The following is a 72,089-nucleotide window of genomic DNA, read 5'->3' on the forward strand; positions in this document are numbered from 1 at the left end:
TGCGCTTAACTCGATATAAGGCATACTGCATACCTGTACTAACGCGCTTAACCTAAATGTGTGGCACAGTTTACGGGGTCTTATTAAGCGCTTCAACTGAGCGTTCAACGCGGATCACACTTAGTTCTGGCTTAACCCTGCATTTCGACGCCAGATCCCACGACTGGTATCAAAAGAACGCTAACACGCTTAGGAGACTGTACAGCAAGCAGGAAATATGCGCGCATAGTAAAAAAAAGAGTGCAAATTTCTGCATTGTACCAATATAAAAACGCCCCAGAGGCGCAACGTAAAAGAAGACTGCGACCCAATACCAGATTTGGCACAGAGCAGATGCTCAAACGCAAGGACAAGATGGACTGAGATTACGAATTAACGGTCTTTCGGATTGATTAAAAGGGTTGATTAAAAACATCTGGTGAAAAGTTCTTATTTAATATTAAAACTCGTTAATGAGCCCGCGCAGTTCGTTAACTGTTGACCAGTTGAAAAAATAATGCTTTCTAGCGCAATTTCTATTATTCTCATTGCAAAAAGTTATAGCACATTTTATAATTATCAAAATTATACATTCCGGGAGATGACGTCTAACTGGGTTTAATCCGAAAAAAAAATTAACACATAATGGCGGCTTTCAACGAGGTAGCATTCTGTAAACACAAGAAAATTTAGCCTTATATTAGCTTTATTATTTTGAATTTTAGTTAATAAATGTTAAATAACTAATTCTTAACATGGTATAGTATAAAAATTTACCCATGACAGAATTTTTAAAAAATATGTTGGGAATGTCTATTACATTTTTTTGAGAGCAGTTCTCAATTTTAATCCTTGCTAATATTTAAAAAAAATGAAAAATAGTTCTGAATCATCCTAAAATTCCTGGACTTTTTCCCAACATGACAAAATTTTGCAAATTCTTGGAATTTCTTGATTTCCTGACGTAAATACATCATTTTCGTAGTAAGCTGGTATCGGGTAACTAAATAAACCGGGAAATTGGTGGTGGAAACATTCTTTTTACTTCTAACACCTTATTACACCAAAAATACAACATGGCATCCCGCCCTAGTATGGTTGCAATATTTTAACTCGTTCTTCTTTCGATCTTCTGAAGTGACAAAGCTAAAAACAGAACAGACAATTTTCATTCTAGGTCTTGCAGGTAAAAAACATCAACAGTTTTATTTAAAGATGCGAATAGGCGTCCATTAGAGTTTTCCCCCACTCATACAAAATCTTGTAGCAAGAGAAAGTAAATTCGAGATGATTAACGTTGGTACTTTCTCTACCATAAGTAAGCATTATTGAAGATATTTTTTCGATTTGTCTGTTCAGTATTCATGTTACTGTGGAAAGTTTATCATTTCTTGAACATGATAGTTTAGTAGGGGACGTTTCAGGAGATCCTTTTCCCATCATCGGGCAAAGTAAAATGGTGTTGAGCATGTATTTATATAATTGCAGAGGATCGAAATTCATAAAAAATAACCAATTAATTAAAAATTAACCAATCAGAAACGAGCTGATAATTACAATTTACTTTGCCCGATGATGGGAGACGGATCTCCCGAAACGTCGCCTACTAAACTATCATGTTCAAGAAATGATAAACTTTCCACAGTAACATAAGTAAACAGTTATAATTTAAAGCGTGGGTATATCTATTTTAACCTGATAATTTATTTTTTGTATTTTGCAAGAACAACCGAACAATGACAAATCAGACTCTTTTCCAGACGAAATGTCTTTATTGACAAAAAAGTTTTAACTCAATTTAAAAATATTTAGAAGCGCATAATTTCTATTTCACAAGAAGGTGTGGCCGTTGTATACTATCAGGAACATACGCAACGTATTGTGCTTATTTATGGTTTCTGATGGTTGCGTCGTCTTCATGATGACTGCCTAAAAGATGCTTTTATATGTTCGCTGACTGTCTTTTGACATCACCATCAACAACTAGCAGAAGATAATCACAAATTAAATACCTTTCTCTTCTTCAGAAAATTCGGAAGAAATTCTTCCAGCAATATATTCCCTGAAAGAAAAAACTTAAATATAAAAGAAACTTATATTTTATCTCCACCAAAGAAAAAAATTTAAGTCACCTTGAAGAAAATCTTCTGCTATCTTTTCAGATTCTTCTTCTGATTGCATGAGACTTATACGAAGATTAGTACTGATGGTGTTGACGTCAAATATCTAAAAAATGTTTTTTTACCAAAATTTTAAGTTTATTGGGGCTAATTTGCAAAATATACTACAAAGAAGCTATTTTGATGTTTTGTTTTGTCCACGTTGAACCTAATGTCTCATATTGAGTATATGTGGTTATATTGACTCTTCGTTCTTTATACATGGTGGATGCTACCCCCCTCCCTTTTTAATTTGGTACCTAATTTCAAAAGAAACCGTGCAATTGGCTGAATTTTGACGACTTTTCATTATTTTTTAGTTAGCGTTGAATGTTGGTATGACGTCCCACTTGTTGCCACGGTGAACAGATGAACAAAGAAAAAATCGGATAAAAAATGTTCTTTTTAAAATGTCCTTACAAAAATTCATATCTTAATTTTAAGCGTTACAAGTAGCTTTACTCTTCTAAATCGTTTCAAGAGTTTCTTTCATTCCACATTTTATTTCCAAAACCTTTGGAATGTTGAAATAAAATGACGCTCCATTTATTGCTTAAAAATATTTATACATTTTTAATCGTAATTAGATGGCACAGAGTACAATTTATCACACAAACCGCTTATCAAGAATTGCACTTTGCACCATGTTATTACTACGAATTCTCTCAGAAATTTTGTAGATCAGAAAATTTGTTAATTTTTGCAACAATTTAATTTCGCGGATAGAAAAATTTTTGGTTTCTAAAAAGTTTTTTGAAAAGGACAAAAAAATTTAATGATCAAACTTGAATTTTATTTGCCAAAATCACGTATTATTAAGCATTAACACAATCTTTATGTCAAAAATATTTCTTATAAAAGTCATCTTCAGACTCTCATTTTGTGTCACCTTTTAATTCACTATCATTTACTCACTACGTATCGCACATAATTTAACGAGGTATCTCGCACATAATTTAACGAGGTATCTCGCACATAATTTGACGAGGTATCTCGCACATAATTTGACGAGGTATCTCGCACATAATTTGACGAGGTATCTCGCACATAATTTCACGAGGCATCTCGCACATAATTTGATGTGTTTTGCACATGAGATTTGATTATACTTATTTATACCTTGGAGTAGGGAACGCTCACCATTTCAACATTTATTTAGCGTCCATTTAACTATGTTTTTGCGTACCTGCCAATATTCATCTTGTATTCTTGCTCCCACTTGAAACTTGTTATATATGTCATTATATTCTTCAAACATTTCTTTTAGTTCACCCTTTAAATCTTCTATAACTGGTTCCAAAGACATATTTTTTTCTGAAGAAAGAAGGTAATTGTAAAGTACAGTAAATAATGGATGTTAATAATGATTATTAGTATGCTAACATGAGGGCATAATATTATTGACCAAAGTCAAGACACAGCCTTAGCTTGTGAGGATTTTTTGCAAATGCCCAAAATAAACAGGTTTTTTAAAAGGACTAAATTCCAGAAATTTACGTATGCTCATCTATCAACCAACTTTTCCTACCTAAACAAAAACAAAGAGCTTATTAGAGGGGGGTTAATAAATTGGTATCTTGAAAGGCAAATAATACAAATAATGGTAAAAAGCGAAAGAAAATGAAATTAGGTGGTGCGATTACAATGGATGAGGATAATCAAGGAGAATAATTAATATATTATATCTGATATCTGAGTTATTTATCTTCCCATTCCTTTCATGCGTAACAAGTCATGTAGGCAATATTAAATTTTTGCGAATCTGGCAGTACAGGGGTTTACAAGTAAACTTTGTCCTCATCCAGTTTAAAATTGCACAGGACCGGATCAAAGCAGCTTCCAGCTGACTGCCGTATATTAAAGTTTTGCAAAGGTTTAATTTAATTTATTTCAAAGTAAGTAACCCAACTTAACCTTAGAGAAGAATATGGATCACCACTGTATTATATATTTAAACAGTATGTACGAAAGTTGGAGGAGTAAGAAAGTAAGCTTGTTAGCTAGCTAGAGCTAGCTAACTGCACCGTATATAGTGGATTTGGATAGCTACAAATCATAAGATGCCGGACTATTTACTTTACATATGATTTACTTAAGCTAATAAAGGATACTGAAACAAGGAAAAAATTAGAAGTAGTTAGTAGTCATCTGCTGGGTGTTTACTTTTTTTTGTTGATGCGAAAAAAGCATGAAAATACAAGTTTACCAGTTAGATATGTGTACCAGGAGCTTCCCTGTATGCATAAAAATATGATCTTATCTGGCAATTTATAAATTGTTTCAAGATTGGGTCTGTAAACAAGAACACTTTCTGTACTGATTTTTTTTGCTTGACAAAGATCTCTTTACAGAAACAAAGCAAACCGATTTCAAAATTTGAACGGAACAATAAAATGTCAAAAGAGACCAATTATGTTAAGTGGATTGGGTATAGCTTTAACTATAGATCATAAACCCAGCTTTAGCTTTAGTTTCTAAAGCAATTATGTTAAAATCTACCGTAACGTTTCCAATAAACACTCACAACATTTACTAAAATTCTCGATTTTTAGGGCGGATATATTCTAGGTGAGTTTTAAAAGAGGGAGCGCTTAATAAAACTTTGTATTTTCTTCTTCCCACTCGTCAATGGAACTTTTGCTTTTCACATAAATTATCATCATTAAAATTGTCAGTTAGCCACTCAATAGCTAGTATCATTTTTGAATTTCCGCGCCTGAAGGCGTAGGAAATTCTTTAAAACCGTCGTTTTTTCTTTCGGAGCATTTTTGTCAGATGTAAACTTCGTACCCAAGCTCCCTAACTACTAGGAAGTCATCTAAATGACATTTCAGGCCAAAATTGGTATTTGTTTGCGACAAAATTTGGCACAGTTAGCAAAAAAGATATGCTGAACATAATGGTGACATAATAATTTTGATTTTTGTCACCTAAATGTCATTTTAGGCCAAAATTGGTCCAAATATTAAAACTACTTTATTTTTAACAAAATTTGGCACAGTAAACAAATAAAGTATGCTGAACATGATGGTAACTTCAAAATTTTGATTTCTTGTTACCTAAATGTCATGTTAGGCCAAAATTAGTCCAAAAATTAGAACTACTTTATTTTAAACAAAATTTGGCACAGCTAACAAATAAAGTATGCTGAACATGATGGTGACATCAAAATTTTGATTTCTTGTTACCTAAATGTCATTTGAGGCCAAAATTGGTCCAAAAATTAAAACTACTTCATTTTCAACAAAAATTGGCAAAGTTAACAAAGAAAGTATGCTGAACATAATGGTGACATCAAAATTTTGATTTTTGTCACCTAAATGCCGTTTAAGACCATAAAAGTTTCAATCGCAAGACTTTCAACCATGAATAATAGGCTGTATTTTTTGTTAGCAATTTCTTTAAAATGTGAGTTTATTATGACACGTTTCGTTTTGTTTGCGTTTGTTGTAAGATATAATGTCACTTGTGTGCTCTATCTTCAGAGGTTCATGCACCAAACCTTCTCGAATGTTTGGCACAATAACACAACGAATTAGCAGGTTTTCATCAAATATTTTTGTAGTGAGCGGAAATTCTTAGAGCCCCCAGGGCTTCTTGTCTTACTTTAAAACCAGGCTGTCAAATGAAAGTGTACAAATGCACTGACGTGTGGCCCATTTTCACTAATTTTTATTTTTTATCGTGCAGAATTATACATGGCATTAAAACAAGCGCTAATCGCTAATTTTAGTTCTTTTCAACAGAATTAATTTTTGCAAATTGCTAATTTTTAGTTAATACGAAAGAGATTTTTACAAATGGTATCGATAAATTACTAAAATTTCTTCCCTTTATGTACAAGCAACATGAGGCTCAAATTCTTCAAAAAACGAAGCAACTTTAAAAAAAAACAGTCAGTCCGAAGTGAGCAAATAAGAAAAGAAACAAGAACAACAGTAGTTTCTAGGACTGTAATGTAAGTTTCATATGACGACAAACGTGATTATGTGTGAGCGAACACACAATTTGATCCTAAGTAGATAATCAAAAAGCGACAAGTAAGCAACAGACAACTACAGTGCAGTCCAGATGTAAGCGTACACGTAGGCTCAAGTTTCACACCTTTTTCTCGGAGGCGGTAGTTGCTTGTCTTTTGTTCTTATTAATTATCTTGCGAGTCTTGTAAGTCATTAACTTGCGCGTAATAAACAAAAGATTATTGAAGAAAAAATAGCTTATAGTGTTAACATAACTATTCCCAATAGCATAATTGCAAATGTTATCAACTCTATCAATGTGACACAAAGAGCCATTGTTTAATAGTTTTTTTAAATAAAAGTTTTGCGTGGAAACTAAACAGGACGTATGGTATACGTAAACAACCTCGCGAATAAAGTTTACAAAAAACTGTCTATCAGATTGTGGTTTCTGTTACGAAGTTTGACACGACATATTTTTCTATTCAGATAGGCAATGTCACAAACAGCAAACTTAGATAAAAAGAATCCTGCGCACTTATGGCGCGGAGACAAATAACAAGAACGGAATCGATTTCGGCATGTTTCCGAAATCATATTTCTCTATGTTGGCGTGTCGTTAGCGTAGCGAAAAGAATTCCGTTCTCGTCATTATTTACAATATAATTTGCCTTTAGCTTACATTTTAACTGAATTTTGTAAAATCGATGTATTTAATAAATTAATATGGTGGAGCGTCTTCGTTTCTCTCTTACGACGTAATGTTGTGTAAATTTTATTTTTCGCAGAATACTTCCTGGCATTTGAGGAGACCTTAATTCTTCCCATATTAACTTTTGTAAACTTGGTGGAAACACCTTTTACTTTACTAGTTGTTAAATAATGCTTTTGAACACTTTTTTTATCTTTGTAAAAAGTAAAATTTATAACAGCAAAAAAAAGAAGTAAAAATAGTTACCAAGATGAGATTCGAACACACGACTTCTCCCGTTTCGGTGCCAAGAGAGGCAAAAATTTCCATTCTTGTGGGACACATTTGCTCACGAGCTTGTAATAAACTAGGGAGAAGGCATTGTTGGTTGCGCGGGTTAAATAAAGCTTTTAAGCGATAAAAATTATATTTTAACAAAGATTGAAACTTTAATTTTGATAGAAAAGCTTTTTTAGATCGCGTTTTAGAAGTTTAAGAACGAACAAGACGTATGATATACGCAAACAACCTCGCGAATAAAGTTTACAAAAAGCTGTCTATCAAATTGTGATTTCTGTTACGAAGTTAGACACGACATATTTTGCTATTCGGATAGGCAATACTATTTGTTACGTACTACGCAGTTATTTTTCAAAATTGATTTGTGAGATCTTCTTGAACGGAAAATTCCTCGAAATTTCAATTTTCGTTAGGTCAGCCTGGAGTAAACTGACTGACAGGAAGAAGAAAGACCACAAGCTCCACCTGAAATTTTAGAAATTCAGTAATTCAGTAACCCCCGCTATTAAAAATGCTAAGAAAAAATACAGCCTATCATTCATGGTTGAAGGTCGCGCGATTGAAACGTATGTCTTAAACGGCATTTATAGTTGACAAAAAATTAACATTTTGTTGTCACTATCATGTTCAGCATACTTTTTTTGTTAACTTTGCCATATTTTGTCGAAAATAAAGTAATTTTAATTTTTGGACAAATTTTGACCTAAAATAAAAATTCAGGTGACAAAAATTAAAATTTTGATGTCACCATCATGTTCAGCATACTTTTTTTTTTTAACTGTGCTAAATTTTGTCGAAAATAAAGTAGTTTTATTTTCGGACCTATTTTTGGCCTAAAATGACATTTAAGTGACAAAAATCAAAATTATGTCACTATTATGTTCGGCATATTTTTTTTATTAACTGTGCCAAATTTTGTCGAAAACAAATACCAATAATGGCCTGAAACGTCATTTAGATAACTTTTAAGTACTTAGAGAGTTTAGGTACGAAGTTTAAATCTGTGACGTTACAATTGACCATTTGGTTACTTTAATGGGATTAAATTCGCGCATGTCGCGGATTTGGGTGCTATCTGCAAAAATATGTCCCTTCGAAAATTTGGAATCAGGCCATCCGCGAAAATTTGTCCCCGCGAAAATTTCGAAAAATTATTTTCGCGCAATTTGAAAGGAACTCGCTATCCATTGTTTTTTTAACGAAAGCAATTATTTTTGCAAGTTGAGCGTACGCGTACGGTTACATCTGGACTGTAAGCAACAACAAGCAACAACAAATTCTGAGTTGCTTAAAATAGTGTAGTGTGATACGTTTGCTTACCCTTTCAAGGCGGCAGTAGTGGTCAGAACATTCTTATTACAATGGATTTATTTAAAGCTGAACAATGAGTAAAAATCAATCCCGTTAACACAATTTGTACACAATACAACAAAATAAAAATAACATAATAATAATTGAACTGTTGGTTTAGGAAATGCATGCCTCAGGATTCACAATTTTAGAAGGTTGTAGATTGAAGCATTATTATTGTTATTGTTGTTATTGTTATTGTTATTATTATTAGTATTATTATTATTATTATTATTATTATTATTATTAGTATTATTATTATTATTATTATTATTATTATTATTATTATTATTATTATTATTATTATTATTTCAAAGAGAATATACAATTCAGTTATAATAAATTACTGCTATTTGTCCTCGTCACTAGTTTAGGTTATACTAGATTTTAGGAGGGTCTTCATTGTTTAGGCTACTTAGGATATGTTAGGTATGTCCACGCTAACTTTGCAATAAAATAACACAAAGACACATACGCAAATACGACTAACATTTTATTAATAACCTTTTAAATTATATACATACGAGCTATGTTTTCATTGTCTTCCACAAGTTTCGCCCTCTCAGCTTGTAAATTTACAACCTAAGATGTCAGATTTACAAGTCAACGTTACACTGTGAGATTACAATGTCAACGTTACACTGTGAGAGATCAGAATGACAACGTTACACTGCGTGAGATTAGAATGACAGCGTTGCACTGCGTGAAATTAGAATATCAACGTTACACTGCGTGAGATCAGAATGACAACGTTACACTGCGTGAGATCAGAATGACAACGTTACACTGCGTGAGATTAGAATGACAGCGTTGCACTGCGTGAAATTAGAATATCAACGTTACACTGCGTGAAATTAGAATGACAACGTTACACTGCGTGAGATTAGAATGACAACGTTGCACTGCGTGAAATTAGAATATCAACGTTACACTGCGTGAGATTAGAATGACAACGTTACACTGTGAGAGATTAGAATGACAAGGTGAGATCGGTTCAGATTACAATGACAAGTTGCAAATTAAAGAAGATGACATTCTTACTGATTGCATTTCTAATATGTAGTCAAGCAACAGTTCAGGGTTATTGGAGATTCGTTCTAACTCATCTTTTCTAAAAACAAACAAGCAAAGAATTAAGTATTACTGTGATCTTAACATGTCAAAGTTTTTACTGCAGCAAATGCTTACTGTAATTGATCCAGTTTGTCCATCACCGCATCAATTTCTAAATTACCACACGATGTCTTGTTACTAACAACCTTAAAAACAGCAGCATGTGTAAACAGACAGAAACAAACCAGGGTATACAGAATTAAATTTTGTTGTCAATTTTAAAACATATCCAACAATGTTTTGCAATGGTATTGCAAGTATGTTATAGTTACTTTGCGGGAGCTTGTATACAATGGAGGCCTAACTGTGGCATCCTGGTTTGTAGAGGTCGGCGTATTAATGAAATTACTAATTGGAGTTGATTGATACGAAGATGAAAAACCAGAAGGTATTGGAGGAGCTTCGTAATCCCTAAAATAAAAGCAAAAATATCACTTTTGGCATAGTGAATGTGTAGGTCATAGGAAATTTATGTATTGGAAAGTATTTAGCTGTAGCAAAAGTATTGTGCACAATACAGTGCATAAAAAGAATATTGTGGGGAAAAATAGTTTTAAGTGCAAGACCGAAACTTGTGAAGTTTAAGGGTTAACAATATCTTAAGTACCTTGATGAAGAAAATTGAGGTGGGTTCTTTTTAAACTCTTTTATTATGTGCTGTATGACTTTTCCAAGATCTGAATGCATGTAAAACTAAAAAGAAAAAGAAATAGAACATTCTGATCGGAATAAGTGTGGCAGAATAGGGGAAATAAAAATTGCCTATCTATTGACTGACCATGTTTAAGCCTGGTGATCCAACAACTCGCATCTAGATACAAAATGTAAATTTAAACATTATACAACATAGAAGTAAATCAATGAAACAGTAAAGAACACTTAATAAGAAAACATGCAAACCTGATCATCCACCCATTGATGTGTAAAAGAAGGTAGAGCATATACAATAGGCTTCTCATTTGGGAATTGTTTTGGTAAGACACTGTAAAAGTAATTCCATACAATTGTATGTAATTGTTGACATGTTTCTCAACAAAACAAACGCAAAGAAAATATAGGATTTACAACAAACAATTTCAACGTAATACAAACTTTGTTGTAGACTTACAGATTTAGATTCTTACAGCGCTAAGAAATACAGAATGTTTATTTCTGTTGCAATTGGACTTAAAACAGCATTGGGTGTGAAAACATCAAATATTTTATGTCACTATGTTCCCCACGCTGTTCTCTCTCAAATACCGGCCATTTTTCATCACAATTATTTAGCGAAAACATATTATTTCGGATTATAACAACACTGCACAAGCATGTTCCATTGTATACTCAACCACCACCTTGATTACAAACAAACTTCCTAACTAATTGGCCCCATTATAATTAAGTTCTATTTTGACAATAAATACTTGTAAGAATTTTTGCGCTTGTCAGTTTAATAAGATGGGAAAGGGAAAATGAAATTAAGTTACCCATTTGAAATAAATGAAGTAAATAAAGGAATAGAGTACAGTACTTACATTTTTAATATAATAGTTTTTGCACAACAATGAAATGATACAGTATATTCTGAATCTCGCTTTACCTCTACAACACTAAAGATCAAAACTACTGATGTAGAATCAAACTCATTGAAAAAACTGAAAAACAGTAAGTTACCAACTGTCTAGATTAAGAGTCTAGCCTATGCTAGCATGGAAAACAAAGTTGAGTCGAGAATGATGGACGGTGTGTTAGAGAGACAAGAAATTACTTGTTTGGAACTTTTGGAGGTGCAATGCTTATAGTTGTGTTAAAACCAAAGTCTAGGTACGTATATCACATAATAAAAACTTACTTTTGGTGGTATGTATTTAAACTTTTTATCTGCTTCAAACGCTGTTGTTGAAGTGGAGTGGTGGAAGTTAAAGAAGAAACTTCTAAATTTTTACCAAACAACCAATTCATCTTGCTTTCGTGTCTGAACTAGCATGTTATATTTTTTTCTATAATAAAAACTAAAACAATAACATTTAATTATTATTTGAATACTATTTAAAACTGTTGCATAGACCTAATTCAAAATAGAGAAACACAATAAATAATACATAAAATTGACTTTTGAAAGCACATCAAAGACTTTTTTGCAAAACTACTTCGTACCCAACTTTCATTCAATGTGCTTTAGAATTGTGATAGATGCAAGTAAAAACAATTTAATTATTTCTGCACAAACGCTATTTATGTTTTAATCAAACTTTTATCTTTAGCATAAATGTTTAGATGTAGTTTATTTCTAAGCAAAATAATAACTTTTATATGAATTCATTAGTTTCGACATTGTAGTACTCCGTTCTAGATCTTCTTTAGTTTTGTAAGAGAACAATAAAAGAAGACACCTGGCAGAAACAACAATATAAAAAGCATTTTAAAAATTTTTGTAGAAAAAAACACCTATCAAACATACCAATAATGAGTAAATTTTTGATGTGTGAAGATAAAATCCCTAATAATGAAGGAACTATAACTTTGGAAATAAAAGATTTTCCAGTTAAAAAAGTAGAAAAATAATTTTTTATTTTAGTCGTAAAAGATTTAATACCGGTTTGACTGATAATAACCTTTGTTGCACAATAACCATAGAACTATCCCACATAACCAGTTGAGCGCTAGAACCAGAATTTCTTTAAAAAGTTAAAAAATATTTATACTGGTTGACAATCAAAGAGTTTTTAAGGTGAGTAAGGAAAAAAATCTCATTTTTTTTAAAAAAAAAAATTTTTACACATTCGTATAGAATCGAATACGAGCTTTTTGATAGAAAAGAAAAAACAATATGAAAGAATGTCTTTATTCCAAAAAACCTACTTTACATTCATAACACACATAACTTATTGTACTCTGAAAAACACATTTGTGAATGTTCATAAATTCATCATCTTGGGAATAATTTTTACTCACTTTCGATGAGCAAACTTTTATGATAATGTAATTACCGTCACAAAAGATTACAAAAAACAGCAATCGTTATTTTTATCACTGCTTTGTCCTTTCTTATTATTATTTGTTATCTTACCCATGTTCTTTCGTTATGATCAAAGTGCGGAAGTGAGTGGACATGTGCGCATCACATAGAATGTGTTAAAAATACATTCGTTACTATGGAGACGAATGAGTTAGAAATTAATGAACTTTTAAAAAAAACTCTTTCACAGAGTTCATTTTTTCAGAGAGTGTTACGTACGTTTTAAACTCCACATACAAAACAATAAAAGCTTTTAGGAGGAGGGTGACTTTTCTTTGTAAAGGAATGATACATCTACGGGTGCTTTTTCGAATTAAGGTGTGAATGTAAACCTAACTCGAGTTATAATGTGTGATGAAAGAAAGTGAATAATTTTGTACTAAACTTAGATGGGAAATATCTCTAAAAGTAAAAACATTCAAAGTATAATTCGAAAATGCTCCCGACATAAATGTATAGTGAATACAAAATTGTAAACAGAATGTATGAAAATCTTCTAGTTTTGTAAATGGAACAATTTTCTAAACAAGAGGTCTTTTAAAGCGTTTTTTTAGATGATATAAGATTATGACTATGTCAATGCATTGACCATCATTCAATTTTAGTCTCACGATTTTTAATACTAGAACTTCTTTCCCTTACTCACACATTAAAAACTACTGAAAACTTCATTTAGCTAAAGATAACATGATAAGAATAGTGTTGAAGTAATATTTTATAAATAATAAGACTTCACTGTTCTTTGGTTTATTTGTTAACAATATTTTGACTATCGCTGCAAACAAGAAAATCTAAAAATGAATAACATAATTGCTATAACGCATGATTATCACTCTAAACCTTCTCTCTTTTCTCTTACAGCTGCTCGGAAGCGTTCTTCTAACAACGAAACTTCACTGATAAGATCAGTTATTGCACTTGTAAATGCTTCTTGAGGACTATAGTCTGGAGTTGTTTGTACTCGCAAATTGAATTTATGTTCTAGTGGATGTGGCACTCTGTAGCCAGCAAATATGACTTGTGGATCTTTTAACAGTTGTGCACGTAACAAGTTACCCAATGTGTGATCCTCTTTCATAACAGTGAAATGTGCAGCATTTGGAACTTTAGTATCTTTCACAATATTTATTTTTTTTTCATCACCCAACAACAAAAAAGGCTCAAAAGATTCTGGTGCATTCATTATTGCCTCACAAGCAAACGATCTTTGATATTGCCTAAAAATAAATGACATCATGTTAATAGATTTCTTACTTAGCTAGTTACTAAAGGTAAAAGAGGGATCAGCAGATTTTTGAAGGAGAACTATAAATAACAAGTTGTACCTAAAAAGGCGTACATACTAAAAAGGGAAACACCCTAGAACAAGCTAGAACAACCTGAGAACAAGCTAGAACAACGTAGAACAATCTAAATAAACCAACCGAAAATAAAAGACTATCTCTGTATCGATTCTGTAAATAAATCTGGGTTTCTTACAAGAATATTTCTGCCATGCTCCCGCTCACCAAGTTATGGGGGATTCCCTTAGTTTAGTACAACAACAGCAATAACCGTCCCGGTATTTCTACCCCTAAAGTCCAATATCAGCTTTTAGCTACAACAATAGCTAATTATTGCATTTCTTTATTATATTGAATTTCACCATTTTATGTGAACCCCTGGTCTGACGACGATACAGTTCGCTGCATCAAGGAAATCGACTTCTTTCTGTCTCGCCACATTTGAAATGGTTGAAATGAATTGAAAAAAGGAAAAATATTAATTTTTTTCTTCATTTAAATCAGTTTTCAAAACACAGAGCGTTTACGCTATTCCGCACAGAATTCACATTTCATTCGCTGCCGGTTCTCCGGTTGTTCTCTTCGTTTACTGTCAGCTCTCTGATGTTTCTGTGAAACTGGTGGTTAAAAGTTATAACTTTTGTCTTTAAGTAAAAAAACCTTTCAAAACGCCTGTCATTTAAAAACAACAACAATGAATGGAAACCAGGTCACCCATTTTGTAGCGAGATGTCGGAAACACACATTCGATACCCATTTTATTAACAAGCATCCAAGGTTTTTTAAAACAGTTTTAGTTAAATGGCGTCTTCTGATGATGAAGATTTGAAGCCATTTCAAAGGTTTGTTTTTATTTCTACCGCTTCTTTTATCAAAGTTTCATTTTCTTTCTGTCTTATTCTTTCATTCGTGACTTTAACTCGGAAAAACTTTCGGCAGAAATTTTTTCAACCTCAAATGTTCTTATTTGTTTTTTCCACAAAAAAGGCGAATTTATGGTCAGATTTATGGATAATGATGAATACAGGATTGGCAGAAGTGTGTCGAAGTTATTTAATTGTAAAAAATTATGTCTGGTACACTTTTTTTATAAGAACAATGAGGCCAAGATTTGCTGAAAAATAAGAACCAAAAAAGAACAATGACAAGGCTGAAATTATACTGACATTCTATTTTCCCTGAAAAAACAGAATACATGGGTAAATCTGTCAAAAGGAAGAAATTTTCACAAAATTTATTATTGTGACTATGCGAAACTTTTACTACTCAAAAAAGTGTAGTAGCTAAAAAGAAAAAATAATTGTTCCAAAATAGTAGTAGTTTTAGAAATTCTATACTCGCATTACACTTTTTTTATAAGTACCAGGAAATTTGGCTTCAGCCTGAAGTGTTTTTATTTTTTTCACTTATTCAGCCTAGCTATACTCTTATTTTTCAGCAATTCTCAGTCTCATTGTTCTTATAAAATTGTTCTTATAATTTAAAAGGGAATTCAGGTTGAGTACGTTCTTAATATGATCTTAACATTTTGCAGAATCGCACCCTCGACGTTCTTATACACTATAGGTTTTTATAAAAAGAACTTGTAGATCTTTTTAAGTAAGTTGATTGCTCTTTCATTCTTCAAGGTAAGTCATAAAAACGTTATATGCTCATTCTACATTATGTCATTTGTGCTAATTTTTTTATTTACTTATAGCGTTTTTGCGCATGCACCAATATTAGTAATTGACAGTGATGAAGAAAATCAAAATTCGTGTGACATGAAGGCTGCTCCCGATGCCATCAGTGATGGAGACCTCTCTGCTGAAACCATATAAACATTCTTTTAAAAAATCCCCAGGATTATGAACAGAAAGAGCGACCACATGGTATCCGCAAGAACTATGTATGCACACTAGATGTGAACAAAGTGTCAATTGCAGTTGCGAAGAGTGATAATAACGAAACTTATAATAAAAGAGGATCTCCAAAACGGTTGTATCATGTCAAGGTTACTGGTAACGAGATTTCAGTCGCACAAGTAAAAATCTGCAATGCTGATGCAAGGATTGCCCTAAGGCTGTAAAAAGGTGTTACAGCTGTAAGACTGAAGGTATATACAGACAAAAATGGGAAGAAAGTAGCATACTCAGGCAATGTTTATATTTATTGACTCACTATTTGCTTAAAGAAGTATGATCAAAATTTTCATTTGAAAGTTTTGATGTACCCGCAAGAACTTTAGCTTTATTGCCATCCACTGCTGAGAAGAGTTTGAGGGACAAAGGTTGTAACATTGTTCATTTTCACAGATGATTTTTTGGCGTTGAAAATTTCTTCCCTCTATTTTCAACGTATTTAATTTAATATACATTATTTCCCGAATTAGTTTTCTTTGATGCTGCTGCAGCTTTTTCTCAACTTGTTGAAAGAAAATGGATGTGATATTATAAAAACTTACTTTAAACTTCCCTACTGGATAAAGTTGCAATTTTATACATTCATTAATTCATTGATGCTCAATAATTTTAAAACATCAAAATTCCAAAATTCAAAAGTCACAACATCGAAATTCCAAAATTTTAAAAATCATCTAATTCGGGAAATGTAGAAAGAGAAAAGTTTTTTGTGTTTTTTTAATAGCTAATTTTTTGTTACCTGTTGTGTTCTAGTATAAAACACTTCTGTTTAATTCTGATAAAGGATACATTTGGCAGAATTTTCGTGAGTCTTTAATTTCGTTAAAGCTTTTCGTGTTTTTAAGAATTTTAGATTGTTAATTAGTACAGTTTTTTTAAACAAAATAGGGAGCAAAAGGCATACAAAATGTTTTTTAAAAAGAAGGATTTTTTCGCGGTTTTTATTTTTGCAAAAATGGTAAAAAATCTCAAAATCGCGAATACTTTTGCCTTTAGGGTATATTTAGTATTTAAGTCATATTTTTTTCGGAGTCTGTTGGAAAGTGGCTTTGTGGAGTTTGCAGGAAAGGGGTTGGTAGTAACTCAATTTTTTGTCAGACTTGCAAGTATTGGGTACATAAAAAGTGCAGTAGTATTGGTGGAAGGTTAAGAGCTGACATTCAGTTTGTATGCAAGCGTTGCAAAGGTGAGATTATAGAGAATGAGGTATTTCCAGCTTTAATGATGTACAACAGTGGCTCGTTAGAGATAGTTGAGAACTTTTGTTACTTAGGTGATATGTTGGGCAGTGAAGGGGGTGTTGAAAGAAGTGTTACTTGCAGGATAGGTTCTGCTTGGAAAAAGTTCAGAGAGTTACTTTCTTTGTTGACTAGCAGAGTCTTGTCAATTGAGGTAAAAGGTATAGGTTGTATGAGGCCTGTGTAAGAAGTGTTATGTCGTACGGTAGTGAGACATTGGCAGTGAAGCAGGAAGATCTTGACCGTTTAGAAAGGAATGATATGAGAATGTGTAGGTGGATGTGTAACGCCAGTCTGAGAGACAGAAAGAGTTCAGATGAGCTAAGAAGCAGGCTAAGTATCCGTAGAATTAAAGATGTTATCCAGATAAGAAGATTGAATTGGCTGGGGCACTTGGAAAGAATGGAGGAGGATAATTGGGTAAGAAAGTGTAGAGACTTGATAGTTCCTGGGGCAAAGCCCAGAGGTAGACCGAGAAAGACTTGGCAGGAGGTTATAAGGACAGACTTGATACAGAGGAAGTTGAGTTTAGATCTAACACAGTCTAGAACTGATTGGAAGAGGGTCATTAATATACCCCGTCCAACCCATGCTAGCATGGAAAACGGACGTTAAGCCGAGAATGATGAATGTCACTATATTAATTTTTCAGGCTTTACCTAAAAAACTTCAGTCATTGTCTTTTACATGTGATGCCACATAGCCTCACCTGCCTTACAATAGTTCTTCGAATATTCGCATTTTGTAGCATTAAACAAACGGGGTGGGTGGATACGTGTCTATACACATCCATTAATAAGGACTACAGTACAGTCCAGATGTAAGCGTACGCGTACACTCAACTTGCAAAAATAATTGCTTTCATTAAAAAAAACAATAGGATAGTGAGTTCCTTTCAAATTGCGCGAAAATAATTGCTTCGTGTTAAAAGCAAAAGCATAGCAAGAAACATTGTTTAAAAACAATACTCTGTGCGAGAATAAATTAAACGCGAAGGCCATTGAATTTTTATTTTTTTTAACAACAAAACTAATTATAGTAACACGATTTTAATCTCGATTTATTTAAAAAACATAAGCTCTTTTAAAAAACAACAAATCCAATGATCTAAATATTTAAAAAAAACTAATGCTACTTTTAAAACTTTTAATAATATTTCTTTATCGTCGAAACATAAGAGATAGGATAATGCCGATGTTGGGGCAAGTCATCCCTCATGATCTTAAGGCAATTCATCGTTTAAAATTCACGCTATTTCTTGGGACATTTCATCCTTCCCGCTCAAAATTGCTTTATCCCTTGTTTAAAACTCACGCGAAATAGCGTTTTTTTTTCCTCTTACCTTTTACCTCTTTGTTATCTTATGTAGCCTTATAGTGTCCCCCCGCATAGGTGCTTATTCCATCATTATGGATAATTCTTTTGTCATCATTTGCATTGAGAGCGAGTTTGTATTGCAAAACAAAATTCTCAAATAACAACACATAAGCAGTTTTTGTTACATAATTAAACCATCTGTCAATCAAACACTTATAACAATAGGATTTTACATACCAGAAAGTTGTTTACTTAAGAAAAGTTAAAATCGAAAGTGCTCGTTGCTAAGGAGATTTGGTATGCTAGGAATGCATTGTTTTCTTTGTTATTTAAGTATGATTGACATCTGATTGACGTCATTCTTTATTTCTTTCAAACAAGGTCATCTAAACACATACCATATGCTAAAAGCCGTTGTTATCACTAAAATCAAAACAATTTTTTCTTCTTCGTGAGATGGGGGTGAATTTGTTTGACTCACTCTTGGGTGTTCTATGTGATGAACTTCCTTTTGTGAACTTTTATTTTTTGTTTGTGTTAGGGTGCTAGTCACCTTGTTTGAAATATGATGCTCTTGCATAACATTATCCATTTTATTTCTCCCGAGGCTCAAGTTCTCATTAGATATGAGAATTTTGTTATTGTAACCAGAAACCCCCGACTTGATTTTTTAGATTCATGTCACTAGGTAACATATAAATGCCTTGTCCAACTGAATAATCAACTTTGCTTGAAGCGTAATTTAAAGTATCCTGATAACATTTAATGTCCTCTTGAATATCAATTCTGCGGTTAACAATGTCTTCAAAGTTGTTCATAAAAACTCTTTGAGCTGTCAAAGCGCTTGAATTATTACCTAAGATAGAAGAACGAGCTGAGGCTTGCGAACTAAGAACAAGATAAGCATATGCTTTAACACTGTCTGAAATTTTTACAAGACCTGTTTTTGTAAAGCCATTAGGTTTTTCTATAATCCATTGTGTCATGGAGTCGTCCGTGAAATAACTTAGACCTGGTGTTGGATTGGCCTCTGTATTTCATAGAATCAGAATCAACACCATATTCACTACAGATTTTTAGAAATTTTTCTTTTGAATAAGGATTGTCATATTGATTAAAACTATCTTCAAAAGGCAGAGGTTTCTGCAAGCGCTTAATGATTCGTCTAATGTGATAATAGACGTGAAAACGATATACTGATCTAATCATAGGAGTAGAGCAACCTTCTTTCAGGTGTTCAGAACTGACTCCACAAGCACTTGAAGCACACCAAGTGACAAAATTGAGTTGGGTTTGCCATAATTTAAATGGTTGTTCCTGCCAAATTTTCATGCGTTGTTTGTTTTCATCCATTTCGTAATTAGTAAAAATATTGGGAAAGCTTGCAGGAAAAGAACCATTTTTAGAGACAATAATTGTTTGTTTGTATAAATCTTTCCCATCCAATATCTGAAGGTCTTGTCCCCCATTTGGCTTATAAAGCGCATTAGGATCATATTTAAAAATGTTCCCCATTATTATTTTAAATATTATCTTTTATTCTCTAATACAAGAAATGTATATCACAGCAAATGTCGTAAGGGGTGAGAAGACCATATATCTATCTTACCCCATTCAAAATATGGATGGCTCAAAAAAAATTGCATTGCTTGAGATGTTTGCAGACAATGTTACCTATCAAATTACGGCTCCCCTAAAAGTGACTCTATCTGCCGGAGATGGAAAAGCCGAAAAGTTGCTACCACAAAGAAAATACACTAGCAGAGAATTGAAGGCATTTTTAGCAGGCAATGTAGAACTTACCTTATTAGACAAAGACCCTCGAATAATCAAGACCAATACATTAGCTGAAATAACCAAAATTAATTTGCATCTCTCTGAACTCGACAACACTCAAAATCTTGAGAATGGAAAGCTAAGTGATATTTTACTAACCTTTCCCATCACTAAATATGTTGAGCCTTAAAAAAACCCTTGGTACAAAAAATTAAAAAATGGTGTATTTCAGTCTCTCATGTTGAAAATCACAGATCAGCATAGCAATTTGCTAAAAGAAGACCTGGGAACAACCATTGTTTTGCACATTCGCTAACCAAAATAAAAGTAAAATAAAGTAATAATAAATTATTTATCCCCATTAAAAAACATGGAATATGGAAAAAGGTTAAATCCTGAACGTTCACTTAGAACTGCTCGTGGTGTAAAAGGCTCTCGTCAAAAAGTAATTGTCACACACAATCCAAGTGAGATTGATCAAAATCAGTTATTGTTGGTTAGGTTTCCCAATTTGGGTAGTGATGACGTTATTATCCCAGGGACGGCGAAACTAAGTTTTGACATTGAACTCGAGTCAAAAGCAGACACAAAAAGAACATTGGTCAGTAACATTGGAAGAGTGATTGTTAAAAAATTGGCTGTTAAGTTTGAGGGTAACGAGATTTTGAGCATTGTTGACTTTGACATTTTTGGGTGCTACAGAGATTTATGGCTAACCAAGTCTGAAAAAAGAAATGCAATAAGACAGGGTATCATCTTCAATGAGGGGTGTACAGAAAACTGTATGAAATTGAAGATGATGCATACAAAAACAAGTTTGTCATTCCGCTCGATTTTGAAATGTTAGATAGCACGATCCCATATTATCAAGCCGGATTAGGGAATAGGTTATGTTATGAGATCACATTTAATAATTATGATAAGGTTATATTATCAACTCCAGCCAAACCTTCGGGAGCTTCAGCAGCACCAGCACCGGACGCTAAATATAAAATCCCTAATATATCTTTGGAATATGAGATTGTGACACAAGCCACTTTGGTCAGAAACACTGCATTTGAATACCAAAACATGGCTTTACCATACAATAGAATTTTGAGACACAGGCAAATTATAGTAAACAAGTCAGACACAACGTGGAATTGGTCATTCAATACCCCTTGTAAATCTTTGAAGGGTATCTTGGTTTTGTTTGAAGACGAACAAGCCTACAAATGAGATACCGGTAAATTCTACAATCCGAAAATAAAAAAGGTATCTGTCATCGTTGAGGGCAAGCCTAACCAACTTTTTGCTCAAGGGATGCAGCCGTTTAAACATTATCAAGAGATTTGCAAGTATTTTTCTGAAGGAAAACCAAAAGATAACAATGCCAACGAAATCCAAAAACATTTGCAATTACACAATATAAAAGTCTCTGATTACTTGACAGACAAATATGCTCTGTGGTTAGATTTCAGAACAATTGACGAGAATGCTTTGCATGGGACTGGTCAACAGATTGAAAATGCAAGTGAAGGCATCACTTTACAAATTGAAAAGACCGCTGAAACTGAAGGCCCCTTAAACGCTTATATATATTTAATCATGGATGCTCAATTAAACATTCAAAACGGTGAATTTATGTCTGTCTTGTATTAGTAAAATGGCGGAACAAAGTAACACCCTTTACATGAAAGAGCCTCACACCGCATTATTCGTTGGTCCTACAGGCTGTGGAAAATCTAAACGTGTTGTAAAATTATTAGAAAATGAATACTTTGATCACTTTGATTTCATCGTGATTATATGTCCAACATTAAGATGGAATCAAACATACAGAGAACAAAAATGGTTTTGGACTGACAGCTATGTGATTTTAATTGAGCCGGAAGGATCTTTGTATGAATGGATTAGGAAAATGGACTTTTTCTGTGCTGGATACAAAACTTTGTTTTTGATTGACGATATCATCGCTGATGAAAAATTGGACAAAAAGAGACAGCCTTTGCTTGAACTAGCAATCTCGGGTCGTCATCGAAATCATTCGGTATGGTTACTTACACAATCATACACCGCTATACCTAAAAATTTACGACGGCAAGCTAAAATGTTATATGTGTGGTATCCAAAAGACAGACAAGATCTCTCAACGATTCATGAAGAGAATGATGTCATTGAATCACGATCAGAGATCCAGACTGTTAAGGAAAGGTTAAAAGCTGGTAAACACGCGTGCCTAGTCATGAGAAAGGAACACCCAAGAAAGTATGTCATTCGTTGAGCAGGTTGAAGCTATTTGTTTTCAAGTTTATCTAAAGACAGAATCGATAAGGAAAGAAAACGTCATGATTTGGCCATAGAAAAATTACAAAAAGCACAAATTGAATGGCAACAAAAAAGACAAGAGAGAATAGACTTTATCAATAAGCAGCTCAGGCTTAAAAAAAGGCTGATTCAAAATTTATAGAGCTAAACGATGCAATGCGCGAATACAATAGGGTATTTGGTAAACATCTTGAACCTTTACCACGGGAGCCTGTATTGAGCGACATTTATACACCGAGTCATGATCATCATGAAAGGGAATTGGCTTTTATTACTTTGAGTATGCTTGGAATTGGTGGAATTGTGTGGTATTTTAAAAGATAAAGAGGGGGAGCAAAAATTATGTTACATGTATCATGTAACATATTTATCTACATTTACCTTCTCGTTACTAAATATGTATAGAGCAACCCTACAATCAAAGCCCACAGGTTTTGACTCAACCAACCTACCACTTCTTTCCCTCTGTTGAGTAGCCATGAGACCATTGAACCTATTATTCCGGGTAAAGCCTCTGCTGCTTTACCTGCCAGCCTTCCCAAGAGAGACCCCAACGCCTTCAACTTGTTTTTTATCCATTGCTTTGCACCGTCCTTTTTATCATCACCTTTGTCAGGATTTTATGAGTGACTTGTCGACCCCTCACCTCCTGGTAACAAAGCTTCCACAAGTACACCAATAGCCATGCCAAAGGCTGTCCGAAGGCTAACGATTGTGATACCTTGTTCAAGGAATAGTGTTTGTATCTTTTCACCCAATGTGGTATCTTTGTTGAGGACTTTAGCAATGGTTTCTCTTACGCTTGTAACTTGACTGTTTAATATACCCTTGAGAAGATCGATACTCTCTTGTTGAGATTTCAACTCATCTTGCAAACCTTTCAACTTTTCTTTGACTTCATTTTGTTGTTCCTCAGTCATATTTGGTGTGTTTTCCATTTGTTCCAACTTGTTTTTTTTCTCTATCAATATGCTGTTCTAGCTGAATCTTTTTTGCGACTTCATCCTGAAAATTTCCTCGTATGTTTTTCAATGCTTTATCCAATCCTAACAATTCACGCACAGGATATTTAAATAGATCATCAGTCTGAGTTGTTTCATGATCGATTGATGATTGGCGAACCAGATCTTCTGTACTATTACTTATGTTTTCAATAATTGTATCCAGCTCAATGTCAGTTGCATTTGTTATTCTAGACGATAAAGGTAGTTCTTCTTGTATTTTGTTTAGCTTAGCTGCTTGTCGTGCAGATAACTTATTCTTAGGTATATCAAACCCTAAATTACGCAGCCTTCTCTTGCCTAATATTTCTGCTATAGTATCAGTAGCCCTTAGTCTTCCATTGTTTGTCAATGGTTTGCTACTGTCTTTGTAGTATAATTCACAATCTCTAATTTCAAACAGGTCGATATATAACACCTCAGGTTTTGGCTGGAATCTTTCAGATAATCTATTCAACTATTTCCTGCAAAACTCTAGTATTTTGACTGAGACCTCCAAATGATGTTTCTTTTTCACCTGATGTATGTATTTGTACACCCGTACGGTCTCCAGTGGGTATGAGAGGAAACTTCTCATCTGTTGTCTCATCAGGTTTTCCGTGTTCTCCAAAAGGGTCAATGTCAATATCTGTCATTTTATTTATTTAGCTCTGGTATTGGTTCAATAGCAACAGGCGCTACTCTTATTGGAATTCCCATTTCTGTTGGATTAGGTGGCGTAGCCTTAGCCGGCTCTATTTCCACTGGCATTATCACAGCGTTGATTAAAAAATACCAAAAGAAACTCGACAAAGCCATGAAATTATATGATGTTGTAACATCTGCGATTGCTGTGTTTGAAACCAGTATCTCACAAGCATTGAATGACGGAAAGATTACCTACAAAGAATTTCAGGTTTTAGGCGGTGTATAATATAAAGCTTTGGAAAATATGACCTCAACAGATAGAAAGATGGAGAGTGAAACACGCAATCAGTTTGAGAAAAGTTTGATGGCAGAACTTCAAAATCTAAAAAAGACGTTAAATCCAGAACAAAGTTCGTAATGTGTGCTTGTATACCATTCATATATTTCATGTGCTCGTCAATTTGAAAAATTAATAATTGAAAATGGTATAAAGAGATATAATCGTAAATATATAGACAAAAAAACAATGGAATTTCCAACAGTTGAAACATTTGAACAAAACATGGAACAATTTGTTCCAATCATAAAGTGGAGAGAGCTACCTGAAAACGTGATTTACCTTGTTAAATCTGTGGGTGGGATAGACACACCTGCGTCTAAAGTTGGTTCTGGAACAGCTATGTATGCAGAGGTCCAAGACTTTGCGTTGAATTAAAGGATTATGGTTGGGGCTCTAGGGAAGCCTTTGTCAGATCAAAAGGTCTCAAGCAATCTCAAAAGAATCATGAAAGGCAGTTAATTATGACATTATGTGGCGCTAAACCCTGCAAGACAAAATCACAATCATCTTTACTAGAAACAAGTAAAGATACTTTTTATGTATCGCCCCTTTTTCACCAACCTTGCACATAATCAGGAGGTAATTCTGTATCTTCAGGTATTAACATCAATTCTTCTTTTACAAAAGCTTGTCTAGGTCCGTCTTGAACATAGTACATTACACGGTTACCAGGTTGCGCTATTACCTCACGCAATCGATATGAATTTTTTGACCATATTCTATCGGTTGCTCGTCTCCGCCCATCATCATGCTCTTCACCCGGTTGCAATAGATATCTATAAAGCCCATCTTGAGGTAATTTTATTTCAGGTGGATAATTCTCTCGTTTAGCAAGAGGCACCTCTTTCATTTTAATAGCATCTTTTGGTTTCATACCAATCATCTGCGTCTTTGTATCGTTTAACCTATCAATCAGTTTATACAAATGCTTAACCCATGTAGATGATACCTTTTCCGAATCATTCAGTTCTTGAGCATCTTGTATTTTGAATAAATTTTCAGCAAGTATCTTGTTCAACGCCTCAACAAAAGCTGTGTGGGTATGCTTATATTTTGTTGTCGCTCTTTTAATTTCAACATTATGCTTCTCCAACAATTTTGTCACATCTGCTTTGAATTCTGAACTGTTATCACATTGGAAAGTTTTCGGATAAGTTAATGACCCAACCTTGTAGATGTCTTCAATCAAAGCGGCAACTTCTTTGGCTTTCTTAGTCTTCAAAGGTCGGGCTACTTTGTATCTGGAAGCAACATTGATTCCAGACAAAATGTACTTATATTTATTACCATACAGTATGTCACCGGGCATGTACAATAAATCGAATTGATGTAAATCATTAGGAGTAGTAACTTCATAATGTGGTCTTTCAACATGTTTTGGAGCAGGTAAATGTACTTGCCAAAATGCTTGTTTTGATAGCACTTCTTAATTTCCTTTGGCTTGAAGCCAAATCCTCTTAAATTTTGAACAGCCTTTTGTCCTTTCAATAAATTTTGAGACTGATAATAAATCTCTTGAAGTTTAGAGTTTGACATGTTTTATTTATGAACATCGTTTATTTAGCTCATTTTGTTATGATGTAGCATGACAAAAAGTGCCTTAAAACTTTTTAATGATTACATATAAGGAATAAAGATGACTGACAAAACAGAATTACATTACGATACTCCCGTATCAGATTACAAATCAATGAACGTCAAAACGTTAAGAAAATTATGTGCATCACGAAAAATAAAATATGCTTCTCAAATGAACAAAACTAAATTGCTCGAGGTACTTGAAAAGAATGATAAGGATCCATCTTATACTGTTGATCCTGATACTAAACAAGCATGTAATAGATACTATTCGAACTGGATTCAAAACAACAGAGAAAGATATCTCAGCTACCAAAAACGCTATAATGACAAGAGGAAGAGGGTTTTCAAAAAATAAATTGACCTCGCTTTTTGTTACTTAAATACGAGTAACAAAATAGAACACAAAGGTTACGAGTCTTTTTGGTTGAAAATTGAAAATGATATAAAGAGAGTTAATCGTAATAACATATCACCAACATGACTTCACAAAATACCGTTGTTGAATTAAAAGCTCTCGCCAGAGAATGCGGCCTACATGGCTACTCAAATCTCAGAAAAGCTGAGTTGCTCGAATTATTATCAGGATCACCAGCTCGTTTGTCTACAGAAAGACCAATGAGGAATGGTCAACCTGTTCCACCGCCAAGATCTACTAGACGGTTCAAACCAATCCGACCTGTTACAATTATTCCTAGCCAACAAGACATGGATTTGTTTGAGCAGCAAGAAATGGCAAAAAATAGACCCCAGGTAAAAAACAACTTGAATGAATGGAGAGAATGGTTAATAAATCATGTACCTAAAGCTATTAAGGAGAAAACGAGTAAAGCTTTCAGAACCCTGAGAGATAAGGTTCTGGATTTGTATAAAAAGGATAGAGGAGAGAAAGAGGAGGAAAAAGAAAAAGAGGAAAAAGAATTTACTCCTATTGAAACAGCGTTTAATGGTTCTTACAAAAGGTTCAAGATAAACTCAGATGGAAAAAAGGATTTTGATTTCTTTCTCAAATAGGTTTGACCCATCCTAATTGATCTGAAGAGGCAACTCAAAAACAAAAAATCAATAAAAATTCAAGCAACTGTGTGGATCAAATAGAGAAAGGAGGATTTATCCAATCCTGAAGCGACAATCTATGTTGATAAGGCGTTCAATAGCTATATGGAAACAATTCACAATGAAAACAATGTATCTAATATTGTTGATAATATGTTCATAAAGATAATCGAGCAGATTGAAAACCGTGCGTTACCTCAATCCGGCTTTGTTATCGATAAAATTTTAAATATTGATGTAGACTTTCACAAGCTAAAATTAACGAGAGGCAGCTCTTACTTGCCGCTACCTAAGAATTTCAGCGGTAAAAAATCGATAATCAACCCTAAAAATGAAGAAGATGATGAGTGTTTCAGGTGGGCAATTATCCCTGCACTTAACCACAAGCAAATAAAATATAATCCTGAATGAATCTCAAACCTTAAGAAGCATGATAAGTATAACTGGGATGGTCTATCTTTCCCAATGGCGCTAAATAAAATAGATTTGTTTGGGAGAAGAAACCCTGATATCGCTGTGCATGTTTTGACAAAAGACGTGAGAGAAGGTGTCTATATGTGCCGTAAGTCGAAGCATCTTGACCGCAAAGAAACGGTTGTTTTGTTTTTACTGTGTGAAAGGAAAAGAGGCATTATATAGCTGTAAAGAACTTGAGTGGTGTATTAGGTAAGATCAACTCGAAACATGAACATAAAGAGCATTATTGCTTAAATTGTCTCTCAGGTTTTAATAGTGAGGAAACCCGAGATGAACACTTTGAATATAACACTAAGAATAATGATGCTGCTAAGATTCAACTCCCTAAAGAGGGTAGCACCGTTAAATTTAACAATGGTCAACACCAGCTCAAAGCCCCATTTATCATATATGCCGATTTCCAAGCTTTCACAAAAGAGGTGCCTGAAGAAGAGAAAAATAGCGGATCATTCACTGAAAAACTAGGTAAACATGTTCCCACAGGTTTCTGTTGTTACAGCAAATTTAGTTATGGTGAAGTTCCAGACCCTCTGACGCTTTACCGTGAAGACTGTGTTTTATGCTTTGTGAATCATGTAGTAGGTGAAGTGAAAAGGCTATACAATATGTTTCCAAAAAGAAGAATGCAAGATCTCACGGATGAAGAGCTACAAAGATATAACAATTCAGATAAATGCCACATATGCAAGAGACACTTCAACCAGGATATGCGTGTTGCTGATCATTGTCATTTTACTGGTAAGTTTCGTGGAGCTGCACATCGGTCTTGTAATCTCCGTTATAAAGTACCTAAATACATCACAATCGTCTTCCATAATCTGAGTGGGTACGATGCGCATCTCTTTATCAAGGAATTGGTCAAACAGTATGGAGATGAAAAGATTACCGTCATCGCCAAAAACAAAGAGAAATAAATCTCTTTCTCGCTGGATGTTGTGGTCGGTGAATATGTGAAGAAAGGTGAGAAAAAGAATCTCAGGGTACAACTGAGATTCATCGATAGTGTGCGTTTCATGGCTAGTAGCCTGGATAAGTTGGTAAACAATCTATCTGATGAGCAGTGTAAAAATCTTCAAAAATTCTTCAAGGGTGATGAGCAATTCAAACTATTGAGAAGAAAAGGAGTTTATCCATATGAATACGTTGATTCTTTCGATAAGTTCAATGAAACTAAGCTTCCAGCAAAAGATGCCTTTTACAGCAAGTTGAACAGGAGCGGTATCAGTGATGCTGATTATGTGCATGCGCAGAAGGTGTGGAAAGACATGAAAATCAAAAATATGGTTGTGTATCATGATATCTACCTCAAGACAGACGTTCTATTGCTGATGTTTTTGAGACTTTTAGGGAAACATGCCTAAAACATTATCAATTGGATCCTGCACATTCTTACACTGCTCCTGGGTTAGCTTGGCAAGCATGTTTGAAAAAGACCGAGATTAAGCTAGATTTTTTGCATGATATGGATATGTTTCTGTTTATGGAGAAAGGTATTAGAGGAGGTCTCACTCAGGCTGTTCATAGACATGCTAAAGCTAACAACAAATATATGGGTGTTCGATATAAGACGACTGAAGAGACCAGCTATCTCCAGTATCTTGATGCAAACAATCTGTATGGATGGGCTATGATTCAAAAATTACCAACGGGAAAGTTTAAGTGGGTTGATGATCCTAATAAATTCATGACTAAACTCATTTCTATGTTGGCTGAGGAAAACGGTGAAAAGGGTTACATACTCAAGGTGGATGTGAGATATCCAAAAGAGCTACATGATACGCATAACGATATTCCTTTCATGCCTGAGCGAATGGAGATTAATGGGGTCGAAAAGCTAACTCCATGCCTTTCTGACAGAAAAATTATGTTATTCACATCAGATTTGCGTACAAAATCAAAGAACGACTTTGAAAAAGACTTTTTCAAGCTGATGAATAATTCGGTCTTTGGTAAAACTATGGAAAACCAACGTAAGCACAAAGACAAGCGCTTGGCTACCAAGAAACAACAATATGAGAGACTGGTGATGAAGCCCAACTTCAAAGGTAGCATCTGTTTCTCAGAAACATTGATGGGTGTTGAAATGCAGAAAATCAAAGTCATGTTGAACAAGCCAATCTATCTAGGACCTGCAATTCTTGACTTGTCTAAGATAGTTATGTAGGAGTTCCACTATGACTATATGAGACTAAAAAATGGTGAAAATCTAAAGCTTTGCTACATGGACACAGATTCATTCGTTTATCATATCAAAACCGACGACTTCTACAAAGATATCGCTGACGATGTAGCTTTAAGATTTGACACTTCGGCGTGAGATAAGAAAGATAACAGACCTTTACTCATAGGTTTGAATAAAAAGGTCATCGGTCTAATGAAAGATGAGTTAGATGGTAAGATAATGAGGGAGTTTGTTGCTCTTAGAGCAAAGACTTATGCGTATAAACAGTTAGACGGAACAGAGGACAAAAAGTGTAAGGGAGTCAAGAAGTGCGTAGTAAAGAAGACCATGGGGTTTGACGATTATAAGAGATGCTTATTCGATGGTGTGAACATTTACCGAGAGCAGATGACCTTCCGATTGATTAAACATGATGTTCACACCATAAAAACAAACAAACTCGCTCTCAATGCAGATGATGACAAAAGAATTATCCATAATGATCGAATAAGCACCTATGCACGGGGACACTATAAGGCTACATAAGATAACAAAGAGGTAAGAGGCCAAAAAAACCCACCTAAATTCACGCTATTTCGCGTGAGTTTTAAACGAGGGATAATGCAATTTTGAGCGGGAAGGATGAAATGTCCCAAGAAATAGCCTGAATTTTAAACGATGAATTGCCTTAAGATCATGAGGGATGACTTGCCCCAACATCGGCGTTATCCTATCTCTACATATTTTTTAACATGCGAAACTTTTAAAAGTTCTTTTTATAAAAAGCAACGTTTAGCAACGCAAACGGAAAAACCCTACGTTCGGGACCCTACTTTTCCCTTTGCAATAAGATTTCGAAAACAAATTAAATTTTAATACCGAAGAAAGAAAAAAATCTAAAAATATAACTTTTGACATTTTATAGCATCACGCTACATTTTATTGTTAAAAACATTGTCTTTGTTCTTTCTAGCGCGCAACGGCTCTATCTCTTAAAAGATTTAAACAATGCATCTTGCTGTCTATTTAGTTTTCGCGCAAATCTTTTATTTTATAGAACTATCAAACAATACCTCGCCGTGTCACATTGATAGAGTTGATAACATTTTAAATACTTAAAACACTATCTAACAAAGCTTTCCTATCGCCGTTCTTCGTTATTAAATTTTTAAAATGCGATTTAAAAAAACATTTCTATCACCGTATTTCGTTTCTAAACTTTTAAAACATGATCTAAAATAGCTTTTCTATCAAAATTAAAGTTTTAATCTTTGTTAAAATATAATAACTTCTATTGCTTAAAAGCTTTATTCAACCCGCGCAACCAACAATGCCTTCTCGCTAGTTTATTTAGTTTCCACGCAAAACTTTTGTTTAATAAAAATATTAAACAATGGATCTTCGTGTCACATTGATAGAGTTGATAACATTTGCAATTATGCTATTTGGAATAGTTATGTTAACACTATTTAACAATAGTTACGCGCAGTTATAATAAGCTATTTTTTCTTCAATAATCTTTTGTTTATTACGCACAAGTTAATGACTTACAAGACTCGCAAGATAATTAATAAGAACAAAAGACAAACAACTACCGCCTCCGAGAAAAAGGTGTGAAACTTGAGCGTACGCGTACGCTTATCTGGACTGTACTGTACATCAATACAGTAGGTGCAATCGTTAGCACGTATCATCAACCAAAAGCAAATCTCTGGCCATGTTGTTATTACGACTATTCCTCGTCATTAGTGACCCTGTCATTTCAGGCTATTAATCGCTGCCTTTCAGCTCCTCGAAACTTAGGAGATCGTTTAAATTTTTTGTCGAAGAGCTATGTACAGGAGCCAAACTTTAAATGTAGATAATTAACTTTGTTGTCTACCTCGACGATCCAACTGACTCATGTTTTTGTATTCATTCAGCAGATGTTACAATCACGGTGCTTTTTAGGCTTGATTTTTTTTTGTACACGGCTATAACCTCAATCGCTCACTAAACACGCAAAGGGGATTACCTCAATTTAACTTTATCAGCATGATCTTTTACCATGTTTTCAGATAAGTCTTGCTTGTTCTTAGTTTATTCCAGTTTGTTCCAGGTTGTTCTTAGGTTGTTCTATCCTGTTCCAGGCTGTTCTTAGGTTGTTCTAGCTTGTTCTAGGGTGTTACCCTTTTTAGTATGTACGGTCATTTGTACACATAATAAAAGAATATACTTATTATTCACAGGTGAATTTTTTTTTATTCAGTGAATCGACACGAAATATGCATGTGACTTCGTATAAACAAAATCAGCCCGCACTTTTGTCCAGCGTCTTGCCCTTTTACAAAACATTTTTTTTCACAAAAAGTACTCACCCGATCCGGGTAAGTCTCAACTAATTTGGAATTTGCAGACTCCCCCTGATCTGGGAAAAGTGCCATACTGGTAAAGTGCTTAAAGTCTGTGACTTTGTGAAAACCTTAAACATTCTTTTTATCCACAAGTTTGTCAATTCTTAACTCCCTTCAGATCTCCTAAGCCTTTTCAAATTTGTTAAATTAAATCATCCTTATTGCACAAAAGGTTAGACTTTGGGATTTTTGTCAATTCCAGCCTGTAATACCGTTACATACGGAATTAAATTAAATCCCTATCTAAAACTGCAATTTCCCAGTGGAATCTATTTCAACATTCCTATTCTGATAAAGACCTGACCTCATTATCCTATGTAACTTTAAAATATCTTGTCATCAATCACTATCTAGGGGAATATTAAACCCACGATTTTGACTAAATAGTTGAATTTTATTCTTATTTTATCAATTAATGTACTTAGGTTTAAAAATATCATTTTTATAAATACATAAATTTTACATCTATATATGTATAATTTATATCTATATATATAAATATAAATATTTACATTTTTAAAAACATTAATTTCTTCAGCTTGCAGGGTGACCACTAATAAAATGAGAACAAAAGTAAGGATATTAAGGAGAATTAAGGAGACAAATTGACATTTTTTAAGGATATTTTTCTGCGAAAATAAAAATATAAAAAAATAAGGATAATTAAGGAGAAAACCAATTTTAGTTCTCTAGCTATATATCTTTAATGTTACATACTATGTTCTATGATAAGAAAATTATACATATTATACAAATATACATATAAATTATGCCCTGAAAGATAGAAAATATAAGATTTTAGGTAACAGAGAAATATGTCTTAATTCACTGGTGAGAACAATCCATGTACACATTTTCAAAAAAGCTACGATCAGAAAAATTAAGAAATAAGGAGTAATTGAGGAGAATAGCAAAAATTTCAATTTTTTAAGTATATATATATATTTAAGTACTTTTAAGGAGATTTTCTTTTTCTAAGGTTATTTAAGGAATTTAAGGAGGAGTGGTCACCCTGGCTTGATAAATTTAGTTAGGTTTTGACAAATACGAAGGAATAAGGATTCTTGCGGTCGGGTTCGCGTCATAATGCTGGTTGAACCAATCACGGGCCAGTATTCAGATTAAGCAGCCATTATAAAATGATAGAAAAATGCCGTAATCATGTTTTGGTGGTGAAACCTTCATAAATACAATATATACTGGATTTTTCAAGGAATTCTTCTTTTTTAGTCAAATTTTTAATATGTTTTAAATATTGCTTAGCTAATCTTTGAGATTTTTCGACATTTTAACGCCGTTTTGCTTGTAAATCTTTTTAAATTAAGATTTCTACTGTGAAGGTTTGACCGCGAAAAGTCCACTTATACCGTTATTGGAGAGCAAAGAAAGAGAACATTCCAACCGCAAGAATAGCATATTTTATTGCCTCTTATTAATTTGTAACAAATTTTCCCTTTGTTCTCACACGGTTCATTTATAGATAGATAGATGTGCATATTTTACATGGCTAGCCTCACAAATATCGAGGGATATACCCTGTCTATTATTTCCAGGAGGGGGCATGGCTTAGATGGAGAGTCCTAGAGTATTTAATGCTCATTTTGAGCGACGCACACCCAATTAGGGCCCGCGCTCTACTAGACAACTCCCGGCAACATCCAACGGCCCACACAGTGTGCCATCTTCCCAATTTCCCTCACATGGCTTGGGTTAACCCGGGGCTATGGTAACATTCACTCGCCCATGTTGAATCGCCGTCAAGAGGAATCGAACCCCGGTCTCCCGCACAGAGTACGAGAGCTATAACCATTAATATATCTGGTGATTATATATGTTCGTGCCGTCTTGTGTGTCCTGTGCCGTCTATTGTACTCGTCCAAGGGTGGCCTTATCCTCGTCTTAGCTTCTGCTATTAGGTAAGGTCTCCCTTCAAAAATAGTTTGTTTGTTTTTTCTCTTTATATTAAAATTTATTTAATTATTTGAACTGTACAGCTATTTTTGATTAATAAAATTATCTTATCTTATCTTATCTTAGCAGAGCTAGCTAGCTATAACTATCTTTCCGTTAAAAATTTTAAAGCTTAACTTACTTTAAATAACTTTTGGAGATTTCAAGCTCTTTTTAGTTATGAAGCCTGTCGATCAGGAGTATGTGATGCTATTTAATTTATTAGACGAAGAAAAGGTAAAGTTTTGTTTGTATTTTCAAGCGCTTCTTTATCCAGTAGCCATTATTGATTTTCAAAGCGCTATGACGAAGTTAACAAAAATGACCCCGGCCCTCCTGACCGCCAAGATAGAGATAGAGAAATGTTGCTTCTGGCGTAACGCACATCTCGCGCATGCGCACGCACAGTCAACCACAACAAATCCCTATCATGCTGTCCTTATCCAAGACCTAGTGGTGTAAAGTCCATAATAAGCAGTGTTGAGTCATGGAGTTCAATGTAAAGTCCCTACATACTGCAAATGATTAAAATGAGTTCTAGAGCGCACCTAAATTCCCTTATATAGTGAAGACGTCGTCAACAATCAACACATGCGCAGTAAAGAGGTGAACAACTGCGCTATTAGTTTGACCGTGATGAAATCCTCGGACAAAATGATTTCCATACAATAAAGAATGAACACACGTACTGTGAAACAATTACGCGATATCGCAAAAGGTCGTGGAATTAAGGGGTATTACAGGTAGGTGTTACGCAAGGCCGAATTGGTTGCTCTATTGGAGAATGTACCACAGAAACCACCCACCAAACCAGTCAGACCTATAACATCTGGGGATATGCCACAACTGGGTATTACCCCCATCCGAGATGGACCTCTTCGAGAGACAGGAACTGTCAAAAAATCGTTCGGTTGTAGGGGATAAGATGCGGGGATGGTATAATTGGCTGGTGGACGCTGTTCCAAAGCCTATAAAAGAGGGAATCAAGAGAACTTTGAGCGTAATGTGATGGATCTCTATAATAGGACAGCTAACGCGAGGCCTACACTTCACGCTGAGGTAGAACAGGAGGCTGAAGAAGACTACCTTGAGGATATCCAACATCTATATGATCAACCCGGGCAAGATTTTACACCTCATGAATATATGCGCTCGTGCGCTCCACAAGGCATTTAAAAGTTTTTGCATTCCCGGTATAGAAGGAGCCGACGTCGATGGGTATATGGGGTTGGTAAGACCAAAAGTGAAAACATTGGTTGAGGAGCAGGTGGTGGAAATGGGATCGGCGAAGGTACAGCTGTCCCTGTGGATCATGTGGAAGAAGAAAACAAACATGGGGGAGGCTAACGATGAGTACATTGAGGTAAAGATAGGTAAAGGTAGACGACATGTTGGATAGGATGCTTGCCCAAATCAAGACATCCGGCACTACCCCAAAGTGGATTCACCATTAGTCCAATTCTACACCTTGATGTAGATTTCCATAAGCTGCGGCTAACAAGGGGTTCATCGTATATAGAACCCCTAAATTGGATAGCTTTGAAAAACGCCATCATGAATCCAAAAAATGATGATGAGGAGTGTTTCAAATGGGGCGTCATAGCATCCTTACATCATACAGGGATTGAAAAAGATGCACAAAGAATCACTAAGCTGAGACCCTACGTAGACCTCTACAATTGGGAGGGTATAGAGTTCCCAACAACTATCAAGGATATATCCAAGTTTGAAAAGAATAACTCGGACATTGCGGTGAATGTCCTATACATAATGGGAAAGAAGATCAATATCCTGCGACGATCGGAGCACAACATTAGGCGTAGCAAGCAGGCGAATCTGTTACTTATCACCGATGACAAAAAGACCCACTACATAGCCGTCAAGAGTCTTCCGCGACTCCTAGGCAAGGAGACATCGAAAAATAGGAATGCGATGCATTTTTGCCTGAGCTGCTTACAGGCCTTCAACACGGTTGAATCAAGAGACAAGCATTATGTCTACTGCAAGGATCACGAGTTGGTTAGAATTACGATGCCAAGCGAGTCCGAAAAGTGGTTATTCTACAGGAATGGCCAATAACAATTCAAGGTATATATAATATATATGCCGATTTCGAGAGCTTATTAATACCGGTAGAAGATGCCAGGGAAACGAAGACGAAAAAGCTGAACAAGCATGTACCATCGGGCTGGTGTACCTATAGCACATTTGCATACGGAAGTGTACCAGATCCATTAACAGTCTACAGAGGTAAGGACTGTGTCACGCGATTCGTGAACCATCTGGAGGATGAGGTGAAGCGGTTATATAATACCTACCCACAACAACCCATGCTGGAACTGACAGAGGTTCTAAGGAGGGAGCACAACGAGGCATCGGAATGTTATATATGCCTAAAGCCGTTTGACGACTGTGAGAATAACCGCAAAGTTAGAGACCATTGCCACTATACGGGTCTGTATAAAGGCGCGGCGCATAACAGCTGTATTTTGAAGTACAACATACCTAGTCACATAACTGTCATCTTCCACAATCTAAGTGGATACGACGCGCACATGTTCATACGGGAATTAGGTTAAAAATACGACACCCAGGACATTGGGTGCATAGCTGAGAATACTGAAAAATATATCAGTTTTAATGTTAAAATCAAGGTACCACTTGCAGGTATGGGGTACGGCGATGGGGAAACGTACAAGAAGATCGAAATCAGGTTTATCGTTAGCTGTCGAATCATGCCCTCAAGCCTGGCAAATTGGCAAGCAACTTAATAGGGCCAAATGCCGCTGGTATTAAATGTAAACATTGTGCGGATACCTGTCTGGAATTTCAGAGTATAGACGCCGAGTATGTGGCAAAATTTTACTGTAAAATTTGCAGCTTGAATACCACAAAGCAATTAAACCAAGAGAAACTAAAGGCAAACGTACCATCCATGACAAAGTTCATTAAAAAGGATGATGTTTTCCGCCTGATGCTTCGAAAAGGTGTGTACCCGTACGAGTATATGGATGGATGGCGACGATTTGAGGAGGTGGAGCTACCACCCAAAGAGGCATTCTACAGCAAGCTGAACATGAAGGGCATATCGTACTATTATTATAAATACACGAAAAAGGTATGGAATTGTATCACCCCAGAGGGTGATGTAGTCACCATGGACGACTATCATGATGTGTACCTGACCACGGACGTCCTGCTATTGGCCGACGTGTTTGAAACGTTCCGGGACGTGTGTCTAACAAACTACAAGCTTGATCCTGCCCATTTCTACTCCACACCCGGCTTGGCATGGAAAGCAGCACTCAAGTATACCGGAATTAAGCTAGAACTCCTCACAGTCCCTGATATGCTATTGATGTTTGAAAAAGGTATCCGTGGAGGTATAACCCAGGCTGTACACCGGTAAGCCGAAGCAAATAATAGGTACATGGGATAGCATTATAATTCTGATGAAGAATCCTCCTACCTTGCAGTACCTCGATGCGAACAACCTCTATGGGTGGGCCATGAGGCAAGATCTACCAACGGATGGTTTTAAATGGGTGTCGAACGTCGAGGCATTTACAGAAAAGCGAATCGAGAAGCTCGTTGAAAAGAACAAGCATGGTTACATTTTAGAGGTTGACATCGACTACCCCGATAGACTACACGATACCCATAACAAGTTACCGTTCTTACCGGAACGCATGGTGATTAAAAAGGTTGAAAATCTGGTACCTAATTTAAAAAACAAGCGTGGGATATGTGGTACATATCAGAGCTCTCCACGAGGCTATAAAACATGGGTTCGAGCTGAAGAAGTTCCAAGGGTCATTCAATTCAACCAGAAGGCATGTTAAAAGGGTATATAGATCACAACACGAGGCTGAGAACAGCTGCCAGCAATGACTTCGAGAAGGACTTCTACAAGCTCATGCACCTCTCGATGTTTGGCAAGACGATGGAGAACATTAGGAACCACTGCAACATTTAGCTGATTACCAACGAGGACAAGTATATGAACCTTGTGATGAAGCCGAATTTCAAGGGTGGAAGCCGGTTCAGTAAGCACCTCCTAGGTGTTGAAATTGGTAAAACAGAGGTCAGGATGAATAAGCCGGTGTATATAGGCCAGGCCATATTGGACATGTCAAAAATGGTAATGTATGAGTTCCACTACGACTATATGCAGCCAAAATATGGCAGTAAGCTACAGCTCTGTTACATGGACACAGACAGCTTTGTGTACCACATCTGCACAGAAGACTTTTATCGTGACATTGCGCGGGATGTTGAGGACCGTTTGGATACGAATGCCTATAGCAAGGATGATAATAGGCCCCTCCCCCTAGGTAAGAACAAAAAAAGGGTTGGCTTGATAAAGAAAGAACTGGCAGGAAAAATCATGACGGAGTTCATCACTCTGAGAGCAAAACTCTATGCCTACAACAGCCTTACAAAAGAGGGCGTGACCAAAAAATTTATCACGATTACCGGCGATGTCTGGAGGAGGGTGTTGACGTATATAAAAGCCAGATATTGATTCAAAACAAGAACCACCAAATATACACCCAAAAGGTGAACAAGCTAGCACTAAACAGGGCAGACGATAAAAGGCTCGTACAACCTGATCAAATTACGACGCTTGCCAGGGGCCATTACCGCCTGGTGTCTGCAAGGGAATAAATGGACATATGCCTACTAATCGCTATACTTCTACCGTATGCCGTAATCGCTTATGTTTTGTTTCGATATCGTCATACAATAAAGAGAATGTCAGAGGTTGCACGAGTATTTGACGATGCCTCTGCAGAATATGAACAGGTAGAGAAACCCAACGATAAACGCCAAGCCTTGAAGGAGGCCTTACGCAAGGGCAAAAGACACCATCTGCCGAAAAAATTTACAAAAGGGTTTGTCGACAAGGCTCCCGATGAGGCTGTAGAAAAGGTACATGCCGAGTACGTACAAAGAGAGCTTCAGGAGAAGGAAGAGAAAACCGCTAGGGCACTGTCTACTCACGTGATCAGCCTGTATGCAAATTTGATTGGGAACCTCGTCGATATCGACAATGTCGATGAATTACGTCGAGATATCGAGAAAAATCCTATTATGTGGGATAGCATGACAGTTTTTGGGATCCTTGTGTACTGCACCATTGGGAGGTGTCTGGCACCCATCTTGGTAGCGGGGCATACAGCGAGGCATATAGGCAAGAAAAAAGAGGAGGAGGCAGAGGAGAAAGATCTTTGAGGACTTTAAATAAATGAGTGAAGAAGAGAAACAAGAAGAGCGAGTCATTACAAAGCCAGTAGAGCTTCCAGGGAGAGTGGCACAGGGTCACAAGTTAGCGGCACTGATGAAAAAAAGGAAGGAAGAAATGAAACAACAAGAGGGTACTGTAGAACCTACAGTCAAAACCTCTTCTAGGGTCAGTTCCGTACAGTCGGTCTACATGTATGGGGTAGGAACACTAGTCGTGCTTGCATAGGGGTTGGGTATGGTGGTACAGGTCCGGAAACAAACCCCAAAAACCCGCACCTGAGTCCCGGCAGAGGAAACAGGACAAAAATCAACCTCATATCGAAATGTTCAAAATGCTATAATAAATGACTACAAGCAAGGCTCACATGGATAGCAACGTAACCCCAAAAGAGAAGGAGATGATAGACATGTTGTACGAAACAGTGGTGGACCTAAGTTTCACCTTTGCCTATGCCATGGTAGGTAAAAAGTTCCTGGGCATAACAAGACTATCTACAAAGATGGATACCAACGATGTCCTTAAGATGGTTGCTTATTTTGCAGTAGGTAGGGCAAGTCGCGAAATGACCGTGAAGAAAAAATAGATTCTTAAATCCCTAATACGAAAGCCTAAATACACCGTTTAGTTTTCTATTTTGCCTCAAAAACGCAAAATAGAAATGGAGGAGGGTAAAAAGTGTTCGAAATCCAGACAGTTTTTATCTATGGACCATTTTAGGATCAAGCGTAATGGTCAACTAAATCAACAGTGCATCAAATGCCTTGGTGACAACAAAGTGTCAAAGGAGCGCACAAGCAGACGATCCCTCAAGCCTCTACATGAAAACAAGGAAGTCATAGCTATCTGTAGGGCCCATATTGAGGCCCAGTTTTCCGAGGATATGACCTGGGAACTCTATGACTTCTTACATATTTATCACAAGGTACCCTATAAATATGTTGAAACCGGCAGGTATCCAACGCTTGTCGAGGTTGCTAGGGCATTACACAAGGCGAATCTCGGAATAGTAAATGGAGGCCAAATGTTCAAAATGCGAACACCATCTTTCCATGGACAAGTTCAGGATTAGGGAAATAGTCGAACGAAAAGTTGCATATGCTGCCTGGATAAAGCGAAGCAGCGGCGTACCAAAAACAAAGACCGTGATATTGACCACGAGGTAGACCCTGTTAATACTGACAGGGAAATTAGAGGGCTTAGACAGGATGAAGATTACCTACTTCTTTACACCCTGTTCACATATGATATTATAGCACGGTACATTGAGCTGTTACCCATCGGAGCACCCTCTGAGCATGTCAGCCCAGAGAAGGCACGGCTCGTCAAGAGGTATCGCAAAGTATTACGTTTCCTGGAGGGTAAGCTATCGTTTGATTCCCAACCTCTCGAATACCATACACAAAATACCAAGTTTTGCAATGCCTGCCGGGGGTCTTTGGTGAACAATCACGGAGGTGTGTTGATCTGTTCTACATGCACCGCGATGTACCCAAAAATTGATAACAGGAAATGGTCGTATCAATAAATGTTAGATATGGTAAAAGACTCCTATACGGCAATCTTTACCGGCCCGACAAGTTGTGGCAAGACGCAACGTTTTTTGGATCTGTTCGAGCAGGAGTATAGGGGACACTATTACAGTATCATTATCCTGCGCCCTACCCTGAAATGAAATAAGACATACCTAGATAGGGCCTCGCTCTGGCGCGACAAATATGTGTTCCTGATAGAGCCCAAGAACCAGCTGTTTGAATGGATAGCGAAAATTGTCGTCGCTGTTGGCGAGTGAGGAGAGTCTCCTCATAGTCGACGATATGATAGCCGACGAGAACCTCGACAAGCGGAGACAATCCCTACTTGAATTATCTATTTCAGGTAGACATAGGAAGCACAGCTTGTGGCTCTTAACACAGTCTTATACAGCTCTCCCAATGTCTTTGAGGAGGCAGAAAAAACAACTCTTTCTCTGGTACCCCCACGAACGTTAGATATGAAAATGGTAGACGAGGAAACCAACATGATACCAGATTGGGATGATATCAAGGCTGAATTGAAAAAATCCAAGCATGCGTGCCTGTACGTGAGGTTGGAACATCCTAGTAGGGTCCAAGGGGGACCATCCCGTGGGCCCCCGATCAGGTATGCGAGGAGGAGGGAAAAATCGGCATGATGTATTCGTTACACTTGAAGGTGCCCTAGAGCTGGTGCGTCGTTCCAGGAAACCAATGGCTGTAGGGGTCATCAAATGGCTGGCCAGGACAGGTGTGAAAAAATTACAAGATGAACTCAAGGAGCAGCGTCAGGCCCTAGAGGACAGGAATATAGACATCGCCATTCTCGAGAATGATCTATACGACTGAGATAGTCAGCTCATGGCACTCGGGGACAAGATTGATGGGCTGCATCAACAAGTAGAAACACTTCAGCAACGGTATTTACCACGTGCTCAAGATCCTGGAAAGAACAACATGATTATGATATACAGAAAACATACCTCATAGGACGATGACGAGTATTATCATCTTCCATACTACTGTGCGCGTGTTCAAAGACGTATTCTTCCTACCAAAATGAGATGGTTTAAAGACAACTATCCAAAATCTGAAGAGATTGTCGTTATTGAGAACCCCAACAGCATGCATGCCTTTAATAGCTTTGAGGAGGATGGACATGTTGAGCGCTGCGGGTGTCATTTCGGACTTATCGACCTTACCCGAGACGACTTGTATGACTTGGGTGTTCCGGCACTTGAGGACTAGGCAGACACTAATTTTTACTACTCTTGTAAGTAGTGAAAATTATAGGACCATACCCTATCCAATCTACCACTCTTTAACACCCTCTGGAGGCACTTCGCAATCCTTCGGTACCTGCATGAGTTCCTCTGACACGAAGCTTCTTTCAGTACCGCCTTTTAAATAGTACAGCACGCGACTACCCGCTACCACCCTATCCAACATTTTCCTGCTCCAAAAGGCATTGCGCGTCTCTTTTGATCACCATGCTCCTCTCCTGGTTGTAGTAGATAGAGATACAAACCATCGTCAGGTAAGGGTTTTTCCTCTGGGTATTTTTCGCTCTTCGCGAGCGGTACCTCATCGAGTTTGATCGCTTTGTTAGGTTTCATGCTAATCATAGCAGTCTTGGTATTATTTAGACTTTTCACAATGGTATACAGGTTTTTCACCCAAATACTGCTAGCCTCATCGGAGACTAGCTCTTGCGCATCTTGCGGTTTAAAGAGTCTTTGCGCGAGTATCTTGTTGTAGGACTCTACAAATGCCGTAAAAATATGATGATATTTGGTGGTAGCCCGCTTGATCTCCACCCCGTTGTCCTCCAGCAATTTTGTTACATTTGACTTGAATTCGGAGCCATTGTCACACTGAAACATCTTGGGGTATCGAAAAGGTCCTGCCTTGTAAATGTCTTTGATCATGTCAGCGACCTCGCTAGCTTTTTTGTTACGCAGGGGTCTTGCTACCTTATATCTCGAAGCCACGTCAATTCCTGTCACGATATATTTATATACATTTCCATAAACTTTGTCATGCGGCATGTAGACTAGATCAAACTGATGCATTTCGTTGGGTGTTGTAATGGTGAAATTAGGGTAGTCGATTTTTTTCGGACCCTTGATGTGTCTCAGCCACAACAGTTGACGAGACAACCAGTGGGTGATTATTCTTTTTTTCTTTCTTTTCAATTTATTTAAAGTCGATTATTCACATATTTACAATAGTTTCCAAAAAAAAAAAAGTAATTAAGAAAACTAATCTAAATCGACTAAATTTTTTATGTTTGCAATTAAATAAAATAATTTTTATATATATAAACAATAATAACAACAAAGTTCTATAAAGGGACCTTACATTCATCACAGTTACATTTAGATCCGTCCCACATTTTAATCATGCTTTTAAAAACTTTAAGGTTGTCACATCGTTTCAAATGTGATGGTAGGTTATTCCAAATCTTTGGTCCCAGGGCTGATAAGCTATTAGTTCCAAAAGTCGCGGTCCTTTTCCTTGAGACTACCAAATTATTTGTATTTTGTTCTCTGACTGTCCTACCGTTATCATTTAAACAAAATATATCTTTCATAAAAAGAGGGCTGCTGTTATTTATAGTTTTAGAGATTTCTATACACAATGACCGTAAGCGATTTACATTCATGTGACTCTTGCTGGAATTTTTAAGTAAATTTTCGTATGTACTTACCGTATCATTATACAGAAATCTTAATGCTCGTTTTTGTATCATTTCGACTTTAGATAAAGATTTAGAAGAAGAAAAATGCCATATAAGGGAACAATAATTGAAATTTGCGTAGATAAAACTTTGAACTAAAATATATTTTGCTTGAAAGGATAAGAAACTTCTAAATCGAAATAAGGCATTTAGTTGGGCTGATGCTTTGCGACACAAATCACTAACGTGTCTGTCAAAATTTAATTTATTGTCTATAGTCACACCTAGTAATTTCACGTTATTTTCACTTTCAATAGTTTTATTTCCTATGTTAAATTTTAGACCTAAATTATCTGCCTTATTCTTTGTCAGAATTATCGAGTGAAACTTTTCAGGGTTTGCAATCATTTTATTCTCTTTTAACCAGGAGAGGGCAGTTTTAGCTTCGTTTTCTAAAGTATTTATCAAATTAGCTTTTTTGAGAGACCGCTCTCCTTCGCGAGTAATTTGACGGCTTTCCGTCCAGTCCAGAGATGTTCTGGCATGTAGTAGATATTGCTTAATTTTTCCGCCTCTTCTTCCGTAACGATATGTGATGTTTCTGACATGTTTATTATATGTCAAAAACGTTCTTAGAGCTACTTGTACGCTACGAACCCCAGAAGAGACAAGGAGCCAACAATGAAAGTGAGTTCTCCATCCTGTTGTCGTTTTGAGGGTGTATAGTAATCAGACAATTTCGGGACCTTCTCGTTCGATGCTATATAATACTTGTACATATCGTCGTCCAACTCCTGAAGGCTCTTCCCTGCCTTTATTTGCAGTTCCCTTTGCTCACCGAACCAATCCAATTTGGCCTGTCTTTTCCTCACCCACTGTGCTTGAGCGTCCTGCAATTTTTCCATGGCCTCATCGTGCCTCTTCCGTTCCGCCTTTATTTAGTACTCCACGGAGTGGAAGCGCCCGTCGAGTATGTTCAGTTGCGCATATTGAAGAAGGTACATGTAACATCTAAAATCCCAGTGCCGTCAGCCTTCTTTGTCATGTGCAACGTGATGCCGTCACTCAGGCGTTGTAGAGGTCTTCCACTACCATGTAGGGTATCATCGGGAGAGGCTCGGAAATCAATAAACAATGGATATCTTTCGTTGAAGAATTGGCCAATCGTGACGTTAGAGTCGTGACTACCGAAAATGTTGACGATCTGTTCCAAATGGTCTTTGGGGAGCATGGCGTGGTTATACAATTCATTAGGCTCACCCTCCACCATAACACTAATCTTCTCAATCTTAGGGTTATAAAACACCTCGTTGACGCCAGCATAGGCCTTAACTTTCCCTGGGTCTATAAAGAGTAGTAAGACACCTTTGAAACTTTTTGCAGGGGTGTCTATTTGAAGGTTGTAGCTGGTATCAGCCTTTTTCATTGTGACGACCTTGGAACGGAGGATTCTTTCATAGGGTAGCGCTAGCCTTGAATACCTTGACATCATGTATTTGCAAGACCTTCATGAGTGATCTTATAACACTCTAGCTTGATATTGCTGATCTTGTACGCAGCATCGGCTGCCGTGCTTCCTGAGGCTGCTGTACCTGCATCTTTGATAACGTCACTATGCGGCGCGAAGTGGAGTATGAACTATGACCTGTCGTAGGGCCCTGCCTGGTAAAACGGCAAGTCCCTCGTCAGCTCAAAGAGGTTGCTCAATGGGATACAGAAGGTGTTGCCATACGCTGCAGCTATCGCTTTTTCCTCTAGTATAAGCTTATTGTCTCTGGGTAGCCATTGGTCACGGTAGACTGCGAGTGTACTGAAATCAGATATATTTTGAATTTCATTGCCGTTCAAAGTGATGCATAGATCTCTCACCAGGCTTTTGCCAACATTGCTGACGATGGTACGTTTCGTGTTGGTCCCCGTCAGCACCAGGTCAAATAAGAGCTTCCCTGGAAAAATGACATCATTCTGCCCCATGTTGTGAATATCCACATAGAGGTCCTCATTCTGGTTGATGGTTGATGGTATGTTAGATAATTTGAACACGTTGTTTTCGGCCTTTGATACCGAAGAGCTACTTTATCTCCGCGTAGGGTCTAAGGTAGTTCCGAGTACACTCATGTTTATTATATATAGGGAAATCTTCTAATAAATGGCTGATAATCCATTATTCACGCATGAGGATGATCTTGGGGGGGGGGGGGGGGGAGATAAATATGAAGATGGTGATGATCATCCATCAACGCAACAAATTCCTGGAACGCCGGGGACTTCAACGTCGTGATAACAGTCGGGTACACGTAGGCGACTGTGGTTGGGTACGGAGTCGGCCGAGACCGTACTTTTTAAATCGAAGGTTGATAGTCTCTACACGAATCTTAGGGATGGGCTGGGGCTGATGCCTAATGCGATACATTACGACAGGTTTAGAATGGATAGAGAAAATCAACTTATTGTTAACAGAATTGTGACAGGGAAAAGAACTTTACCGAAAATAGTACTCACATTGCAAGATGGTAACTTTCCAACTATTGGAGAGCTCAAGAAGAGGTTAGATAGTACGCGTATGAAGGCCATTGGATTTGATGACTATCAAACACCCAACAAAGGTGGTAAAGCAACGGCCCAGAACCTCGTGAATAGGGTTGATGTCCTTTTGTTGAATGAGGTCGAAGGAAAGGAGGAGGGTGGAGAGAAGGCCTCGGGTGAGGAGAAGGCCTCGGGTCAGAAAAGCTTTGTAGATACTTCGTTTGTTGACACCGGCAACATTGATATAAGAGGAATCAACCTCGAAATTCAAACCTTACAGGATAATATTAAAAAATTGAGGGGTGATATGGTTTCGTACGATAGCGAGATCAGAACAAAAGAGCGTAAGTTGAAAGAACTCAAGAAGCAGAAAGCCGGGGACAAAGGGATAGGGATATTGCAGATCTCGAGAAAAAAAATTGAAGGATTGAAGAAGGATAAAAAGGTTGTGATGAATAAACATGGCCTACTTTCCTCCGGAATTTTTAAGCATATGAAGAATATCAAGGAAATGTTGATGAAAATCGCCGCAGATGATATGCCTTTGCTTGAAAAGCTTAAGGTTTTGTTCGTCTCTGTTATTGGACTGCTGGTTTCCACCATTGTACTATCCGTTACAGGAGGTTCTGCCGCAGTAGGTGCTGCAGGAGGAAGTGCCGCAGGAGGTGGTGGAAAAGGGTTTGTAGAAAAGCAGCTTGAACGATTGGGGAAATTCCTGAAATACCTGGCAGGTAAGACAGGTGCTGCATTACCTGGCATCATCGGTACGGTTGTCTCGTTCTTTCTCAGAGTAGCGGCAACTATCGTCGAGTATGCAGCAAAACATCTGTATATGGCCATCGCGGCTGTCGCCGGATTTGTCATGCTATATGTTGGAAAGACGAAATAAGTTACACTTACTTAAGCCATATTATGCAATGATGGCCCCTACCCCCGTCGTGATCAACGCTGTTTTTGTATCCTCGTGCTGGTTTTACGTTGGTTGTTCAGACAATGTAGTAGGCCTAGGAGGTATAGTATGATCAGGAGGCGTGGGTGGTATGGCATGCTTGGGGGATGTATTTGGTATAGCCTGTATAGTATGATCAGGAGGTGTAGGTGGTATGGTATGTTTTGTAGTATGCTTGGGAGGTGTGGTATGTATAAGTGTTTTGGTAATATGCTTGGGGGTGGTTTGATAGTCCTCTCCGTATGCTTCACACTATTCACATCAACTTGAACTCCAACGCTTACATTGGCAGGTGCAATTAAGATTTTTTTGTTATAACCTTGAATTTGGCCTATACGCAAGTTCATGTCTGAGGGCAGCATGTAAACGCTGGGCATGACGGCAAAATTCACCGGTGTTCTGGCATATTGTAACACCTTCTGAAATTCTGTAATGTCATGCCCTACATTCTTCTGACGTTGTACCATGGCCTCAAATTTTTGCAATAGGATCTGCCTTGCTGTGTAGTTATCCGCACTGGACCCGATTAAGGATGCCTTGGCACCCTCTTGAGATCCAAGCAACAAGAGCACGTAAACCCTAATACTCTCGCTTAGCTTGGTCAGACCTTCCGACGTCAGGCCCCGACTTGTGGGGATGATGAACTTCGCCCAATCACCATCAACCTGAGGCCACCATCTGCCATTTGTCAATAAGGACATGACAGCCTTGAATTTGTACAGGATATTGGGATCTGCACCGTATTCGCGACACACTTGCGCATAACCGGATGTTGAGTGGGGATTTTTGTATTGGACAAACCCATCGTCATACGGCATAGGTACCTTCATTTTTGCCAGAATACGACGCATGTGGTAATAGACGTGAAATTTAAAGATGGAGTTGATAAGGGGTACAGAACCCGTCATGTGCTTGACAGATATTCCCAAGGCCGTAGTTGCGAAATGGGTAGCGAAATTAACCTGGATATTCCAGTAGTCCAAGGCCTGTCCTGTCCAACTCACCCTAACAGGATCATTCAGCAGATTGGTGGGGATATTTTTGGCAAATTTTGTAAACTCGGGAATGCCACAGAAATGTGTGATTCTGTAGACACGTACAGATCCTGATGCTCAAGGTTTGCAATACCAAGGGCCCATTCTCCCCTGTTTGACCTGTACTTTGACTTGGGGTTGTATGAATACATTTTCATTCTTTCTTAGAAGAAAGGATGAAGCAACTCTACATCACTGATATTGAAAAACCTACTATATTTGAAGATTACTTAGTACAAGATACGAGAATTGTCTTGAAATCGATAAGTATCAGGCCCGAATGGTTGAACCTTTACAGCGACAACGAGTTTACAATACCTAAAATAGGGCCTGATCAGAGGGTGACTCGAATTGAGATCATGAATGGTCTTTACAAGATCGAGGATTTGGCGGCTATCGTTAACAGTCAGGCAGGGGATGAAATCAAACTGTTTGTCCTGAAAAATGGACTCCGCAGGCTCCGCGTCAGTAACGGGTACTCGGTGGTGATTAACATACCCCTGCAAGAGCTCTTAGGTCTACTCTATAATCCTGCGAAAAAGTATTATATGAAGGGTGATTATGAAGCAGTCTACAGGACTGATGTTTACCAAAGATTGAGACTCGTTTGCCCTCAGTTGGATGAAGACGACTGCCTACTGGATGGTAAAAAGTCTAAAATTCTGCCTTTGCTTCCCACTAGGGAGCTTGGGGGGATATGCTGACCTGGAGTTTTGATACCCCGATTTACCTTCCTTTGAAGGACTCGACGGACCGTCTAGAGTTCATGTTAACGGACGTCTATCACCATGAGAAGAACGTTTCGTTCACCGGCCTCACGATGCATTTGCTGATAGAATAAATGAGCGATATAGCCAAGCTGTACCCAAATTTACCGATTGCACCTGCACAAAGCGCCGACATGCAGGAAGAGAGCCAGGTCTACAGACTCAAAAAGATTGATGAAATAGAACAGCATCTGCGAAATGAGATTAAGGAGCGAGAAAGGCTTGCAAAAAAGTTTAAGATGCATGGTACTTGAGTGCGCTTTTGCGACCATGGGCTGCTGAGTATTAGCATCATTACCTCGAGCATTGGGATCGGGGCGTTAGCCACAGGTTTGGGGTCTCCTCTTTGTATTGCCATGAGCGGTATTACAATAGCCGTAGGTATAGGGCAAGCTGGCCTTAGAAACGCTTCAAAAGGGCTTGGTGTGAAATCGAAAAAACACGAGGGTATTAGGCTGTTGGCTGAAAGTAAATTGAATTCCATTGTCGACCTGATCAGCAAGGCCGTAGAATATGGGGTGATTAGTGACTATGAGTACAGCCTGATTAGCCGAGAGAAGCAAAAGTATATGTTGTTAAAGGAACAGATGCGACAACGTTTTAACCGTATTGTGAACGCCATCAATGAACAGGAGCGTGCCCAGCTAATTGCGAAAGGTCGGGAGGAAGGAAGGAAAATTTTTTAAATAGACTTCAATCTGTGCAGCATGTAAGCGCCCTTAATTTGGTATATTTTATAGGTCTTGTAGGCCTATAAAATATATGGTTTTTTTAATCCTTACTTAGCAACCATCCTTTTCTAAAGTCCTTATATCGATATTCCACAACATGTACCTGAGGGTAGTTGTTTTTACATTGGACATACACCGATGATAGTGCCAGGATGGCACTGACTTCAGGGGCGGATACAGGATTTTTTTCTCCTTAGGCGGATTTGCGAAGCGAAGCGAAGCCCACGCGCAATTTTTGCGTAGCAAAAATTGCGCGTGATAAAACAGCTGGGGGTCTTGGGGGGCGCTGTAAACCCCCCAAGTGGGGTCTTGGGGGGCTTACAGCTTTAGCTTATTTATCTATTTCAGCACTCAAAAATGCAGCAGACAGGAACTTCACATGTCCATTTCTTATATGTTATTGGAAAAAAAAACAACCATAAAATTCATAAATAAAAGCCAAATAATGTTTTCAGAAAAATTAAGGCTAAAATTAGCCAGCCAGCAAAATTTCTTCTTTCTTCCAGATTCACATCCAGATAAATGAAATCCAAAAATAACATTTTTTAAAGATTAGAGGATTAAATTAATAATCCAGTCAAAATCTTCTTTCTTCATTCAAAATCTTCTTTCTTCTTTCTTCCAGCTTGCACATCAGGTAATATAACCAACCATGAACAAAATGAATCTGTCATGAAATGAGTCAAATTGATCAATTGTCAAAACCAACCAATGAATAAATGAATGAACAACAATCAAAACTGAAAATTTTAAACTAAATTTCAGTACACCAGGTCAACATGAAGCATAAAAAAACATACTCCCTTATATACCAACTTACTTACCTACTTCCCTTACCTACTTACTATACCTACTTCCCTTACCTACTTCCCTTACCTACTTACTATACCTACTTCCCTTACCTACTTCCCTTACCTACTTACTATACCTACTTCCCTTACCTACTTCCCTTACCTACTTACTATACCTACTTCCCTTGCTTACCTACTTTCCTTACCTACTTCCCTTACCTACTTACTATTATCATTGCATTAGGGGAATACTCGCACCCACCAGGCTGACTTAAGACAAGTATTATCATTGCAGCTAGCTGTTTTGTTACCTTAACTTAAAGTATAACCGTCTTTAGACAAGTATTATCATTGCAGCTAGCTGTTTTGTTACCTTATTAAGTGAATATTATTTATACTACTATCATGGATGTATACAGAATTTATGAAAATAGCCTAAATCTTATCAATCACATCTACAAAATTTAACAATCAGATGAAAAGAAAAAGGGCGAGGGGAGGGGGGAGAGAGAGAAAAAGAGCAGAGAGGTAAAAAAGATAACGGGGTGGGGGGGTAACATGGTAAGTACTATCTATTAACATTTCTTTATCATTAGTTATATATCTCAAAACATGTCATGTCTTAAAATTTTAGTCTTCTGTTATCAATGGAAAATTTATTTATAACTTCATTTATATCAACGTTTATTTCTTTATGGATGTGGAGAAGAGCTAAGCCAAGTCACTTGGCAGGGCTCATCATAGGGTACTGGCATGGAATTTGGTCGTGATCGCGTCCTTGTAGTATTTAAGCTTGGCGTTCACATAACGGTCCTTTTTCACAGGCTCTGTCGTCAATTGCTCAGATATCAGATCTTCTATTTTGTTCCAGATTTGGCCATACTTCGCAACCCAATCAGGGTACTCTTCGAAATCAACACTTATCGCCGGTACTGCATTGGCGTTGTACCGGGTGACTTCATGTTGGGACCACATTTTTGGTGTTTTTACCCTCAAGGCAACCACGAGGTCTCGTGTATGGTAGCCTATAATGTACCGATTATCCTTACCTCCATTAGCAGGAATAGGATCCGACACTGTTATATAGTCCACATGTCCGTAAAGGTAGCAGCAAACGAGTAGAATAATTTAGGGTTGACAAGCTCATTCTCAAATTGTAGCATCTTCTTTATTGAAATTCAAACAGGCTCCGAGGATTGCTGCTCGTTTTACATACGCAACTACCCCTGTTATACGTGATATATTCCTGGTAGCAGTACCAACACAACATTTTAGCCTTTATCATGAGCCTTCGTCCGCAGGTACATCTGTCGTACACATCCAACATACGTTCGCAGTCGTGACATTTTTCCGTCATTTAAAGTTATAAACCTCATCCTCTAAGTCTTTAATCCTCCGATCATTATCCTTGTCCCTCTCTGATTCTTGTATTCTTGTTCTAATGCTAATGCCATAAGTGGGAGGGAGAGACTCATACCAGCTAGGAAAGTCATGACTACTGCAGTTCCAAATATGTCAAATTTTGATTGACAGTTAATGCACATTTTTATTATAGTATTCACGCATGTCCTGCGTTTTGAGCTTGCTTGGCACAAACCTTATCATGTGGGGATACTTTTCAACAACCTCGTTACACATGTCCTGCGTCTTTAAATGATCCGGAATAAACCAGAATATGTTGGGATCATTTAGGAAAGCCTCGTTACACATGTCCTGTGTCTTGAAGTGGTATGGTACCCAACATAGCATGTCTGGCATCTCTCCTACAGCCTTGTTGCACATGTCTTGAGTTTTGAGTTAATCCGGTACATGCATGAGTGCTCAGGGCATATTCTCAACGGCTTTGTTGCACATCTCATGGGTCTTGCACTGACTTATCCTTATTATCATTATTTCCACATATTCTCACCCTGTAAGGGTGGACGTTTGTTCACATCTTTACTGCGCATGCGTTGATTGTTGATGACATCACTACTATATAAGGGAATTCCTCTTCTAGGTGCGCTAGAACTCATTTTACTCATTTGCAGTATGATAGGGGACTTTACCTTGAACTCCATGACTCAACACTGCCTATTAGGGATTTTACCACACTAGGTCTTGGATAAGCACAGCATGATAGGGATTTATTGTGGTTGACTGTGGCGTGCGCGTGCGCGAGATGTGCGCTGCGCCAGAAGGAACATTTCTCTATTTCTAAGACCCTGCCGAATATGGTTGCTCATATGGTGCAAAATTCAGTGAGACAACATTATATAGTCAGTGTGAAATATATATATTCAGTGAAATAGTATATATATTAAGTGAAATAATATATATATTTAGTGAAATAATATGTGTTTAGTCGATTACATTCAGTGAAATATTTTTATATTCAGTCAAAAGCATTTGTATTCAGTCAAACTTCTTTTGAATGTATGTCGTAGACAGTGATTACACTCTTGAAATCACAATCTGGTCCTTGTCTGTCAAAGCTGCATCATGAACAGTTAAAGATGGCTGCTTCTTCAGAAATAATCGAATTTTTCGATGAATTGTCATCCATACCAACAGCTATAGAAGCAAGATCGGGAGATGATTTAGTGTCACTAGTGGAACGTATAAGTAAATCTATCACAACACTTCATTACCTCAAATCTATTCATCGACAGAATAGTTACTTAGATGAGCTTGTTTAACAATTCTCTGTATTCTATCAAGACCTATACAGAGAAATTAGATGAGTGGCGATTTTCAGATCATCAATCAACGTTGATACTATACCGGCTGATACATTGGTGTATTTCCGCAATCTTGGGTTCACCTGGCAAAATATCGCTGATATGTTCCTCGTGTCTCGTTGGACAATAAGAAGAAGAGTAGTAGAATACAATTTAGATTATTTTGTGGGCTACTCTGATATGACTAACGATGAGCTGGACGGTATAATCACTCGTTATAGAAACACGCACGGACTTGCATGTGGTAGGTTGATGATCATGGGATATTTAAATTCACCTGGCTTAAAACTACAACAACGCCGTATTATTACGTCCCTTGTTCGAGTCGATCCGATTGGTTCTCATATGCGCTAGTCACTTGTTATCAAACGTCGAAAGTATTCAGTTCCCGCGCCGAATAGTCTCTGGCATTTAGATGGTCACCATAGCCTCGTCACCTGGGGGTTCGCGATTCATGGTGCAATTGATGGTTATTCAAGATTGATCACGTTCCTACGATGTTCAACAAATAACAAAGCGGAAACAGTTGCCGAATTATTCAACGATGCTGCAGAGCGCTATGGTACACCCTCCAGGGTGAGAACTGACAAAGGTGGAGAAAACAATAGTGTGGGAGAAAATGGTCCATATTAGAGGTGAAAATCGTGGAAGTTATCTTGTGGAGTTGTGGATAGACGTCTGCAACTACGTATGTAACGAATTCTACTACACATTCCAGGCAATGATTGACCAAGGTAAAAATTAAGAGTCTGATATTGATCACATTTGTACTTTTAAATTCAGCATGGATAACGACGTGCATAAGCTTATTCTGCATTATGTAGTTGTCCCTCGCATCAACCTTGTGATCGAAAGTTTTGTGCAGGGTCGGAATCTACATCCACTTCGAACTGAACGCAATTGGTCCCCGCAAAGAACATGGACAAATGGTATGGTTGATCTAAGAAATCACATCAGTTATGTTAACGAACTGGTGAATGGTCGCGGAAATCTAAATAATGCAGACTTAGAATGGTTCGGAATGGATTGGTTCGCGCCGTCGCCTCAAGATGACGGATTAACAACGGTGAACTTAGATGACGTTGTCTGTCCATTGGATCCTGATCAACTTGCGAGACTGCAAATCGTTGACCCCTTAACACATTCTACCACTTACGGTATAGATGTATTCATCACGGCGATGCACGTGCTCCTGTGAACATAGCTAATTTCATGTCCCATGTGAACTTGTTTTTAAACAGGGAAGATAGAAAACAACATATATTATTGAATGTACAAAACATTGAAATGTATAAAAAATGTAAGAAGATAACATAAAATATAAATGGAAAAATAAACATAATAGCAAGTTCGCAGTTCAAGCTTTCAAAAAAAATATCTGCTTTTAATTCCCCACTACTTTACAATGTCAAAACCTAGTTTGAGATAATTCAAGAAGCGAAAACTAAGCAAAAGCTTTTCAGTTTGAAAATTCAGTGCCTGCAAGTTAGTTAAATGTCTAAACTTGTTGAACACAACTGTTACATAAAATTCTCAGCGATTAATTTTAAGGCTTGCCTGTTGCTTGTCCAAACTATCAACTATAACAGCACTATGAAAAATTATTTCTTATAGGTTGCATAGCATATCAACTTTAAACAAAAAAAAATTCACAGAGAAAAAAGTTAAATGTTTCGATTAGTAAGGTACTCAAAGAGATGTGAATTTCTTTGAACCTGGTGTAATGTCTGCTTTAAAGGCAGTTTTAAATTCTTCAAATGAATTGAAACTTGGTACATCAATCGTGAAAGCACATGTGCTGTTAGAAAATCCATTACGTGTACAGAAACGAATACTTATATTCTTCCTTGGTAAAAAATTTGAACCAGTAGTGTAAACCAAAAACTACTTTATCTCTGTATCTGAACTATGAAGTAAGTATGAATTGCCTAAATCAAGCCTCTCTGTCACTTTCTTCGGAATCAGCAAATTTAATCTTGTTGATCACATCTGCAGGATTATATGACCTTTAGGCAGTGAAAAAACATTCGTAAAATGTAGGATGCAAACTCATTTCCTGTAGTAGTCCAAGGGTTTTAAGTCCTTTTCGCAACTGATCGATAACAACTTTCTTTTTGGTCAGGACATGATGTATCAAAACACTTTGAACGATACTTAATTTAGTTGCTGCCTAAAATATACAGATCTTATGAGAACCAGTGAGAGCAATGATTCATGTACCCTCAAGATAAATTAGAAAGGCTGGTATATTACTCACAGTGACAAGGACTGATATTTCACAATTTCAAAGAAGTTCTTGAAATCCATCATCAGTGTTCAATGTTGGTAGCTCGGAATCATCCATACTTATTAGCTAAAATGTAAAAAAAATTATCCTTTACGTGAGAATTTTTAAAATTAACTCAAAACACTCATATCAACATAGAAATAACAAGAAGGCAATATTGATTAGCTCTTTAAAACAGGGAAAGTAAAGAAGAAAAAAACTGTATGCATACCTGTGTTAAATATTGTTTTGTGACACCAAAAGGTAGGTCATTGATTGATAACAAAGGTGCTGCAGACTCTACTTCTCCATGAATCAAATATTGATAAACAGCTTTTGAAAGTGATCGCAAACCAGTACCTGTTTGCACAATAGCATGTACAAGAATTTTCCCAAAGGTGTCCATTAAATCTGATGACAATATCAGTGCATTTGAAGATGGTAGTTTATATCCATAGTCACCTTCGAATAATGGAGGTACACCATCACTCCCAGTTTCAGCAGCATCAAAAACATGTTGAAAAAACTGCCTCCACCTCCATCAATATCCACCTGAACTTCATATCTGATTTTTAAAGGAAGTGTGGCATCAAAATCAGCAGCTTTATAGTAACTCATTGCATCAGTGAATAAATAATCAGGTTCAATAATCAACCGTTTCACGGAACCATCAGTTTTCATATTTTTTTTAACAAATTTAGTGATTCGTCCAAATTGTTACTTGTTGATGTAAAGTGACTACCATCCAAGATATTTTTGACAATTTGGTTCAAAGGGAAGAATGGGGAGTGATTGACTTGATTCAGCCTCACCACCATTTTCCTCATTATCAAAATCAACAAAATTCAAGGAGACTGTTGGTACAATCAATCTTATGTACAGCTTTCCTTGCCCAACTAATGCCTTAATATGTTGAAAGTCCCATTCAAAACCATCAGGTGCATTAGGGTAGGATATTGTAGCACGATTGCACTCTACAAACTCGAAGTTATTTACTTTACTGTTACAAAAGGCAGATCTTTTTCAATTGCTTTCAAATTACTTCTCACATCTTTTTTCTTTATCACCTGGTAAAATATCTAAGAAGAAATTATAGCTATAGCTATATCTCTTTTCTCATGATCTTCATCTAAGAGAATGACTTCCACAGTTTTAATTTTCTCTTTTACTTTTATTGTTCCTTTTTTCCTACCATATGGAGAGCTTAACTGGTTGGGATGACCAGGGGTGGCTTTTGATGCTTTTCTAACAGGGAATGGTGTTAATAATGGTGATGTTGTGTTGTTTGGTGATGATGGGGAGGATGAGGTGGTGGGTCGGTTGTTATAAGTGATGCTGATGCAGAATGTATCAGTCTTTGGGTCCTTTGATATATGTTTTCAGAACTTCTACGTACATTAGATCTTGACAACTCTTCTCTTACTATCTCTCTTATATTTTCTTCCTTTGAGACAGGCAAACACATATTATCGGCCCGTGCGTTGTTGCGTTGTTATGTTCTATATATATATATATATATATATATATATATATATATATATATATATATATATATATATATATATATATATATATATATATATATATATATATATATATATATATATATATATATTACTAGTACCATTTTTCAAAAACATCATTTATATATATATATATATATATATATATATATATATATATATATATATATATATATATATATATATATATATATATATATATATATATATATATATATATATATATATATATATATATATATATATATATATATATATATATATATATATATATAAATGATGTTTTTGAAAAATGGTACTAGTGCTCGCAAGTATAAATTTGATCTCTTTGATTCAAATAAGGTTATATCAGGTATGATATTGTTATTGATTTTTGTTGAATTTTGAACCTTTGAATTCTAATGCCATGTTGAATTTTCGTGCGAAAAACCTGCAAATCACCCTTGTCCCCAGTGCCTTTGCGCGGCTCGTACGAAACTGTTTTTGTAAACATAGTTTTGTTAATAATTGAGTGAGAACGGAGAAGAACGCAAGAAATTTCAATATATTATTTTTTCTAACCTTTTAAGTTATTTCGATAAAGGAAAAGGTAGGTAAATTTCAACCTTTTCGAGTGCTTTTTCGAACGCACATTTTTAAATTTACATTGAAACTTTTAACGCGTGTTTTTATGTTCAGCACAATGGAGACTGAAAAGAGGTACATGGAAGAAAAAATTCAGGAATGGTTGGAAGTTGAAAGGACTAAACAGAATTCCGTAATAATGCCCGAACAGACTTATAAAACAATGGTGGATTTTCTATGTGGAAGAATAGACAACGTTCCACGTGCTATAAAAAGAAAATTGCGAAGAAAAAAATTCCGAGTGATGAGTTATCCTGCACTTGGTATATCGGATGTTTGTGCGCTCCATTTCCCGATGTAAGAACATTTTTATATATTATCTAATTTTGGAAAAACTAAAGTCACAATTATTTTTTTATAAACATTTCTACGTTTAAGAAATTTTAGTGGGTCAATTAAATACGAGAACGAAATGATCACATTCCATAATACTTGCGCTTTAGATACATGGATGTCAGTGTTAAAAGCAGTTATAGTAATGAGACCAAGTATAACAGATGAAAAAACCGACAAAAACATACAGTTTTGTACGTTTGTGAAAAACGGTGCTTATGAAGCTGCTAAACTTCATACTGCTATTTATCGAAAAATAACACCAACCAACCAATGCTTGTCATTTTTTGGAGCAGAATACGAATGTATGATAAAAAACTTCGTTGCGCCATTCATGGAACATATTGTGGAGTCAGCTTGCAACAGTCCGCATTGTAGCATGAAACAATCGAGAGCCTGCTTCAACACATTTCCTTCGGCAACAGTGAAAAGTTCCTTTGTCCATGATGTCCAAAAGTGGTTTCTTGAAGCAACAACGTCAGTTTGTGGAAAGAAAGTAAATCAGAACATATCTGACGAATTTTCTTTCGTCGACGAAAACATAACAACAGGGTATAGTACGCCAATATGTTCGTATTCGATGTTAAAAGTTATTAATTTTTTAATTATGTTATTGTTTCCATAGGATAAAGAACAGATATTGTAATAGAAACAGAATATAAAAGGCCCGATTTTTTAAAAAACTTCCTTAACTATTAGTTGTTGATGTTGCAGGTGATATTGACCCAATAGACATGGCTACTGTTCCCGAACAATTACACATTCCGTTTTCCACAAATCAAGGAAATAGGTATTATCGAGGCCAAAAAAATATCTTACGTTCGGCTTGGATGTTTCTTAACTTTGAAAGAGGCCTTCTGAACATTTATAGAATGAGACCTATATTGCCTATATTGATATATCCTTTAACCGCGTAATCTGACGTGAGTTGGTTGCAATCACACTATGGAAGGGATCGCATTAAACCCCAAAAATCAGGTTCAATGGCGTATGGTTATTTTATGATGGTATGTTGGATGTTTTAGGAAAAACTTTACTCAAAGAATGTTTTCCGGGTTATACCCCAGCATATTGCTTGTTCCTTGCGACACAACAAGTCACAGATATGAAAGGTATCTATCCTAATATCAATATTTTTCAAAGGAATACATTTATTTTTAGTACAATTTATACCTACTATATCCTTTACTTAATTTTAGCACCAACAGCACCAACGGACGAGCTTGAAAGTAGCTAAAACGATAACATCCAGTTACCCGAAACTGGTAAGATATTTTTTTCCACAAACAGAGATAACTACAAAAACAAACGCAATTTCATTATATCCTTTTTTTATATATAAAAATAGCTACTGTTATGGCCGACGAATCAGAGGACGGTGCTGAACCAGTTCCGTTTAAAGATATGAATGATGAAGAAAAATCTATCTTCATATTATCATGTTTAGCGCAAATTGAAATTGCTAAAGATCTGTGTATGGAAACAGCTCCGTCCAATTGCATAATCTGAGATCTCCGTCTGAGGTGCCAGAAACTCTGGTGGATGAGTTGCTTGATATAACGCTAGTTAGGGATTTCTGTTTCAAAAAAGCATACAGCAAAATGGGAGCAACGATGCAGGAGAAAAAAACATGCGCCTTTAAAAAATTGGAAAGGGAAGATCAATTGCATGCGATCGCTGTCTTGTCTAGTGTCATTTTAAATGCTCCAAATTGGCTGTAAAACCCTTAGGGGACTGGTTTTGCGATCTATGTTAACATATTGCAAAAAAGGTCAGTATAGCTTCCCTGAGATGCTACACAAAATTGTATAATTAACATGTACTATGAGTTTTCTTTTTTAACTTCTATTCCAGATTTCCAGCAGCGTCAACAACAAAGAGAAGCAGGTATTTAAAAATTAATTATAAGCCTGATCGCAAACAATTTCGTAAAAATAGTTAGATAGTCATGCAACGATTACTTTCCTTTAATAGAGAAAAAAGTAGAAGACGATGAAAAAAGGGAGAGGCAATGGAGAGTTTTTGCCGTTATTATACAAAAACGGTACCCTGAACTACCTGGTACAACAATCGAAGCTGCCTGAAGTAAGTCAACTAATCCTGATTAAACGTTCTGGTAGCAAGTATCAAGCATTTTATAACGAAATACTGGCGAAAAAACATCCTCAATTTTATCAAAAACTGATGCATGATTCTGCAGAGCCAACTGGAGTCATCACCAATTACATTCGGATGAAGTACCCATGCGAATTCGATATAGGGAGATTATCGTTAAACCGCATTCAGTTTTTGTTGGTGGAAATTATTGATAGAGTAAACAAAAAAAAAGCGATGTAAAGACCGTAAATGATAATATATAGTAGTTTTCATCTGTGTCTTGGTATTTTAAGTTGTACGGAGTTGGTATGGATAAAAAAAAATTCAAGTTAAGTAAAAGAAGTGAAGTAGGCCCAACCTGGTACACAGTTATTTAAGTTGTACAAAGTTGATATGGATAAAAAAAATTCAACTTAAGTAGAAGAAGTGAAGTAGACCCAACCTCGTACACAGTTATTTAAGTTGTACGAAGTTGGTATGGTTCCAAAAAATTCAACTTAAGTAGAAGAAGTGAAGTAGGCCCAACCTCGTACACAGTTATTTAAGTTGTACGAAGTTGGTATGGATAAAAAAAATTCAAGTTAAGTAGAAGAAGTGAAGTAGGCCCAACCTCGTACACAGTTATTTAGGTTGTACGAAGTTGGTATGGATCAAAAAAATTCAAGTTAAGTAGAAGAAGTGACGTTTGCCCAATCTCGCACACAGCTATTTAAGTTGTACGAAGTTGGTACAATTATTAAATAATGGTCAAAAATCAACGTTCAGAGAATATTTAAGATATTATCATGTTTACTGAATGTAATTAACAATGTTTAGATATTCATTTCTAAACCAAATTATTCGTTGCCTAATTTTTGTACAGCAATTGCAATGCCCATTTTCGTACAAAATTGCCTATCTTCGTACAAGCGCGAAAAATGAACAACCTCGTACAACGGGTCAATTTCGTGCGGAACAGTTACCTGCCATCTTTGTTTTGAATCGAAGCCATATGTAAGGTAAAATGAGGACCTGATAGGCCATGTTGAATAAATTGAGGACCGGGCCTCGTAACCCCAACTTAATTGAAATAACAAATTACTCCGCTAAACAAATCAACTGAATGAAAAAATACTTGATTGAATAAATTGACTGAATATATAAAATTTGACTGAATATATAAAATTTGACTGAATATATAAAATTTGACTGAATATATAAATTACTCCACTGAATACGGGACTGAATATATAAAATTTAACTGAATATATATATAATTCACTGAATGCGAGACTGAATACAAATGTTGTTTCACTGAATTTTGCACCATATGAGCAACCATAGCCGAATCTCAGTGAACGATATATTCGCGATTCTTGACGAAAAGTAAAACCAATTCAACTTTTCGCCGTGACGAATAGCGCAACCAATAAAAATCAAATATTAATGACGATTGCCGTCTACTGAAAATTCGGCTTAACATACACAATATACATACAGTCTAGTAAACAGGCTTAATCTGAAATTGCTTTATTTTTTGATTTTCTTTGTGCTTACTTTTCTTTTTTTAATCGGACTGGTGACATTTTGTCGTTCTTCTCTAATAGTTTACAAGTCTTCCATGTGGACCATCAGGGAAATATATTGCCGAGGAAATTGACTATATGTTATATGTGCACCATGTCATGAATAAATTTTTGGTCTCATGCATGGCAGATAAGGAAGAATTGTGGCGTACAGCGGAAGCTTACAAAATCGAGAAACCTGAATGTATCGTGTACGAATTTAATACCCAACTAATATCTGAGGTTAAGCAAATCACAGATTTTCACAAATATTTAATACCGGTGCTGAATATTTTGTTAGAATATGGAAACAATTTTTTATTAATTAAAATATTTGTATGATTCGCACCAACGTCGTCTTTTTTCTCTTACTCGGATAGCGTGAAGAAATAATTTTTCTTCTAATCATTCCCACTCTACTATGGAGAGGTTTGCTCGAAGTATTGCTGTTGGAATTCGGAAACTGATCAACAATCAAGTATCACAGTGAGTTTGATATTTTCATTAAAAGCCAATTTTTCCAGGATTTTTTTGCCTTTAAAAAATGCTTGCGTGTGTAGATCTTAATCGAGTATTTGTATTTTCGCAGGATATGTACGGAAGTGTTTTGTTATCTCCACCACTCTCTAATTGTGTTGATATGAAAAATGGAGAATACCATTGTCAAATCTGTTGATCTTAGCAGATTAGACCGCAAACGAAAAACAACTCAAAAATGTATGATGCTCAGAATCAAGGCTATGCATAAGATGGTTAAAAGGTACCCAGTAGTCTGCACTTTTATATGTATTTTATTTATCTGGTTGTAGCACAGTTCGCAACAGGATTATTTGATCGTAAAGTCTTTCAGAGTCGTGTCATTTACAGATAGGAATGAAAAAATACAAAAGAGAGAAGGTCCAATATACATCCATTTTCTTAAGGATTGTCTAAAAGGTTACTTCGGTGATTTCAAGTATGAAAATATAATAGTACCCGATGACACCAAAAACCGCCTTACATCTGCTGAGTGCAACTTTTTGAAACACTTGGTGTACACATCACTTTGTAAATTAATATTGATGTACTAATGCATCCATATACCTTGTTCTGTTTTTTCTGAATATTATTTGTTTTATATTATTCTTTGATATTAGTTCGTTCTTTATTGTCACGCCCTAAACTTGGAGGCCGACCCTCAAGAAGAATGGAAAAAAAATCTTTTTAAAGAAGCCCAGGTTTTGGGGTGGAGGTCGGGGTTGCCCTGAAGTCCCTATTTTACGCGCATATACATCAGCATCGCTGGGTCCGAGCAGAGCGCAGGTCTGAAAGATAAACAGGCCCATTGATTTCATCAGTTTGGCTGGTTCTTGGTTTTTCTGACTGATTCTGCTTTGTTATGGGTGTTTTTTGCTGGTTCTAGGTGATTCTGGGTGATTTTGGATTATTACATAGTTTAGTAATACCCAAAATAAGCTACTTCGTACTTGTTACAGATCATGAAGAAGCAAATAACCTTTGCAAGGCTAGTATCATATAACCATGGTCACTCAAAATTTATATGCAAGCGCTGCATAAATCCTTTCCGGGTACAATCTTTATATAATAAAACCGTTAAAATATGTCAGAGAAAAGGGGTTGTTGTGATATGCCGAAGCCGACTTCAAAGCTAACGTTTACTAACTTTAATAGATCGATGCGAGTATGTTATTTATGCTGACTTTGAATCCATCATACACAAAATTGAATCAAATCAAAAGGGTGATATGGAGGGCTCATACACAACAAAGTACCAACATCATAAGGCATGTGGATTTCGCATCTACATCAAAGGTTGAACAAAACATGACGTACAGTTCGACTGTAACATATGTCTTGTGTAGATACCAAGGTAATATAAGCCAGTTGTAAAATATGATGGTGTCGTATCAATATTTACAATTCGTCTACATTGAATAAATATCAAGTAAAAAGACATGCAAGATATAACATAAATCCATTTCAAAAAATATTTAGATATGTACAATGAAAACGAACGCGGAAATTGTTTTATTGAAAGCCACAATGCGATAATAGAAGTACAATGCAAAAATAATTTTGCAAGAAGTTTTCTGGGAAGGTCAATGCGCTGAAATAGAAGTTTTTCCTCTTTTCTTTGCTATTTTAGGTGAATTGCTGAACGCTTTCAATATATTTAAAATCTGGGGTAGTTGGTTTATTGCGTTATTTAAATAGAATGTGATTAATGTTTTAGTTGTTGTTTTCTAACGTTACAAGAAAAAAGTTGAACAACATTGCGAAAAAATACTAGTAAATTCGTTTTTTTTTCTACAAAATATTCTAAATGGTTCATTCGTGATAAGAAAAATCTTTGCGAAATATCCCAACATAAATGATTCGCAAAATAATTCTTCGTGAAGTGCATTTTTGTAAACCTTGCGAAAATAAGTCGCGAAGGTTTATGAACTTGAAATCATTTTTTTTTATTCCAAGGCCCATTGGGTTATGCGTGGCTTAGCTAATGCGAGTTAGTCCTGGTTACTTTTGTGAGTTAAATTTTGTTCTCACGTTTTTACTAAAAAAAAATTGCACTAAAAAAATAACTCATGTTAAATGTGAGAACTAAACAATAAAGAATAATACTCCCCAATTCGTTTCAGCAAAAGAAATGTCAAATTTAGCTGAAGAACAAAATTAAAGAACATAGATGCAATATTTCTTAGTAAATCGCAATTTTTCGAACACAAGAAAAGACCATGTTATAAATATAACATGAAGTTGGAGTTTTGTAAACATACGTAATAATGACAGAAATTTATCATGAATTCATATATAAAAGTTTTGTTGAAGTTTCTTTAAAAACTTATACGAAGCACGTGTTAGAAGAATGAATGTGTTTGAAAAAACGTTTATCTTCAGCTGTCTTTGAGTGCATCAATTATCCATGTGTTTTAACTGAAATGTTGAAATTTTTTGACCAGGGGGTAAAATTAAATTGATTTTTGCAAGGAGTAACAAGTTTTACATGCTGTTTAGAGAATAAGTTTAGTTAACTTTAACAACAACACGTTGTTCGAAAATACTTTTATTGAAAGAAAATAGAAATAAAAGTTCTTAAATGAACAGTTTCTCTACGGGGCTTTTCTGTAGCTGTGTGTAAAAGGACGATTTGTGTTAACTTAGTTGCTGAAAGAATTCTTGAGTGACTGTAGGTTTCATGGGTTGTAATGTATTTCATGAAGATTACAAAATTTATAGAAATCAACCCAAACCGCTTTAGCCTTTACTTCCCAGAGTTTATTTTAGGTGGACTCTGGACTAAAACGCATAATTACAACTATGTTTAATGATGAAGGACGTCGTAACAGACAAAACGTTTGAAGACGACAAATTTTTAAAAAATCTCATACTGAGTTTTTAACCCACATCAGCGGTGAGTTCTAAACAGAACATATTAAACGTATGATAACCCTTTTTAAAAGAATAGTGTTGATTAGAAAGATAATAGTTTCTTTAGATAGATAACTTTCTGTTTGTTGTTGTGCTTTAAAATCAGCATATTTCTGTAGATTAACATTTATCATTCAAATTAACAGCATAGCAAAATGAACAAGGAATCTTGATCGTTTGGTGTTGTTTGTAGTGATGGAAGTAATTTTACATAATTTCCCTATTTATTAAATTAAAATACTTCGTTAAAAGATTTCAACCGTTGGTAAGAGTATAAATATATACACCTTGTTTTGTAAGAACAGTGTAGAGGTACCTTGAGGCTGCATATTGTCCAAAAGTAGGAGTAACTTGTTTAAATTTGTAGAGCATCAATTTTTTACACTTTGGCTAAAGCCATTATTTTTTAATCTTTCTATTTTACAACCATATCAAAAAGGGCTTAAATTTTAATTTTTTATACCTCAACAAAACCAAAACTGTCCATGACAAAAAATGTACAAGCCAGCTTATCAAATTCATAACTGAAACCTAGATTCTTCGAAAAGAAGGAAACACGTGGTTGTTAAGGACTTTTGTTTTCTATTTGTGTTTTCTCAGCTTGATTTTTCACACTGTCGTGTCGTTACAGTGCTAATTTGATAAATCTAACTACAAAAACAGATATAATTGATAAGGAAAAACATAAAGTAAAAATGGATAAGTATCAGAGAAACGTGTTTTAACTCATTTAAGAAATGACTCATCGTGCCTTAATACGCGCCTACTTTTCCGGTAAACGCAAACGAGAAGAACTATGAGGTATATTTTCAATCTATTTGGTGATAATATGAACAGAGCTGTTTCGTGTGCCAGTTCATTTTTTTGCTGAATTTTAAATAATGGGAAATTTGTTTTTTTTTACAAGTAGCCCATTTATAAGCAACTGTATTGGGCAGGCTTCACGCGAAGTTTCATTTTGGGCGCAAAATAAAAACTTTCATTTTGATCTCTTGTGTAGTCTTTATAAATGTTTACATGATTTCGGAAGAAATGAAACTCATTTATTTGTTTCTAAAGACGAAATGAAATTTTATTTTGCTCTCAAAATATTTATGTAAACACGAATTTTAACTTAGTACACATGCATAATAACTTTTTAAATATGCGCATAGTTTTATTTCGGGTAATTCGTGTGCGATGAAAAATGCTAGAAAATAATATAAAAATGCGTATTTTTAGTTTTTTTCCATCCATGTAATATTTAGAACTTTCTACATCTTTGAACATACTTGCTCATTGATAAACCAAGATTTATCTGAATATCAATTTATAATCCTACTCATTTTATAACAGTCTCTCCCCCGGAATACTGTTCATGAATTATAAAATACGAAGAATTGCGAAGGAAATACAATCAAAAATCAAAATAAGAAAACATATGAAGCATTTTTTAAAAGAAAGAAAGGGTAGAAATTAAGAAAAAAAACTTTGCATAAACTTTGTACCTAAATGTGAAAAAGAAGAAACACGCTTCGAAGCGTGTTAGTTTTTAAGAAATAATTTTTTTTTCTGTAAAAAAGTTTTTTTTTTTTTGTATATAGAAGTAAACTTAAAGAAGTGAGAAATAAAATCAGCAACATATACCGGACATATTTTTAATTTCTTCTACTTGCAGAACAAACCCAACCAAGGAGGTTTAATCCAACTTACTAAAAAAGATAGTACTCTGTATACAAATATGATGAAGATAGTTTAAGACGATGAAGAAAAAAAACAAAAATTTCACATGGCTACTTTTTACCTGGGCTGTTATATTGGAGAAAAGTTTCATACAAGGTAAGATCGCAATTAAATCTTCGCTTAAAATTTTGTGTGATTCGATGTATTTTGAACTTTAATTATTTTAAAAGCTACACAAATTTGTCGTTGAGGACGTTGACGAAGTTGCCATTTTTCAGATTGAAATATATTTTGTTGTTGTTACAAAATGTGGTGCATTTTTCCGAAAAACAGGTTTTTAGAGATACGAAAAAATTTGTCTTCCCTTATTTTGCCTGACTCTACATATGGTCATAGCCTTTTTAAAACTCAGAATTTGCGTGAAAAAAATTCACATCAGGGCAAACGAAGTTCTAAAATATCGGTTCATGCTGACGTCATCAATAATTAGTACACTTAAAGAGTTTAGATCATGTTACTAAATAGCCCGCTGTAAACATTGAAAGGTTCAGTTTATATAAATCTACTTGGGGGAAATTTGCAGTCTTGTGTCGTTAAAAATAAATTAACTTTCTGATAAATAAATATTATTAAAAAAAGGAAACGTATGCAAAAAATTATCGAAGCATTTTTAGGTCACAACCCATTACGATATGATAAAAAAACATTTTAGATCATAATCTTTTGCTCCTATTACGGCCTTGTTTGTCTGATAGAGTGCAGCTAACAAAATCCAAGTTCTCTTTTATTTGCGTAATCACAATTAAAAGAAAACTTGATGGATGGTTTTTAATAGGCAATACTAACAAGTTGAAGTCTCTCAACGATTTGTAGAAGATTCATTAGGTGCTTTTGTATATACATTCAATCATGTTTATAAACTTGATATTGAGGGAATGTCGACATTGTAGGCTAGTGACGTCTTTTATTGCTGTTTTGCTAATTTCTGAAGTTTTTTTAATCAAAATAATGGTGAACAAATACAGCTGTCGTATCTAACACGTGTTCAAATGTATCTCTATAATAATAATAGGCGTATTCTGTTCGAAGTGGTTGCGCTCAGTGATTAAAATAATTACTTCATGCGAACAGCGGACAAAAATGCACGAAATACCGATGCAAGAAATATGTACGACGGCCGAAGGTCTGAAGACCCATGAACCTGTAGATTCTTCCACGGGATAAGGACTAGTAACATTATAAAATCCGCTTGCAAAACATTAAAAATTTTTCATTGATTCATTCAAAAATAATATGTACGCGACAGGATACATATACATAAAAAAATTAAATAATCTCTCCATTAACTGCCAACACTCGAACAAAATTCTAATCTGGAAGATTAAAAAAGTAATAAACGTACGGTAGCGGGTTTTTTATATCTTAATATTACCATATATAATGAGAAAGTACATCTAACGGCAGTGCATTAGCATTGCACACTAACAATACTTTCTCGTTATTATACAATAAACTTTTATGTACATGAAATTAAATGAACATGGCGGTGCATGGATGGTGTAATGATCTTCTTGTGTACGACACTTCAATGAGCATGAAAAAATCATGAAAAAACAGAAAAGAACATAAATGATTAAATTTTTGCTGTATTTGCTTCAATGAGTTAAAACTTATAAATAAATGTTATCAATAATCCGATTCGTTCAAACGTTATTCATATTGCTCAATGTTGTGATTGTGACGTCATAAAAATCGACTTAATAACCTTGCATTCTGTAAAGAAATTGACATTAGGGAGAGGTGATAGTTATTTTTATAGCACACGGACTCATATTGGAAAAAAAGATGCGTGTGTATTTTAAGAATGCCAAATTAATACTTCAACAAAAAAAAATTGTCCATGCTTTAAGAATGGCATAGACAAAGACAGTTGCATTCTCATTTGGGGAAAACGAAAGCTAAGTTGCAACCGATTCTGTTTACATCAGCATCACTTTATTTAACATGAATTTCAGCCAATCAATAACATTGCTATTGTTAACGTATTCTCGGTTTCGACGCGTTTCAAGTCAAATATATATATTCCCGTGAACCTAAACAGCGAAATCATAGAACAATAATTGACGATTTTCACAAACCCGTAAATGAACGCTAACAGCACTGTTAAGCAACACAGATTTACCCGTGAGAGTGGAACGACCAATGTGTTCGCCGGCTCTTACTTTCAGGTGGTGTGATGTTTCTCCATAGTATGTAGGGTTGCAGCCACTGCACAAAAATTCGTTATGACGAAACCAATATCATTTTTATTTTCCAGTTTAGTTCTTGCTAAAACTAAAAAGTTCGATCATTAAACTTTTTTTTATAATTTTCTAACATATCTTTTCGTTACAACTTTGCTTAATGGTATCCACTAAATACAACCAGGTTTTACATGTCCTTCAAAATGCTTTAGTGAACGTAATTATATTATCGCTGAACTTTATTTAGGCAAAATAATGGCAAGACTCGCTTTAAAAAAAGAGCCTGAAGATCTTCTCTTTCTAAACACAATGCCATCAAAATTAAAGTGCCATGCCGACGGCTATCCGAAACCGCAAATCAGCTGGCTTGACGAGAAAGGCTCGACAGTTCAACCAATTGATGGTATAAGATACGTAAGTGGTGGAGATCTGCATTTCAACGCGTTTGAAGCAAACCAATACATGGCATCAGCACATAGAACAAAATACAGGTGCAATATATCCAGCGAAGTTGGTACTATTGTTAGTAAAGAAATTCGTGTAAGAGCAGGTAAGAGAAATTTAATTTTTTAAAGTTTATCCAATCTTGTTACACCTTCGCACCAAAAAATATTTCTTTGTTTTTGTTTAAGTAATTGACGAACGGTACTCTCCAGTCGTCTACCACCAATCCGCACCACTCGAAGGGTATGCTATCTTTAGATGTCACTTACCCAGTGACAGCGCAGACTACATAAAAGTGTTAGCATGGTTGGTTACATATCCTGGTGGAGCAAAGAAACGCACAATTCTGTCAGGGATGTCGATTGACGGATTTACCGCGTTGACAAATGGAGATATGGTTGTCGATGATGTACTGAAAATCCATGAAGAATTCAAGTTTTCTTGCATCAGTCAAAATATTCTAAACAATGTCACTCTAACCAGTTCGCAAGGAAGAATTTTTTCTAACGGTAGGATCATTCTCAAACTGATTTTTAGTTTTTTGGTTTAGTAATCTAATTTATTTCGATACAATAAATTGTACGATTTCACTATTTTAAATCAAATGAACAATAATTTTGTTCATATTAAGACATTTCAAACGTTTTTTTGCACAATTTTTTTTATTTTTAAATGAATCTACAAATGAATCTTTTAAATGAGTCTATTAATTACATTTCTTGTAGAACCTACACCTTTTAGTCCGATCAATTTTATACGTCCACAAGATCAAACAATTTACGCTGGAGAGACTTTAACTTTAAACTGTCACGCTTCCTCTTATCCTTTACCTACGTTTGTCTGGTACAAAAATGGCGTAACACTTGATTTAAAAGATCCCGTCAAAATTATTACTGGTGGGTCTATAAAAATTATTCGTTCGACTGTTCAAGATCAGGGGAAGTATACTTGCAAGATTATATACGAGGAAAACGAGACAACGTTTGATGTCACTGTGTTTATTAAAGGTATGACGTATTGTTGTAACTTCGTGCGTAAACGTAGATTGTAGCTAAGTAGTAAGTAAGTAGTAGCACATGTTTTTGTCAAGTCAACGGTAATTGGGTTGTTCGCGCATGGCTAATGGATATCACCTGTGTTTTTAGCATTCTAGTAAAAAAATCACAACATAGAAATTTGTCTTAGAACCTCGATTTTCATTAACCCGCGAACTCTGATAAACTCACATTACCGTCGCCCTAGCAAGGCCGAAGTACTGATTTGCCATCTACTAGCCATAACTCGTTACCACTAAACTTTAAGATATTAAAATAAGGTCCCTAAAAATGAATTTCCTTACCAGCTATAGCCAACTTCATCAACGTTGGAACAGCGAGTAGCCGGAAATTGGCCTTAATAATGAAAGATTCTCAGCTAAAAAAATAATCGATATTTTAGTTTTTGAAAAAGAAATCTTCGGCGGCGAAGGGTTAACAATGCGAAGGCATGCGTAACTAAATGCCAAAAGAAACAAAAATGATTTATTTTTATTCTAATTTCAGTTCCCCTTTCAATGACAGAAGTGCCGAAATTAGTTTCAACGCTCCGTAAAAAGACAGTAATGTTTTCATGCGAAGGAACTGGTACAAAACCCATGACCATAGAATGGAGAAAAAACGGAGCACTTTTGCGTACAGGAGACCATGTTTCTGTTCGCACCAACAGGTTAATGATTTTTGATGTCACAAAAAAAGACGAGGGAGTGTACCAATGTATAATAAGCAACAACTTTGAGCAGGTTCAAGCTTCAACACGGTTAATTGTAAATGGTATGCATAATTATTTTCTCCTGTGAGTCAGGTTTTCATTGCTCAGCAACAAACTGCTTTGAATTTTGATTGTCTAAAGCAAAAGGTATACTAACAACCTCATCCCCAAAGTTTTTATACGCTTTTGATTTCCCAATAGACAGGCTGTACCGATTGAGATGGTTTGGGCTATTAACACAAAGTGTCACCTATAGCGTATTTACAACTTTAATGTGACAACGTCGTCGCGAGGCTTTTGATACTTTTGAGAGATAGTAGAAACTTTTGTCTCTTTCTAGCTGTTCTTCCTGCTATTATTTCGCTCACAGCAAACCAAACAGTACAAGCACGATCCCTGGTCACACTCACCTGTCAATGTAAGGGCCAGCCACTTCCAAAATTCACTTGGTTAAAGGATGGAAAACCTGTGGAAGTTGAGAAAGATGGACTCTCAGTGTCGGAGAGAAAAGGGGCGAATAATATCGTTATATTTTTGCTTAACATACGAAATGTGCAGACAAAATTTTCAGCCACATACACGTGCGTTGCGAAAAACCGGGTAGGGAGAGAGAGTGCGGAAACATTTCTTCGAGTGGAAGGTTAGTCAATAAAGTATTTGACAAGCAATTTATAATGTAGTAACTCTTGCTATTACATTTTTTAACTAAAGATTTCTTTGAATACCTCTGCCAGGTAACTATATTGGACTCTCATCTGTTTTAATCAGTAACCATATCTACCTTAGGCCCACCAAAAATAATTGAATTTACACAAAATGTATATGGTATCACAGGACGCACTTTAACTATAGACTGCAAGGGGAAAGGTTTTCCACAAGTTACACATGAATGGTTTAAAAATGGAATTGAAGTTTATGCAAATGATCGTATCTCTTTGCATACAAACGGCTCTTTACAAATCAGACGATTTTCTGCAAGCGACGAAGGAACGTATTGGTGTGTTGTGAAAAATAAACATGGAAAACATCAAGATATTGTCAAAGTTGCTGTGCTAGGTAAGCATCTCATATTATTTAAATGGTAAACTCTTCTGAAGAAGGTAATACATTCATATGACAAGCAGAGTCTATTTCCTTGATTTTCCAAATGACCGATTCCATTTAAAACTGCATTGTCGACAGGTCGAAGATATTTTCTTTTCTTTCCTTTTCTTAATAGACCTTTCCCGAATTTCCTAACTATGCCAAACTCAATTAAAGCGGT

General features: G+C 36.0%; 4 protein-coding genes across 7 annotated transcripts in view; 2 read left to right on the forward strand and 2 right to left on the reverse strand.

The window, feature by feature from the left end:
* Positions 1-999: 999 nt before the first annotated feature.
* LOC130636105 (vacuolar protein sorting-associated protein 37A-like) lies at positions 1,000-13,093 on the reverse strand. 3 transcript variants are annotated; one of them, XM_057445719.1, is made up of 14 exons: positions 12,130-13,093; positions 11,386-11,533; positions 11,069-11,143; positions 10,452-10,533; positions 10,330-10,362; positions 10,159-10,244; positions 9,824-9,962; positions 9,627-9,697; positions 9,480-9,549; positions 8,963-9,020; positions 3,325-3,452; positions 2,112-2,205; positions 1,992-2,041; positions 1,000-1,125 (listed from the first exon to the last, which is right to left on the reverse strand). In XM_057445719.1, exons 2-14 carry the CDS (start codon positions 11,493-11,495, stop codon positions 1,069-1,071), a joined length of 1,053 nt encoding a protein of 350 aa, XP_057301702.1. In that variant the 5' UTR covers positions 11,496-11,533; positions 12,130-13,093; the 3' UTR covers positions 1,000-1,068. The 3 variants fall into 3 exon arrangements, with proteins under 3 accessions (XP_057301702.1, XP_057301703.1, XP_057301701.1); XM_057445720.1 differs by lacking the exon at positions 12,130-13,093 and having other exon boundaries at positions 1,992-2,054; positions 11,386-11,652; XM_057445718.1 differs by lacking the exon at positions 12,130-13,093 and having other exon boundaries at positions 11,386-11,634.
* Positions 13,094-13,249: 156 nt separating this feature from the next.
* Positions 13,250-34,261, reverse strand: LOC130636106 (DNA-directed RNA polymerase II subunit RPB11-a-like). 2 transcript variants are annotated; one of them, XM_057445721.1, is made up of 2 exons: positions 34,100-34,261; positions 13,250-13,769 (listed from the first exon to the last, which is right to left on the reverse strand). In XM_057445721.1, the coding sequence occupies exon 2, from the start codon at positions 13,733-13,735 to the stop codon at positions 13,382-13,384; it is 354 nt and encodes a 117-aa protein (XP_057301704.1). In that variant the 5' UTR covers positions 13,736-13,769; positions 34,100-34,261; the 3' UTR covers positions 13,250-13,381. The 2 variants fall into 2 exon arrangements, with proteins under 2 accessions (XP_057301704.1, XP_057301706.1); XM_057445723.1 differs by lacking the exon at positions 34,100-34,261 and adding an exon at positions 18,317-18,430.
* A 918-nt stretch (positions 34,262-35,179) lies between these two features.
* Positions 35,180-38,482, forward strand: LOC130636913 (uncharacterized). The gene is made up of 7 exons (XM_057446763.1): positions 35,180-35,330; positions 35,435-35,976; positions 36,024-36,514; positions 36,612-36,746; positions 36,838-37,266; positions 37,352-37,790; positions 37,934-38,482. Exons 1-7 carry the CDS (start codon positions 35,180-35,182, stop codon positions 38,480-38,482), a joined length of 2,736 nt encoding a protein of 911 aa, XP_057302746.1.
* Positions 38,483-66,194: 27,712 nt separating this feature from the next.
* The window catches only part of LOC130636107 (cell adhesion molecule DSCAML1-like), a 17,249-nt gene continuing 11,354 nt past the window's right edge, over positions 66,195-72,089 (forward strand). Inside the window, exons 1-7 of the mRNA XM_057445724.1 lie at positions 66,195-66,548; positions 68,883-69,185; positions 69,268-69,588; positions 69,805-70,086; positions 70,621-70,887; positions 71,166-71,465; positions 71,612-71,881. Of these exons, the coding sequence (XP_057301707.1) occupies positions 66,473-66,548; positions 68,883-69,185; positions 69,268-69,588; positions 69,805-70,086; positions 70,621-70,887; positions 71,166-71,465; positions 71,612-71,881 (1,819 nt within the window). The 5' untranslated portion in view covers positions 66,195-66,472. The remainder of the gene's footprint in view (positions 66,549-68,882; positions 69,186-69,267; positions 69,589-69,804; positions 70,087-70,620; positions 70,888-71,165; positions 71,466-71,611; positions 71,882-72,089) is intronic.

This window comes from Hydractinia symbiolongicarpus, chromosome 3 (assembly GCF_029227915.1).
Source record: "Hydractinia symbiolongicarpus strain clone_291-10 chromosome 3, HSymV2.1, whole genome shotgun sequence".
Classification (NCBI taxonomy): domain Eukaryota; kingdom Metazoa; phylum Cnidaria; class Hydrozoa; order Anthoathecata; family Hydractiniidae; genus Hydractinia; species Hydractinia symbiolongicarpus.

Excerpts from the sequence above, each read along its gene's own strand:
- LOC130636105 (XM_057445719.1), bottom strand. The coding sequence starts at position 11,495 with ATGAATTGGTTGTTTGGTAAAAATTTAGAAGTTTCTTCTTTAACTTCC. Across the intron at positions 9,963-10,158 it reads CCTCAATTTTCTTCATCAAG|GGATTACGAAGCTCCTCCAA; the intron begins GTACTTAAGATA and ends CTTTTATTTTAG. Across the intron at positions 2,206-3,324 it reads TACAAGATGAATATTGGCAG|ATATTTGACGTCAACACCAT; the intron begins GTACGCAAAAAC and ends AACATTTTTTAG.
- LOC130636106 (XM_057445721.1), bottom strand. The coding sequence starts at position 13,735 with ATGAATGCACCAGAATCTTTTGAGCCTTTTTTGTTGTTGGGTGATGAA.
- LOC130636913 (XM_057446763.1), top strand. The coding sequence starts at position 35,180 with ATGGGGTTGGTAAGACCAAAAGTGAAAACATTGGTTGAGGAGCAGGTG. Across the intron at positions 37,267-37,351 it reads GCATGGAAAGCAGCACTCAA|GCTGTACACCGGTAAGCCGA; the intron begins GTATACCGGAAT and ends GGTATAACCCAG. Across the intron at positions 37,791-37,933 it reads TCATTCAATTCAACCAGAAG|CTGATTACCAACGAGGACAA; the intron begins GCATGTTAAAAG and ends TGCAACATTTAG.